This window comes from Equus asinus, chromosome 4 (assembly GCF_041296235.1).
Source record: "Equus asinus isolate D_3611 breed Donkey chromosome 4, EquAss-T2T_v2, whole genome shotgun sequence".
In the NCBI taxonomy this organism is placed as follows: Eukaryota; Metazoa; Chordata; class Mammalia; order Perissodactyla; family Equidae; genus Equus; species Equus asinus.
Window position 1 is genome coordinate 110,805,090 of NC_091793.1, and position 72,089 is coordinate 110,877,178.

The 72,089-nt window shown below is 38.8% G+C and overlaps 1 long non-coding RNA gene across 1 annotated transcript; it reads left to right on the plus strand.

Annotated features, from left to right (window-relative positions):
- The first annotated feature begins 12,578 nt into the window (after positions 1–12,578).
- Positions 12,579–55,367, plus strand: LOC139045195 (uncharacterized). Its single transcript, XR_011503090.1, has 3 exons — positions 12,579–12,718; positions 12,798–12,903; positions 55,071–55,367. It is a non-coding gene; the product is annotated as an uncharacterized lncRNA (long non-coding RNA).
- Positions 55,368–72,089: the final 16,722 nt, after the last annotated feature.

The following is a 72,089-nucleotide window of genomic DNA, read 5'->3' on the forward strand; positions in this document are numbered from 1 at the left end:
CTAGCCACCATTGTGGGAGGAAGCCAAGCAGCCCTGTGGAGCAGCCATGTGTAGGTGTTCTGGCCCCAGCCTAAACTAAGGCCCTGCTGACAACCAGCATCAACCAGCAACCTGTGAGTAAGAGTTTTCAGATGGTCCCACCCTCCAGTGTCCAGCCACCCCAGATGACACCACAGGGAAGCAAAGATAATCTGTCCTTGCCAAGCCCTGCTCGAATTACAAATTCATGAGAAAAATAAATGCCGTCATTGTTTTAAGGCACTAGGTTTGGGGATTGGTTTGTTATGCAGCAACAGGTAACCAGATGTTGATATGCAAATACCTACTAGAAATAGCCACATATCTAAATAGAACCTGGAAACTGTTATAACATTTCATGCATTATTAATTACAATTACTTTATCATCCTCGGCTTCATCACTAACTCTGGGGCCTTTAGTAGGTCAGTCTCCTGAGCTTCAGTTTCTGCAACTGTAAGATGGAGATGAAAATACTTGTCTTTTTATATAACAACAAGGAAAATGATGATATATTGTAGGTTCTAAAACTACATTCAAATGACTACAACTATAAAAATATGCAGATGAAAAACAGATATAATAGGTTAGTGGGCTTAAAAGTAATTTTTCCTTCCATTTCCCAGACTTCTGTAAGATTATTTACTTTAGTAATCAAAACAATGTAAGTGTTTAAAAACTCCCTTTGTGCATTCCGAGCCCAAACCCAGTGATTGGGTCGGTGTTATTGCCTCTCACTGACCTCCTTGCTGGTTAATCAGATAAAATGGCTTGGAAGAGAAACAGGGACAAAACAGCATCCTGTTCCTTCGAGTTTGGGGATCAATAGAGGATTGATTCCAGAGCCCAGATTTCCTGCCTCCCCAACCAGCGCATGCAGCATTCTGTTCCCCTGTAGCCTCTCAATACTAGCTAGTTTTCTCCTACATGGGCGAAGCATTAGAACCAATGCCACATGAAATGCCCTTTATTTAAACGACCAGAAGTCCTAGCTATCAGAGCTTAGTGGCCATATAAGCCAACGGTCAGGGGAGTTGGTCAAAATGCATGGAGTGGCAACCTGCCTCCACCACATATTTTCTGGGGTCCTAACAGTTGTAAGTAAGGGTCTTGGGAGGAGATCATCCTGGCTTACACAGGTGGGACCTAAATCCAAGACAAGTGTCCTTATAAGAGAAGAAGACACAGAGAGCAGAAGGCTATGTGAAGACGGAAGCAGAGATGAGAGTTATGTAGCTACAAACCAAGGAACGTCTGGACCCACCAGAAGCTGGAAGAGGCAAGGAACAGATTCTCCCTGAGAGCTCCAGAGGGAGTACAGCCCTGCAGACACTTTGATTTCAGACTTCTGGCCCTCAGAAGCGTGAGAGAATAAATTTCTGTTGTTTTAAGCCATGAAGTTTGTGGTAATTTGTTATGGCAGCCCTAGGAGACTAATGTAATGGATGAATCCCACAATCATAACATTGAAGGAAAAAAAAATTCAAGTTACAGGAAAAAACTCATTTAAATAAAGTATTAAAAACAGATACTTTGTATGGTTTATGGATACATTTGTTTTGATAAAAGCATAAAGAAACAAATGGGAAAGATAAACACCAAATTTAGGGGCGTGGAAACTGCGAGGTGATGGGGAGGAAAGAGACACAATGAGGATACACAAAGGGCTTCGCTTGTGTTGATAATTTTGTGTTTCTCAAGCTGAGTGGTAGGGTCAAACATGATCATATTTTTATACCATTATGTAGGACTGAACTATTTCATAATAATTAAACTTAAAATTTAAAAGGAAAAAGAAAAAGGACCAGAAGGAGGGTTGAAGCACCTTGAAGATGGAGAACTTCTTTCCTGGATAACGTGTGAGCTTTCAGATGTCAGCCAGAGCAACATGAGTCGGTGCATATGTATCTCCTGATACTTAATAAGCAGATGAAAATCACTTTGTTAATATTCAGCATTCTGATGTCATTTATAAATAATTCCAATAGTAACCTTTTTCTTTGGAAAAACACCTGTACAGTGCCGACTCTGATTACTCCCTGTGGATATTGCTTAGCTAAAAATTAATATATCATACCTTCAAGAATGACAGACTGTGGGCTGGAATAAGAGAAAACAGTAATTTATATGATGGCGTAATTACTGGAGGATCCGGGTCCTATTTACTGATTTTCTTCTTCTTTGTTCTCAAGCCAACAAAATTATTGAGTCCACATTCCCAGAGTCCTTTATTATCCTTAATCTTAGGTTGTCCATCAAAAACAATACGGTTGTGGATTAATAAACACCGCAAACCGGTAATAACCTGCACAGGCCCTTCGTCTTTCGAGGTACTAAGGGAGCTCAGCTGAGGCATTACCAAAGCGCGACTGACTAGCCGGGCTGCGGGGCTCTCGCTCCCTTGGCGCGGCTGAGGCCGCCTCCCTGGCTGCGCTACCTGGAATATCCACGAGGTGGCAGCAACTCCACGGCTGCCAACCAGTGGCCTCCAAGGGCAACCGAGGCCGCCATTGACTTCCTCATCACCAACAGGGAGGTTCTGGTTTCAAAGTCAGATTTGCTTGACTCTTTCAGTGCTGGGATTTAGAGAAACATCGTGACCATCTTCAATTAAAAATTATTCAGGTTTAATCACAACTGACATAAAACAATAATTTGATATCTAGCATAAGCAGCCTCATATTCTTTTTTTTCTCTTTTTTTCGGTACACTTGATGGTGAAATGATTTATTATTTTAAAAACATGCCTATTTCCCAAAGTGCAGTAGGCTTGTGAATAATTTTAAATAAGAAGACATAAATTTATACTGTGAAGGTACAGAGGAAGTCAACATCTACAATATTCAGAGAAACAGTCTTTCAAACAATTTGCATTTATAAAGGGCAGAGTCATTTAACAGCAGGTAAATTACAGCTGGTTCCAATGGTCTCTTCTCATAGGGCACAACTGCTAAAATCCAGATACAAATGGGAAATGTCACATCAAGTCTCCAGTTTGCTTACTCTGTCTTACAGTGTCCAGGTTCGGAAGCTCTGAACCCTTTAGCATCTAAGCCCCTCAAAGGATGATTAGATAGTGGTCCTCAGAAATTTCTGAACTGACATTGCCTCATTTTCAATAAAGAAAGACTCTTTCACATCCCTCAGATGTAAACATTCTAAGCATGCTTGAAATGTGTAAAGAAAAAGACAGAACCACAAACCAGAAAAATACCTTCTCTGAACGTAAATGTGGGACTCTAGAAACAATGTGTTAACATAAAGAGCACCGGCTTTAGAGTCCAGGAACACAGATTTGAGCCGTTTCCCTAAGGAACTGTGGCATCTGGGATGTCTCTTCTCTGTAACGGACTTAATACCTCTCTTACTGACCTCCTGGGTTACTCTGAGATTCAAATGGAACAAAGAATCTAGATGCTCAATAAATGTTGAATATTGTTGAATAAAATGATGGTGAGATGACTTTAAAAGTTGTACTTTAGAGGTCTGCCCAGTGGCATGGTGGTTAAGTGTGCATATTCTGCTTCTCTGTGGCCAGGGGTTCGCAGGTTCGGATCCCGCTTGGCAAAAAGCCATGCTGTGGTAGGCGTCCCACATGTAAAGTAAAGGAAGATGGGCACGGATGTTAGCTCAGGGCCGGGCTTCCTCAGCAAAAAGAGGAGGATTGGCAGTAGTTAGCTCAGGGCTAATCTTCCTTAAAAAAAAAAAGTTGTACTTTAATAAACAACCCAAAGTGTTTTGTAACTAAGATAGTGTAAATGGTTTTCAGAAATGAACTAACTATGAATATTTTTCCATGCATACTGAGCAGTGGTTCTCAACTCTGGGAAGCTTTTACAAATTCCCAGTGCCCAAGATTTTCAGGGTGGAAACCAGCCATCATTTTTGTGTGGCTGTTTAGTTGTTTGGCTGGTTGTTTTAACCTCCCCAGGTGATAATAACCCGCAGCCAGGAATGAGAACCGCTGCTCCAGTGTAAAAGTAAGTTAGTGTCATTGGCAAACATTGGCGATAATTGAATCAGAGTAGAAATGAGTTTCTAGATGAAAGAAATTTCTACTATTTACAGCCAGAAATACAGGGCTGTGTTTTGATATCTTTTCTTTATGACACTCTTCTTTTTCTCTTTGTACAAAAGAAATAGTGCTTGATGCAGAAAATGTGAAAAGCACAGTGAAAATAAAATTTTAAAAAAAGCCACTCTAAATCTGTAACCACTTTAACACAATGGGGCATGTGCTTGCAACTTTTTTTTCTTGTGTGTATATATGTATATTATTTATTTATTTATTTGAGGAAGACTAGCCCTGAGCTAACATCTGCCAATCCTCCTCTTTTTGCTGAGGAAGCCCGGCCCTGAGCTAACATCGTGCCCATCTTCCTCTACTTTACACGTGGGATGCCTACCACAGCATGGCGTGCCAATCGCTGCCATGTCCGCACCCGGGATCCAAATCGGTGAACCCCGGGCTGCCAAGAAGCGGAACGTGCGCACTTAACCGCTGTGCCACCAGGCCAGCCCTAATTAAATTTCTTTAATTGGTAATAGCAGAGTTTCCTATCTGGTGTGCCACATAAGCAAATGTTATACGTTATACATGGGATGCCTACTACAGCATGGCTTGACAAGCGGTGCCATGTTTGCACCCGGGATCCCAACCAGCGAACCCCAGGCCGCCAAAGCGGAATGTGTACACTTAACTGCTGCGCCACCGGGCCGGCCCCTATATGTATATTTTTAAAATGAAAATGGAATCAAGTCACATTTTGTAGCCAGCTTTGTTCACTGGAGAATACACTGTGGACGTTTTCTCATGCCAGCAAACTTTCTTCTGTGACATGGTTTTTAATGGTTACTTTGCAGCTTTTAGATGCACCATAATTTCCTTAACTGATTTTTTGTTAACATTAGATTGTTTTCAATTATTCTACTATAATAAAAATATTACAATGAATTCCTGTAATATGGTTTTTTGCACAAATTTCTGATAATTTTCTTTGAATAATTACCCCACCTTTCATTTACTCCTGATCGGTTTGGGCAGACTTTTAGACGAATCAATGAACAGGAAGATGAGCTTCTTGGAAGTAATGACAGCAATGACCTACCCCCCACATTCCAGAAGTGCCTCCACAACAGCTGGATCTCTTGGCTAATACTGACAGGTAGGGTAGCTCAAAATTAGCCAAATATTCAATCGATCAGTGGTTCTCAAAGTTTAACGTGCATATGAATCACAGTCAAACGCAGAGCTTGTCAAAAGCAGAGCTCAGATGGAGCTGGAGATTCTGATTGTCTAACAAGCTCGCAGGTGATGCTGATGCTGCTGATCAGCGGCCCACACTTGAGTAGCAAGGACCAAGATTCCATCCCCATGAGACTGAGTACATCTGTGTCTCGTCTTTGGGCTTCCCAATTTGATAAAACAAAATGACTTCCATAAATAAAGAGGCAGAGTTGAAATGAATATCTACTTTCAATGATATGTTTATTTAAGTCAGTTCATTTGGACCTTGTTTTTGAAAGAAAAAAAATTTTTGCTCTTTATTTTTAGTGTTCTAATTTTCAGGTGACCATGGGCAACTTTTCTTTCAATATAGTAATTATATAAAAGAGAAAATTCAAGGTTTTATAGCTGACACTGAGGATATATCACGGATCTCAAAAGTGAACAAAGCAGAAATACCCTTTCATCCATTCAGTATAGAAATCTTTCCACTTTCATGGGTGGCTTATCTTTGAAATCTGAAATATAATGAACATGCTTAGTAATTGGTGCTATTTTCCAGGAAATATGACCCTTTTTTTTTTGGCCAGAAAAATATAAATAAACCTCACAGTTTTTGTTTTAATAAGGTAATGTAATCCACTATCTATTTTGAACACGGACAACACTGGGCATTTAAACAAATGTTATTACAAAAGAACAATTCATGTTCGTTGTAGGAAACTGGACGTTAAAAAGTACTAAGTAGGGGCTGGCCTGGTGGTGTAGTGGTTAAATTTGAGCACTCCACTTTGGTGGCCCAGGGTTTGCAGGTTCAGATCCTGGGTGTGGACCTAGACATCGATCATCCAGCCACATTGTGGTGGCATCCCACATGAAATAGAAGAAGATTGGCACAGATATTAGCTCGGCGACAATCTTCCTCAAGAAAAAAGGAAAATTGGCAACACATGGTAGCTCAGGCCCCAAATTCCTCACACACACACCAAAAAAAGTACAGAATAAAAATTACCCTAAATCCCAACACCCAGAGATAACCACTGATAATGACCTATTACAAGCATCCGGAAGCACTGCAGAAAATCAGGAAAATCCCTGTTTCCTCTCTGGTTCACAAAATCTACTTCCAGACACAAATCTTGTCCAGTTTTTCTGCTCCTTATCCTAGGAAGTAGGCATAGTAAGTCTGAGACACTCTTACAAGCTGTTTCTTCTTCGCATCCTTCATCAGTCGTATTAAATGTTTTATTTTGGGAAAATTATTATTAAATTATTTAAATTTTATAGTATTTATTTTCATAGTGAAATTATTCTATTTGTTTTTACACGTGGAAATTTAATTGTTTAATGATTTCTAGTCATTTTCCAGTATCAGTTCAGCAACCTTCCTTAGAGAGTGGGCAGCCCACACAATGACAAGCAAATTAAATATATGAACTCTAATATGTATGTCAACTCATATAACTGTGTTCAGTCAGTAAAAATGCTATGCAGTACTGCAGAATAATCACTGGAACCACGATTTGGTCGGTGTTTCAGACTTTATGATAAGTCCATACGCAGACGTTTCACGTGTACTGTACTATGTTGTCACCATAGCAACTGTGTGAAACATTAGCTCTATCTCTGTTTTGTAAGTGAGAAAACTGAGGTTCAAAGATGTTGAGTGATTTGCCAAAAATTTCGTGTTCAGAGAGTGGCAGATCAGAGAAAATGGTACTTTTTTGGATTTTCTACTACTGACGAATTTTTGTTCTTAATTTCCTTATTAAAATGTTGAGAATAAAAAAGCTTTCATTTACAAATATAAGATACAAATATGCAGATGTTCATGTTCTTGCCATGCTTGAGTAATAAATTCCTTTACTCTGAAAATGAAATAAGATAAAAATATAACTCTGCACTATTTTTTCGATTTTTCGGTAAATCTAAAACTGTTCTAAACAAGTTTATTTAAATGTGAAAAAGATAATCTTACAAAATTACATTCATTGTGTCAGAATATCTTTTATATAAATAGTCCTTTCCTAATTTCCGTCTGTCTTCACCGCTTTATAATCCTGTGATGTCCGGTAACCACAGACCTCTGCTCCTCTTCATATTAGACTAGGCTGCTGAGATCTTCCAGCCGAGAGACCGCATCCCGCATAGTCCAGAGGCTCTGAGTATAATGAAGCATCTTTTCCAGTGTGGCCACAGACACATTTCCCTCTAGGTTTCTAATTCTTTCAGTCCCAGAAATGTGCTGGTATCCATAATTAAATTTTACCCCTTTGGAAGATGAGCATTACTGAGGGATGATGGCCTTAGAACACTGATTCTGTAAGCACGTGCTCCCTCACTGTCCAAGAGCCCACAACATTGCCTACAAGTCTTCTCTGGAATTCACTTCTGAGAGAAGTATGGCCTTAGCGCAAGGTTGGGTCACTTTGCCTGCCTGATGGCATTATACTTAAAATCACCTTTCTTTAGACCTAGCAAAATTTAAGTGTTTGGCAACTCTTTTTTGTTAAGGAGGATTCCATTTTTGCCCACTCTTTTTCTTTCTATCTTCTGTTTTTCAAGGGTGGGTCTGCCAGACGGTTCCTTGGGGTATTTGGGAAATTAAATTTGTGAGAAAGGGGAGGTGAGTGAGGACAAGAAGCGCTCAGGCCAGTGGTGGTAGAGCAATATCTCAGAGAGAATCCATCATTTTCATTTGGGTGTGTTGCCTCCCAGAATCTCTAGCTTCCTTTGCAGCTAGATGTGGCCATATGGTGTGGCCATATGACTAAGTTCTGGCCAATGGGATGTGAGCCAAAATGTGTGCAACTTTTGGGTTATGCCTGTAAGGGAAGGGGTGTGTCTTCCCTTCCTCCCCTCTTTCTGCTAGCAGGAATATGAGTGTGGGAATGAGCTATCTCAGTCATGAAGATGAGGGCAACACCCAATAGATGATAGAGCTACAAGAGGGAAAAAGCCTGAGTCCTTGATTACTTTGCCAAAGAAGCCCACCATACTTTCACATGAGAGAGAAATAATCCTCTAACTTGTTAAAGCCATTAGATACCATTTTTTACCTGTTTGAGTGGATTTCCTCCCAATCTCAATATCTGTGTCCCTCCGGAGTACAGTGCCAGCTCTGGGACCTCCCAGCACCCCCTACCCCTCTATAATTAACCAGGCCAGGTTTAGGATACTGCCAGGTACAATTTGTCCTGTACTTTCTTTCTCTACTCTCTCTCTCTCCTGTGGTTCTTAGGTATGTTCTCTGTGAAAGCATTACACAATGTTCTTTCCCTCATTCTGTTCTCTGCTCTTTCAGTCAACCAACCAATCTCTCTCGCTCTCTCTAAGGCTCTGTGATTAAGCTCACCGCCTTTGTGCTGCTGGAATCTATTAAGCCTGCAATTCTGTGGTTCTGCTGCTCATTCCCGACTGACTTGTTGCACAGTAGAGTGGGGCAATTAATTATCTTCAGAAAACTCTGTCTCTACTTATATAGTAAAAGAACAGGCTCTCTCACATAAAACCGCTGGGAAGATGACTTTCCCAAGGAAAACAAACAAATTATCACTGTCATATCTCCTGACACAGCCACTCTTGGAAGAACTAACTGGATCTCAACTGGATCCAGAGACTGAAATCAGCCCCACTCCATCCCTGTGGGAAGGCTAGCAGTTGTAGGGGGTGGAGGGTCATCCACGCAAGTCAGCGAAGATTGTATCTTGAATCAGAACAGTTGGTAGTCCAGGCAAGCTGTTGACACCATAAAGACGCGGCAAGAGTTACAGTGACCTCTTTATAGGAAGCCCGAACATAGCACTGGGAAATCCAGGAGTAAGCTATGTTTGGAGAACTTGGTTTATAGTTGGTATTAGGGAGGTCTGTCAGCAGATAGCAGGACTCCAGGCATCAGGCTGAAGTTTAAGGACAGGACTTTGGGCCCTAGAGTGGTGATTCTCAACTGGAGGTGGTTTTATCTCTCCATGGGACATGTGGCAATGTCTGGAGACATTTTTAGTTGTTGTAATTGGGGGATGCTAATGGCATCTAATGAGTAGAGGCCAGAGATACTGCTAAACATTCTATAATGCATAGAGCATCTCCTACTCACAGACACCCACAACAAAAATTGTCCAGCACAAAGTGTCAACAGTGCCAATGCTGAGAAACCCCACCCTCGAGGGACTAACATTAACAGGGCAGGGCCCCTACTTCAGGGACGTCATGGATCCTGAGCAGTCTGCCAAGCACAGGCTCAAGACCAGAAAAGTAAGGCCTGGCCTTGATTACCGAAGCTTGAATCCCATTTATCAGAACTGGGGCATGATGTTGTAGCCAGATTAGGAGCAAAGTAAATTAATCCTGAATGCCCAGGGTACCCCAACAGCAGAACTTAAACCTCTCTAGAAAACTAGGACGATTGTTCTACAGCAGGATTCTTACCTGGTTCCATAAATCTGTTGGAGGCAGGGGAAGACCCACCCACATAGATAAGGGGATCTTTATCCTCCTCAAATTATATGCAAAATTATATGTTCTTGCATTGTCCTGGGATAAGGATCCAAAGCTTCTCTCAGGATCTAAAAGTGACTCGTAAAAGGTAAAACCCACTGCTGATGGCTTAAGGCATCAGGTTGAGCCTGCAAGAGGAAAACACAAGGTCTTAAGTAAAGGAAGAGGAAGGATGTAAAGATAAGGATAACAGCTAGCAGCAATTAAACACCTACTGTGTACTAGGTACTTCTCTGTTGCCTAACTTGGATCAACCATTTAATCTTCGTAACAATCTTATGGAGCAGGCACTTTTTCAGTCCCATTTTGTAGATGAAGAAACTAAGGCTAGACTTTCTCTAAAGCAATGCTTTCTAACTGTCTTCACATCATGGCACACGAGTACACAAAAGCTATTACATAGAAAAACTATTAGAATTAATAAGAGAGTTTAGTAAGTTGGCCATAAATAAGATCAATAGACAAACTACAATTGCAAGTCTATATTTTAGCAACAAATATTTTAAAAATACAACTAAAATAAAGATCCCAATCCAATAACAACAAATTGTAAGGCACCTTGGAATAAATCCAACAAAATATGTACAAGATTTTTATGGAGAAGTAAAAGATCTTTAGTAATATACATCAAAGGCACAAAGTGGATAAAGGGACAAGGATGCTTATGACCAGAGGCAACTAGGCCAGAGGCTCCTGCAGCCCTCTGTCCACTTCTCACCAATCTGCTGAGGCCTCCTCAGGGCTGAAGTTTTAAAATCTCTGAAGCCCATTCAGAACACATCCATTTGCTTATGTGGCACACCAGATAGGAAACTCTGCTATTACCAATTAAAGAAATTTAATTAGGGCTGGCCTGGTGGCACAGCGGTTAAGTGCGCACGTTCCGGTTCTTGGCAGCCCGGGGTTCACCGATTTGGATCCCGGGTGCGGACATGGCAGCGATTGGCACGCCATGCTGTGGTAGGCATCCCACGTGTAAAGTAGAGGAAGATGGGCACGATGTTAGCTCAGGGCCGGGCTTCCTCAGCAAAAAGAGGAGGACTGGCAGTAGTTAGCTCAGGGCTAATCTTCCTCAAAAAAAAAAGAAAGAAAAAAAGAAATTTAATTAGTAGTTATAAATCTTCCAACAAAGAAAACACCAGGCCTGGCTATTTCTAAAGGCAAGAACAGGCAAATATTCAAGAGAGAATTCCAATCATACATGAAATCTGGGAGAATAGAAAAAGAAGGATTATGTCCAACTCATTATCTGAAGTTGGTGCAACCTTGATACTAAAACTGGACAAAAACTAGGAAAAAACTTTCAGACCGGTATAAGATCAATAAACAAAACGTAATTGCAAGTCTGCACCTAAGCAACAAATATATATAAAATACTATTAAAAGAAAGATGCTAGGTACAATGGCAACAAAAAAATTAAAGCACTTTCGAACAGATCTAACAAAAGATGTGCAAGTCTTTTATGGGAAAAATCAGAAAACTTAAATAAGGGACATTAAAGAAGATGTAAACAATATTTCCCTAAAATGACTGATATATTTAATAATATTCTATTCATGGAACTTGACTAGCTGATCCTAAAATACAGGAGAGCCAAGAGCCGAGAATAGCCCAAACACTCCTGGAGAAGGACAAGCGGAAGCAATGACTCTACTACCAGGTATTAAGATTCATTATAAAGTCATTAGTAATTGAGAATGTGTTAGTTCAGAGATAGCTCAACCGACCAAAACAAAGTCCAGAATGAGATCCATGAGTAGATTAATATACAGAAAGCTTACCCATGGCATTGTAGGTTAGGAGGAAGGGCACAGACTATTCAATAAGTGTTACTAGATTAGCCACATGAGGGAAAAAGTTAAGAGAACTCCTACCTCACACTATACACAAAAATCAGTTCCAGATGGATGAAGGACTTAAAGACAAAACTTTAAAACTTTAGAAGAATATGTGGAATGTTATCTTTCTAGCTTTGAGGTAACAAAGAATTTCTTAACACAAAACTGGAAGCAAAAATTCAGCTACATCAAAATAATAAAACTGGTGTTTCTCCAAAGATATCAAGATATCAAGAAAGTGAAAACAGACGACAAAAACTGGAGGAAGATTCTCACTACACATATAGGGGACTCAGGGTTAGTATCCAGACATATGAGCTCCTTTGAATCAATAAGAAAAAAATTTTAAAAATTCTAATATAAAAATGGACAAATATGAAGAGCCCTACACAGAAGAACACATCTAGGTGGTGAGTAAACATATGAAAATCTGCTCAACCTCATCAGTTCTAGAGAAATATGATGTTTTATACACACCCAGATTGGCAAAAATTAAAAAGTCTGACGACAACAAGGTTGGTGAGAATTTGTAATGATGGTAACTATCAAACACTGTTAGACGGCAATCCGGAACTATCCAGTAAGGCTGAACGTGACGCATCAACCCTACCATCCAGGGATGGTAAGGTGTGTGGTAAGCAGACTTCTGAGATGGCTCCCAACGATCTCCACTTCCTGGTTTTTATGTCCACGCATCATTCCCTCCTCTTAAGGGTGGGCTGCACCTAGTGACTTGCTTCTAACTAACAGAATACAGCAAAAGGGAGGGGATGCCACCTCTGAGATTTGGTTTCAAAAGCCTGACTTCTGCCTAGCTCTCATTCTCTCTTTCTCTTCTTGCTTACTTGCAAGCAGCAAGTTGCTGAAGCAAGCTGTACCTATGGAGAGACCCACAGGGCAAGGAACTGAGGGCTCCAGCCAACAACTAGAGAGGAACTGAGGCCTTCAGTGCAACAGCCCAGGAGGAACTGACACTTGCCAACAACCAAGTGCATGAACTTGGAAGCGGATTCTTCCCCAGAAGATGACTGCACCTCCTGCTGACATGCTGATAGCAGCCGTGTGAAAGCCCAGAGCCAGAGGTCCCAGCTAAGCCACATCCGGATTCCTGACCCACAGAAACTGTGAGATAGTAAATGTACGTTGTTTTAAGCTGTTAAATCTGGGGGTTATTTTTTATGCTGCAGATAACTAATACATCTAAGTGTAATTCCTAGCGCAAAGCTTCCCAGCAGGAGAACCAAGACACACTGGTATGCGGAATATGGATTACCGACGAGCCCAGGAGATTGGTCCTTCAACCCCTGGGGCTGCCAGGAGCAGGTAGGTCAAGGCAGGCCTGGGATAAGTAGAGTTCAAGAGCAGCCTCATCTGTTTACTCCAGGGTGCCATACAGTATTATTGAGGTTTCTGTGTGTGTGCACCATGATGTGAAGAAAATAAGAAAGCATTGAATTATAAAATAATTTCTATTTCTTCTGGAGTGTATTTGGTAATTTATATTTTCTGGGACAGTGTTCTCAATGTTTCATCACTGGGAAGTTGCTTAAAATGCAAATATTCAGATTCCATCTCAGACCTACCTATCAGGTACTCTAGAGGAGTGTCCCAGCAATCTGTATTTTTAAAAGCCTTCCAGATGATTCTGATACATGCTAAAGTTCGAGAAACACTGTTCTAGGACTTTGTGCATTTCACCTGGTTTCAAATTTATTGGCAAAAGTGTTCCAAACATTTTCTTAAATCCTTTTAGCATCTAAGTTACGTCCTCTTTTCATTGCTAATGTTGTTTGTGTTTTCTCCTTCTTCTGGTCAAGCTCTCTGAAGGTTTATCCCTACTGTTAGTCTTTTTAAAAGATATACTTTACTGTTTCTTCATTTTCTATTTCATTAATTTTTTCTCTTATTATTTCCATCCTTCTGCCTTCTTTAGATTTATTCTGATATTCTGTTCCTGTTAACCAAATACTTGGGAGCACTTTTTTTTTTTTTTTACTTTTTATTAAGATTATGATAGTTTACAACCTTGTGAAATTTCAGTTGTACATTATTGTTTGTCAGTCGTGTTGTAGGTACACCACTTTACCCTTTGTGCCCACTCCCCACCCCCCCTTTCCCCTGGTAGCCACTAATCTGTTCTCTTTGTCCACATGTTTAACTTCCATATATGAGTGGAGTGATACAGAGATTGTCTTTCTCTGTCTGGCTTATTTCACTTAACATAATACCCTCAAAGTCATCCATGTTGTTGTGAATGGTACGATTTTATCCTTTTTTATGGCTGAGTAGTATTCCATTGTGTATATATACCATATCTTCTTTATCCAATCATCACTTGATGGGCACTTAGGTTGCTTCCAGGTCTTGGCTATTGTAAATAATGCTGCAATGAACATAGGGGTGCATGGGACTTTTGGAATTGCTGATTTCAAGTTCTTTGGATAGATACCCAGTAGTGGGATGGCTGGGTCATATGGTATTTCTATTTTTAATTTTTTGAGAAATCTCCATACTATTTTCCATAGTGGCTGCACCAGTTTGCATTACTTGGGAACACTTTTAACTGAATAGTTGGCTTAGATTTATTGGGGATTGGGTAATACAGATGGTATAAATTCTGGCTTAAAACACATGTGATAACAAACTTGTGGTTAGATATTCTCCTAGTATTTTCCTCCATTTTTACTTTTCATTTAGATCTAAAGTCAATAGATAAATTCCCCCCACTGTCTCTTTCTCTTGGGCACACCCATCCTCACCACCATGCTCCGATTCAACCCTTTTGAATGTACCTAGAATTCTGGCTTCATAGGGATGTTTTCCAGTGCATTCTCTCACCTTTTACAGGCCCTGTGTTTTTATCTATCCTCCTCAGCGTATGGCCACCTAATATAGCCAGAAACCTCCATGGCAAACGCCAGCATCAGATAGTCTTACCTCTCTGGATTTTACTTTCACATTATCTAAGGCAAGGATAGTCCTCCTTTGCCCAATTAGCCAGCCAATTATTTTAAAAGATTTTTTAAAGTATGTTTTATCCAGAATTTCTAGTTCCATACTGGAAGATTTTCTCAGGACATCTGGTCTTCTATATAACTATAAATGGAAGTCATCATGTTTATAACATAAACATTTTCTTTGTCTTTTCCTAACTTTTTAAGTTGAGTACTTATTTCATTTTTAAGACTTTCTTATTTTTTATATTTTAAGCTATAAATTTCCCTCTGAATACCACTTTACCCCACAATAATGATCAAGATAACAAAATTTTGTTGAGTACTTGCCATTACTATGCAATAGTGGTATTGCATAGGTGCAATGCAAAATGTTCTTTAGGTATTGTCTCATTGATCTTCACAAAACTCAATGAGATGTGTAATATTATTATTCCCCATTTTTTCAATAAAGAAATTGAAGTGAAGAACAATTAAATACTTTCCCTAGGATCATAAAGATAGGTAGGTAGCATGCAGCAAAGCTAGGATTCCAACCCAGGTTTGTGTGAATTCAAAATGAGTTCTTGCAACCTATTTAACGTATTTTATGAAAGGGGGGGGGCAGATATTTGAGATAGTGCAACGGGAAAAATGACATCATTTAGTTTTAGAGGGTTAAAGTACCTCACAATTTGAACTGAGGGAGAGAAAAGATTATTAAGGTAATAATAACAATCCAACCCAAACTCAGAGAACACGGTGCACACAGAGAAAGTGTGGCAGCAGTACCAGGTGTGTACGAACAGCACCTGGGTTCCCAGGCGCCCTGACAGAAACTTCTCTTTCCCTGCCTAATTCAAATTGTTATTAATTTGCGCTTTCCTGGCAATATCTCAACTTACAAAGAAACACCAATATTTACTCCAAATGGCCATATTTGTAATGTATAGAACCATCACTGACAAACATTTTTTTAGCTCAAAATAAAAGAGTTCCTTCTGCTAATCCCAGAACTTGGCTCCAAGCCAACTGGCTTCTTGCTTTTATTATTTGCAACAGAATCCAGGATTCAGAGTGAATAAAAGAGCCGAACAGGAATATAACTCCCGATAATATTGTCTCTGTGCCTTGTGCACTTATCCTTTTTGTCTCTCCCCAGGGGAAAAGCAGTTTTTCTTACTTATGCTAAATCCAGTTGCTCCCCACAGCGGCCGTGTAAATCTTGGCACCAAGCACGCGGCGGAATAAAAGTCAGGGCTGTGGGAGGTGCTCACATGAGAGCAACAGGCGGCCCCAAAGCCCCAAACTGTTCCATCCATTTTCTCCTAAAAATAAAGGGTCCTATTCATCAAAAACTTTTATATATTCTTGTGATTTTTCTTACGAGAAAGCCAACATGATATGCAGGCAAAGAATAACAACTCCTGGTTCACAAACCATGCCATCTTTTCATCTCCCGGAGTAAGCAAATAATCCAGAGAGGACAAGCGGGAGAGGCTCGGCGTTGCCTGTGTGAGCCAGACAAAAACCCCTTCTGCAAAAGGGAGTCTGACCTCAAATTAGACGTCGAAATTGTTCCATTTGGCGGAAACGGTCTCCTTCCTGCACACGCATCTAACGAAATGAATTACCCAAAGCTTACGTGTGAGATGTTAGAGTTTTGTTTTAATGTGACTTCTAAGTATAGATTTCTTGTCATTTCTTCTCAGCCAAGGAGAATTGAAGTTAGAATTTACCAAAATTCAAAGATTATTTAGACTTTCTTCTTCTACTCTCTCCCATTTCCTCTCCATCTTTAAAAGCGATCTTTCTGTTGTAAACCCAAATTATTGTATGCTTTAGAATGTTTCCTCTGCTTATTAACACAATAATACTAGCTAAAAATTTTAAAGAGTTAAATAATCACAATCCCACCCTACTAAAAAGTCAGCTCGTTTCCAATTTCCAGGCTTCCTTTCTATTCTGAATTTGGATGCATTCATTCTACACAGATATAATCCTAGCATAGATTGGCTTTTTACAAATTTTTATCATTTTTACCATTTATTTAACATTTCATCATGTCCTGACTTTTTTCTGTTTCTCTCTTCTTTAGTATCTTCCTTAAGGATTGGGGAAAAAAGGAAAAATTCCGAACTAGTGTTTTAATTGTTTCACTAGATAAAATTGTTCATGCCCATAAAAAAGAATATGTTTAGATAGATGTTGAGGATACTAGTGAAAATGAGGTGGGTAGGTCCTCAGTGGATTTCACTTATCTTACACGTAAAATAGAAAGAATTGGCTATGTAGAAAAATCTAGTAATGGAGCTATTTCAAGGATTGGTTGTATTGTGGACTGAATTGCTTCCTGTGGATAGAATGATGTCATGCACATCTCGCACTGTAATTCAGGAAATCTATACCGTGAATTATCCGGGAGCCCAAATATCCACATTATAAAGAGGATTTCTGTGCTGTGCTGCACAGGTTGCAAGAAACTTCATCAAGATACTCAAATATTGTAATATAGCAGATAATATCAGTTAAGGTTTTCTCTGCAAGCTTTCCTGTAACCATTACATGTCTCTCCTTTTCAGACAGCAGGTAACTTTCCATGCTCAATATCTTTAGGAAGAGAGTGTATGAAGGCAAGAACAAAGAACTTATTGTTTAGCTTTGAGTTCCAATTCAGATTTTTAAAACTAGGAACAGAAACAAAAGTAGTCTTGGAAGTAAGTTTTCTAATGCAGGAGTCAGACAGGTTGAGAGAGGCCAGTTTGGTTGTATTTCCTGAAAGGGTTCAGCACCTGGGAGCATGATGCAACAACCTACAGAGAGGAGAAGCACTCATGAACACTCCAGAGCAGGTTACCTATCTCTCAAAAGTGAATTTTCAGCAGGGGATAGGAAAGAAGATCCTAGGAGAACTCATCCAGGACTTGAGTTTCATTCAGCATAGGCTAGATTGTGTGTGACAGAGTGCAGATTGTTAAATGAAAGCTAACATTTGGGGAGCTCCATGGACAGAAGGGGCTGTGCCTGGCCCCCAGGGCTGTAGCTGGAAAGAGTTCAAGTCTCAGAGAGAAGTGCTGCATCCCGAGCAGACTGTGATGGCTGGGGGAGGGGTCTAGGAAGATTCTAGATTTTTCACAACTAGGTTAGGGCATCCTCTCACAATCCAGTGAACAACAGCATGGTTCTGAGAACACAACCATCAGTCTCTGACCCTCCAAGAGAAAATGGAGGTGACTACTTAGGCCACTGAAGGAAGAAGAAGCACAGTGTCGGACCAGTCTCAGAGCCGTTAGAGTTAGAGCCATCAGCCAGGGATGCAGTGGAAACAAAGGCGATCACTCAGGGCCACATGGGCCCCTGGGGGAGAGTGAACATTGCAGACCAGTGCTTGCTCCTGATGCCAGGGCTCCATGTACATGCCCATTCCTCTCCTCCTGGGAATTTACATCCCTCCAGGGAGAAAGGAATGAGAAGAGGGAAGAGAGAATTCCATATTTGATGTATATTTACCCAAAAGAGACTGAGTTGAAACTGAAGATGACAGTTGAGTTAAAAAAAAATCTTTGCACTTCTGAGTCCTAAGACTCTAAAATTCATACCAGTTATAAAAGGATAAATGTGTAAAGAGACCTTAGAAAAGCCAAATAACTAGACCTTAGAAAAATAAGAATGGGTAGTTGGGTTGGGCCATAGGGACTTCTCAGTGGCATTCAGCCATTAAAGTGATTCAGCTTCTTGCTCTTCATGTATTGCTCCCCTCTTGAATCCTCTTCCAACTAGCCAGTTCTTTGTGTTTGCAGATCAGTTTGCCCAGAGAAGAAATCACATTGGCCCAGCTCCTCTGTTCACATCCTCTCATCATAGTTAGGCAGCCCAAAGACTTCCTTGGGTCAGTGTCACCCCGATGGACCCTCCCAACCTCCCTGCTCTCCCCCACACCCCATGCAGGCACAGATGTATTTGTAAAGACCAGCTAAAGTTGAGTGAGGCAAACTTGGGGAATGTCCTTCCCAATATCTATAGTTAAAATATGGAAGAAAAACTTCCATTGTACAAGTCACTGCGATCTAGGTTTTTCTGTTCCTGAATATGAGCTTAAATGAAGTCATATGTGTGAGTGCTCCACATGGCCTGACATGTACTGGAGCCCTCAGTGTTAACTCTCATTACCCACACAATTAGCTTAGAACAAAACCTTGGCCTTTTTTTTTTCTCCTAAGTTTCTTCTTCCTTCCTCAGGAATTCTCTAATTGTTCTCTATAATTATTCCACCCATGTAAATCCTACTTCTCTAACAAGACCAAAAAATCCTTTAGGAGTTTTTCCTATTTTTCTTTTGGGCCCTCCACAGACTCTGGGAGAGTGTTAACTGCATAGAAAGTGCTCAAATGATAGAATATTTTCAGTTATTCATTTGCTTTGCTAGGTCTTCATTAAATTGAATTGATGTTTATTGAATTGAATTGAAATTTCCCATTCCTAAGACAGTAATTCTTTGGAATACACAGAAGTTTTACTAACAAACACCTCTAGAGCAGTGAGACAGTGTGTGTGTAGTTCTCAAACATGCCGGCCTCTCCTATGCCTGTCTGTCTTTGCTCATGCTGTCAACCTGGATACCACATTTTTGTTCTTTCAAAATGTTGTGCAAAGTCCACTTTCTCTGAAGTCTATCTTTTCCACCACCCCAAGATATAATGGGCCAATCCCTTCTTCAGGCCCCTCTAAACTTTGTGCCTACTTTCTCATAGTAATTTATTTATTATGAATTCTAAGACCACCTCCTCATGAGAGTGTAAGCTCCCTAAAGTCAAGAACTGTATTTTATTCATCTTTGTACCTCCAGGATCTTCCATGGTTCTTTGGGTGCAATGATCACTTCGTAGTGTATGTTGAATGTCAAATGGCTACTGGACACCTATCTAAATGGTCTTAAAGCTAACGTAATGGGAAAGCAAGTTTAGGTAACTCATGAAAGAGTGAGAGAGCTCATCAGAAAACAAGCAGCGCGATATGATGCCACCATTTCCATGCTCCAAACATTCTGACATGGAGAATAAAAAAAGATACAACAGCAGAAAACATCAAATGGTTTTAGACCTACTTTATGACTCTAAAAGACAAACCAGTCATTTAAAAAACTTTTCTTATGAAAAAACTTCAGACATACACAAAAAATAGAATACTTTAATGGAATCTCCAATTTCAAGAGTTATCAAATATGGCAAATTTCACGCCATTTATGCCCTGATCCTCTTTCTCTCCCAACTGGATTACTTTAAGGCTAGATCTAGACATCAAATTATTCCTTCTGTAAACATTTAAAGATATGATGCTAAAAGATAAAATGTTTTATTAGACATAACCATTATATCACCAACACTAAAAAATAGTAATACTTTCTTAGTATATGAAACACCCAGTCGGTGTTCAAATTTCCTCAATTGCCTCATTAGTTTTTTCAGAGTTTTACCATAAGGATCCAAATTAGACCCATACTTCACATTTGGTTGATGTTTTTCTTAAGTCTCTTTCAAACTATATGTTCTCTCTCCCTCCTTTTTTTACCTTGTAATTTATTTGTTCAAAGAACTGGCTCGTTTGTCCTGTAGAGTTTCCCTCATCCTGGACGTGCTGACTGAATCTTCACACTGTGTGAATCATATTCTTTAGTCCCTGTACTTCCTGTAAACTAGTAGTTAGGTTTTCAGCCCTGTCCAGCAGAACTTTCTGTGATGATAGAAGTGATCTATATCTGCACGTATGGCTATTGCATTAGTGTGACTGAGCTACTGAATTATTTTATTTTATTTTAATTAACTTAAATTCACATTGCCACAAATAGCTAGTGCATACCATATTGGACAGCACATAGAGGTTATTTTAAATTGAAATTGAAATAGACACATGTTGCTAATGGTTACTATATTGGATTCATGTTTGCTTGTTTATCACGGATACTTTATAAATGGTGAACTTCCACTAGGGGGCACAAAATGTCTGATTGTCCCTATATTCACAACCCATTGATGATCATTGTCTATATCTATTAATTCATAAGAGGGTCTCAAAATGGTCATATACTATTTCTAGCAATCATTCCTTCTTCATTTATTAGCTTAGATCTATCAAGAGAAGCTTCCTCTTATCAATAATTTGATTGTCCTGAAGTATAAGCTATGTAAGAAAGGCAGAATAAATGCTTGATTCTTTTTCTTTTTTTTTCGTAAAAATGATTTGGTTCCCTAGCATTCTCCAAAGATGATCAGTAATGTTTGTTTGTTTAGCATCGTTAAACACTTGTTGGTTTTAATGTATTTAATGTATAATGTAGTGTAATATATTAATGTAATCAATTAATAACCATTGCAGTTATTATTCATCTTGATGCTTGGATTGTCCCCTCTTTGACCCACTGGAGCCTCTTCAAATTGACTTCTGAATCCTTTTGTCATGACCCCAGTAGTTTTTCATAGCTTCCTTACTTTCTAATGTGAGAAGATATTCTGGGCTCGTCACAATCATTTCCTGCCCTAGTTAATTAGTCATTTCCTCAAGAAGTCCTTTCGGTGGGCTGTTGTATTTCAAGACCACTGTCTGGGTGCTAGGTAGATCAATGATACTGGGTTTATCCTTGTTCCTAGGCCTTTCCAGTAGCTAGAACTAGGAAATATTATTTTAATAGAAAATGCATCATGCATTGATATTTCTAATTCAAATTTAGGATTACATGGTTTTCACTTGACTTCTCTGATTTTCTATTTGTAACTCTTTTATGTTGGAAATCTTGACTCCTAATAAATTAACATAATTGCTTTGCATTATCCCATTGCATACATAATAGTTTAGAATAACTATACCAATATTACTAACAATATGACTACTGGAAAAAATTTGTGTTTTTTTATACTTCTTTTTGTCTTCAGGTACATCTCAGTCAAATTATGATGTTTTAAAATACTTTGAAATTGTTCTTCTCTGTGTGGTTAAGCAACCCAGTCAATCCACAAATAGGTTCATTAATTTCATTTTTGTGGTTATTTTAATCATGTAAAACATTAACATTATTCCAAAGTCAAACATCTAAGTAATTTCAGAAATGTCTAGCTTTGATCGCTATTCCCTCCTTTTATCCTTTCCACCTCTCTGGGAAATTTTTTTAAAAATTGGATTTGCTTTATCTTTCGCTTAAACATGAGGAACTTTAAAAAAAATTCCCTTGAGCCACAAGCATTCCCACCTTATTTCCGCAGGGCTCATTGCATCCTTCTTTCTTTCCACTTGATTTGCCCAAAGTGAGGATGATGGCAGTAACGATGCCAGTGACAGTTTGCCTAAGTGTGGTTCTGGTCAGCAGTTGAAAATACCAAGTTGTTTCACACTACTTTTTATGTTTGTTAGGGTCACAAAGTAGATCTGAAGCCATTTCATATTTTCCGCTGATACATCCTTTGCTCTCTCAGAATCAAAATGGTTGCAGCAGTGAAATAGCATCAAAACGTATCTATCCTCAATGAGAAATTCGGGACCATGCATTTACTGCTTCCTGGAAAAAGAAATCATTTGGGGAAATAATTTAGTCCATTACCCCTCTCAGGTCTGCACTGAATGCATTTTGGGTAACTATAATCATGATGAACACCAAAAATATATTTGAAATGGAGCTTCGTGTGTGGTCGCCATGAAAATGCATCTCGCAGATCTGCAACACTAGGGAGTATAATTGACTGGGGCCCCAGCGACTGATGTGCTATGAAATCCATCACAGCATTTGTAAAAAATAATATCATTATTGAGATATAAATTACATACTGTAAAACTTACCCTTTTTAGAGTATACAATTCTGTGATTTTTAGTATATACACAAATTTGTGCAACCATCACCATTATCTAATTCCATATCATTTTAATCACACCAAAAGGAAACTGTGTTCCCAGCAGCAGTCAGTCCTCATTCCCCACTCCCGCCAGTCACGGCAAAAAGCACTAACCTACTTTTTGTCTCCAAAGACTTCTTAACATTTCTTATAAATGGGATCCTGTAACACACAGCTTTTCATATCTGGCTCCTTTGGCTTCCCATAATGTTTTCAAGGTTCATCCATGTTATGGTATGTGTTAGTACTTCATTCCTTTTTTTTTTTTTGCTTTTTTTTTCAATTCTGGTAAAATACACATGACATGAAAGATGTCATTTTAACCATTTTCAAGTGTACAGTTATGTTAAGTACATTCACATTGTTATGTAACCAATTTCCAGAACCCTTTTCATCTTGCAATACTGAAACTCTATACCCATTAAATAACAATTCTCCATTCCCTCTCTCCCCAGCTCCTGGCAACTATCATTCTACTTTCTGTCTCTATGATTTTGACTACTCTAAGAACTTCATATAAGTGGAATCATACATTATTTGTCATTTGGTGACTGGCTTATTTCACTTAGGATAATGTCCTCCAAGGTCATCATGTTGTAGTGTATGACAGAATTTGCTTCCTTTTTTAAGGCTAAATAATATCCCCATGTGTGTGTGCACGCGCCCATGAGCGTGTGTGTGTGCATACACCATTCCTTTTATGACCAAATAATATTCCATTGTATGTCTATGCCACTTTTGTTTATCCATTCATCAGTATCAACTTTTTGGCTAATATGAATTAAGCTGCTATGAACATTTGGTATAAGTTTTTGTGTAGATGTGTATTTTCAATTCTCTTGGGTATACACCTAGGAGGAGAATTACTGGGTCTGTGTTTAACTTTTTGAGAAACTGCCAGACTGTTTTCCAAAGCAGCTCCACCATTTTACATTCCCACCAGCAACATACAAAGGTTCCAATTCTCCATATTATGGCCAATACTTGTTATTGCCCATTTTTTTTTATTATAGCCATCCTAGTGGATGTGAAGTATATCCCATTGTGGTTTTGATTTGCATTTTCCTAATGACTAATGATGTTAAGCATCTTTTCATGGTTTTTGGCTATTTATATATCTTCACTGGATAAATTACTACTCAGATTCTTTGCCCATTTTTAAATTGGGTTATTTATCTTTTTATTATTGAATTATGTTCTTTATATATTCTGGATACAAATCTCGTATCAGATATATGGTTCGAAAATATTTTCTTCCATCCTGTGGGTTGTCTTTCGTTTTTTTGTCCATCACAGCAGTTGCACACAGATCATGATGCCCAAAGCTGCTCATTCCTAGGAGATGTGGAACTTCTCTCACAGCCGACTTTGGCTCAAGGACTCCTCAAAGGCTTTACCAAGCCTTCCTTAGACCGTTCCATCTGGGATGCCTCCATCCAATCTTCCCTCCTTTTTTCCTCACTGGGATCAGACTTACGTGGAAGTCTGACTGCTCTGGGCCTTCTCCCACTCCTGCCCCATATTCTCTCACATCAGCATTTCTCTTCATAAAATCTTTGCACACCTAATCCCATCTTGAGGTCTGCTCCTTGGAAGACCTGGACTAACACACCCTACAACAGCAATACCGATACTAAACGATGAGCTTAAAAGTTCGAGGCCAAAGTCCTCATGTAATTGATGGCAGCAGCGACCAGAAGCAAAAACAAAGGGAGAGATTTGAACTCTCTGCTATGCCAGGGTGTTTCTACTCAGCGAAAACAGCAATGATTTTCAAGCTAGATAGATCATACCTGGGTTTAAAGATCAGCCCTGCCACTTACTAATTTTATGATTTTGACAAGTATTTAATCTCCATGTGCCTTCGTTTCCTCATCTGCAAAATGCGATCAACAGTGCCATCTCCCTGTATTGTTTTGAGGATTAAATAAAATAATGTAAAAAGCTTCTGGCAAAGTGCCTGGCACCTAGTGGGAGCTTGTCAAATGTTGGTTTCCTTCCCATCTCCCCTCAGCTGGGACATCACAGTAGCATCACGCTCAGCTCACTGTTCGAGAGCAAGCAATGACTCTGCTCTAGGATGAGGCGCACATACTTTATAGGAGTAAGCAGAGCGGTGAGTGTTGATTTTTCTCCTGTCGATTCCTCAGCCTCCCTTTCCCTGTTCCGTTCTGGCCCAACCATTGCCTTCAGCTCCCTGGACACTGGAGGGATGAGCCTTTCTGACCAGGATTCCAAAGGTAGGTCCTGGGCTCAGAACCACACACCAGGATGACCCAGCCACCGGTGCTGGCAAAGCCTCTCTTCCTCCTCCTCACCTCATGAAAGTTTTGTGCTGCTCTGAAATGGCTTCTCTTTGCCTCCAGCCCCCATTATGCCGTGCCTCTTACCCTCACTTTTAACCAGCTTAATTCTTTCTTTTTTTTCCCCAATCTTTAAACAAAGTCTGCTCCTTTCTATTTTTCTCACACGCTTCATCTTGGCATCTCCCCAATTCTTTCTCTTCCCTTCCACAGCATCTCCGTAGGAAGGAGGAGTGTTGAAGAAAACCTCTAGTCAGTCCTGCCATACCCCTAGCCCAGCAAAGATCATGCTATGGTTGGGAGTGTGGATTATGGGTATATATTGCTGTGTGATGAAGATTACAAAGTTATTTTTTACCTGTCAGAAAATACATAGAAAATAAAAACATAAGTTTAATTCTGTAAGATTATATTTTAAAACTTTAAACTCTGTAAACTGCCTCTTAGCTAGAAATGTTCTAGAAAGCATTATTTAAGAGATGGATCATGCCTTTACTGCCATGTTATGTAAAAATAAATGATACATGATATATACGATAAGGCATAGGGTTCTGTGCTAAAAAAAAAAAAAGAGTAGGCCCTATGGGGCCGATGGGACAAATCAGGACCAACAGTCAAATCATTTGTTTCTTAATACAATCCCTTTAGTCTGTAAATAAAAATTTCAGCAGGCCCCTTTATAGACTCCAAGGAATGTTCCAGCCCTGCATCCATCTCCCAACCAATCCCTCAGCTGCTTGCCCCTGATCTCAGCCACACCCTGGGCCCTGAAGGCCGACTCCCACTTCCTCTCCTCCTCTGACCCGCCTCTCCTCTCCTCTTCTTTTCTCCTGCTTTCTCCTCATCCTCAAATTTGAGAGGTGGGAGGAGAAGAGAGAGAAAATAAAACCATTTGTTAGAGAGCCACAGGCTTCTGTCTCTTTTTCCTTTGTTTGTTCCTGATTTTCTTTGGGATACAACGGTCTGCTACAAAGAACAAAAGAATCTTAATTAAGGGTCCGACTTTTATTCAAAACCAATTCAATCATTTGCTGTTATTTTATTTACCATCTCACATTCACATTTAAAATATTCATATGTGCAACTATTATAAAATTATATAGTGGATTATTTTTTGATTTTGTAAACCACACATAATCATTGAAAAAAATCAAATACAGAAAATTATAAAGATAAAAACCAACAAAATCCCACCATCTAGAGAGATAGGCACTGTTTATATTTTGGCATACATCTTTCTCAATACTTTGTATACAACCCATGTACTTTAACCTTCTTTAAATGAATCTTGGGTAGAAAAAACAAAGGGTGGGGTGGAGGTTGACTTATTTAGGATCCGGCATTCACGTGCGTTGGCTTATAGCTAACATTCTCAGAGGGGAGACTAGCACAACACAGAACTTTCCAAGGAAATCGAATTGCCTCTGTCAGATTCTCCAGAATTTCTCTCATTCCTTTGTTCCCCACTTCCCCAGGCCACCTCCACATTAGGCACCTATGTTACTGTCAGAAAGCGTGTCAGGGCTTGTTTCTTTCTCTTGGGACCACGTTGTGTTTCCGGGACTCAAAGGCCACGTCTTTTTCCTTCAAATTACTGTTTTTGTTGGGTACCTTTTCTGGTCTTAAGCCAAGAAATTTCCCAACTTGGAGGTCGTTTGGGGGAAGCTTAAAAGTAAAAACAGGTCAGTTTTGTGTTTATGCAAGCATTTGAACCCCTGATGTTTTTCTTGGCAACCTTTAGCATCTTGCGGAAATTGTGCATACCTCTGTGCACAGGAGAGCTTCTCTGCATTTTGCACCTCTATAAATATGTAAAATAAATATTTGGAAGACAAAAAGAGGCTTTAAACTAGATTGTCTTCCCTTACCATTTTTAAATTATGAAAAATAAAACTATTATACATATTATTGGTTCTCAAAGTTTAGGGTGACTAATACTTACGACAGGAGCTTGTTAAATAAGCAGACTTTTAGGCCTGAAACCCAGAAACCCAATCAGGTGGGCTTGGGTGGGCCTCCAGAATTTGAATCTTTAACAAGCCCAAGAGGGAATTCTCAGGAAGTAGCCCTCTGTGTTGGGTTGAACTGTGTCCCCTTAAAAGGTAGGTTGAAGTCTTAACCCTGGGTACCTGTGAATGTGGCCTTATTTGGAAATAAGGTCTTTGCAGATGTAATCACATTAAGATGAGGTCATATTGGATTAGGGTGGGCTCTAAAGCCAATGACTGGTGTCCTTAGAAGGAGAAAGAGACTTGAAGACAGAGATGCACAGGGAAGAAGGCCATGTGAAGAGGGAGGCAGAGATTGCAGTTAGGCTGCCACAAGCCAAGGGACACCAAGGGCTGCCAGCAACACCACAAGCTAGAAGAAGCAAGAAAAGATTCTTCCCTAGAGCCTTCGGAGGGAGTCAGCCTGCTGACACCTGGATTTCAGGCTTCTAGTCTCCAGAACAGTGAGAGAATACATTTCTGTTGTTTTGAGCCATCCTGGTTTGTTATGGCAGCCCTAGGAGATTAGTATACCCCACACTTCACTTTAAGAAACACTGCTGTCCATAACAAACCCAAAGATGTAAAATGCATGTCTATATAAAGTGCTGGATGGTCGGTACTAGGATATTTCAAGTTAATTTTGCACCAGGAGCCTTACCCATGGAGATCTCAGTTTGGGTGACAAGTATCTGACTATAGTTAATAATCTAGAGAGATCCATTCTTGTTCTGGTGTTTTAAGAACCAATGCCATGTAAAACATTTAAAAATAACTCTATTTGTTTTCTGTGGCTGCTGTAACAGATCACTGCAGATTTAGTGTCGTATGACAATGTAAATTTATTATCTTACAGTTCTGGAAGACAGAAGCCTGAAATGGGCCTCACTGGGCTAACATGAAAGTGTTGGTGGGCTGTGTTCCTCCTGCAGGCTCGAGGCAAGAATCTGTTTCCATGTCTTTTCACGTTACTTTGACACTGACTCTTCTGCCTCCTTCTTCCACATGTAAAGACCCTTGGGATGACACTGGTCCTGCCCAGATAATCCAGGATAATCCCATTTTAAGGTTAGCTAACCAGCAAACTTATTTCCATCTGCTATCTGAATTCCTTTTGCCATGTAAAATAAGATATTCACAGGTCTGGGGATTAGGACTGGGCATCTTTAAGAGCCATTATTCTGCCTCCTACAGTAACCAACCTTTATGCTCATTCAAAATTCTTTGTCATTTCCTCCGTCTCAAAATCGTCTGATAATTCTCTGAGAGAAGTAGGGCAAATATCGTAATTGCTGTTTTACAAATGAAGCAGGGGAGATAGTAAGAGGTGATGATCAACGCCACATCACTGAGGCAATTTGTTGATTCATTCAACAAATATTTATAAATAACAGCAAAGTTGGGATTAGAACCCAGACGCCTGAGTCTGTCAAGTCTCTTGCCACTGTCTGATTTAGCTCTGTTCCTCCGAAGAAATGAATCAAAATCGTGGCCAAGGCAATCGATTGAGATGTTTAAGTCTATATTGTCTCACAATTGTAGGCAATTCAAAAAAATAAAAGGGTAATTCTCCTCTCTTCCTGCCTCCTGCAAGAAGAGCCAAACCTTTGAATCCTCTGGGCCAGTCTGTTTTTGCCAAGCCCCTACACCCCCACAACCTCACACTCCATCACTCCCCCTTCAGGGAAGGGAGTTAAGAGCTTCTCTGTGTTTTAGGGGCTACTCAGGGTTTTGTTTTAAAGGTTAACCCTTGAGGGAGCTAACTGAAGCTGTTTCCTGAAAGCAGTGGTGAGGATGGCTGACATGTGAGTTAAAGAGGGTGGTAGGCCGCCTAGAGTGGAGAGTGTTCCCTTCCTGGAGACTGGGAAGGGAGAGGAAGTGGGGTTATGCTGATTTCTGTGAGTGTCCATCCCCTGGGACCTACTTGTAAGAAGCACTTCAGACGGAGGTGGCTATGTGGATACCTTAAGGTAGGTGGGTAGATAGTTAGTGCTAAATAAATATTTAGGAAATAAATGTAGCTGAAAATCCCCAAATTGTCTTTCAATAAAAAAATGAATTAAGCAGTGATTGTGTTGTATCTTATTGTGATCATAAATTTTGTGTCAACTTGGCTAGGCTATGGTGCCTGGTTGTTTGGTCAAACACTAGTCTATATGTTCCTGGGAAGGTGTTTTGCAGATGTGATTAACATCTGCAATCAGTTGACTTTAAGAAAAGGCGATTACCCTTGATAATATGCGTGGGCCTCATCCCATCAATTGAGGGTCTTAAGAGCAAAAACTGAGGTTTCCCAGAAAAGAAGGAATTCTGCCTCAAGACCATAATATAGAAATTATGCCTGAGTTTCCAGCCTGTCAGCCTGCCTTATACATTCCTGACTCAAGACTATATCAACTCATGCATAGTTTCTAGCCTGCTGGCCTGCCCTAAATTTCAGACCTGCCAGCCTTCACAATTGCATGAGCCAATTTCTTAAAATAAATACCTCATTCTCTCTCTCTCCATACACATATATGGATATATGCAATATAACAAATGTGATAGGACAAATCTCCTATTTGTTCTGTTGCTCTGGAGAACCCTCACTGATACTCTTATTATTATGTCTGTACAATACAGAGGAAACACAAGTATCATTCACATATAAAAAGACTCATTGAAAAGGGATAAATGAAAAAGAGTAGATCTCCTGTTAAATTAGAAGACACTGGAAACCAGGAGCTGTCATCTGCTCTGATGAGTTTTAAGAACAGAGGGTTTCTAAAAATCCTGAAATGGCTATTTGAGGCTGGTCAGTGGTCTTCATCCTAGTTTTCCTTTACACTGTCTGTGTCCCATGGCAAGTCCCCTACCTGCCCCACACAACTTGAACCAGCTTAAGCAAAAGAGGAATTTTCTCGTTCCTCTAGAAGTGCTGGAGCATAAACAAAGTGGACTGAATCCAGATCTGGAACCTGGACTCTTACTTCCTGGTCTTTTCTAACTCTGCAAAACTGCCTTATTCTCTTCTACTCTATGTTGACTTTCTCCATATGGTCTCTGTTGCAACTACTCAATTCTGCCACTGTAGCACCAAAGCAGCCATAGCCAATACGTAAAAAAAAAAAGTTTATTTACATTCCAATAAAAATTTTGTTTACAAAAACAGGCAACAGGAGCTGGCCCCGTGGCGTAGTGGTTAAGTTTGGTGCACTCCGCTTTGGTGGCCCAGGTTCACAGGTTTGGAATCCAGGCACAAACTTACGCCACACATCAGCCATGCTGTGGTAGTGACCCACATATAAAGTGGAGGAAGATTGACACGGATGTTAGCTTAGGGCTAATCTTCCTCAAGCAAAAAAAAAAAGAGGAAATTGGCAACAAATGTTAACTCAGGGATAATCTTCTTCAGCAACAAAACCAGGCAGCAGGTGGAATGGAATAAAATATTTGTAAAGCACATATCTTGTAAGGGACTCATATCTAAAATATATAAAGAATTCTCTAAACTCAACAGCAGGAAAACAAATGATCCAATTAGAAAATTGGCAAAAGACTTGAATAGACACTTTACCAAAGAAGATATACAGATGGTAACTAAGCACATAAAAAGATGTTCAAAATTGGTAGCCATTAGGGAAAAGCAAATTAAAACCACAATGAGATACTATCACAAACCTATTAAAATGACTAACATAAAAATACCGATAGTACTAAATCCTAGCATGGGGGCAAAGAAACTGGGTTTCTCATACATTGCTGGTGGGGATGTAAAATGGCATGCTCTGGAAATGAGCCTGGTGATTTCTTAAAGAGTTCATATACACTTGACATATGACCCAGCAATTACATTCCTGAGCATTTATCCTAGAAAAGGAAAACCTATGTTCACACAAAAACCTGTACACAAATGCTTATTTGTAATAGTCAAAAACTGGAAACAACCTGAATGTCCTTCAAAAGGAAAGGTGAATGGTTAAGCAAACTGTGGTACATCCATACTGTGGAATACTACTCAGCAGTAAAAAGGAATGAACTATTGATATGCACAACCTGAATGGCTCTCAAGGGTATTATGCTGAGTGAAAAAAGTCCATTTCAAAATGTTATGTGCTGTATGATCCCATTTATACAGCATTCTCAAAAAAATAAGATTATAGGGATGGAGAACAGATTAGTGGTTGCCAGGCATTAGGGAAGGAAGTGGGGAATATGTGACCATAAAAGAATAGCAAGAGGATGTTCCTTTGTGGTGATGGAACAGTTCTGTATCTGGATTGTGATGGTGATTATGTGATTCTGTAAATTTGATAAAATACCATAGAACTATACACAAAGACATTTTTAAAAAGTGAAAAGCTGGTGGAATCTGAGTAAGGTCTATAGTCTAGTTAATTGTATTGTGCCAGTGTCAGTTTCATGGTGTTAATAGTGTACTTTAGTTACATCAGATGTTGTCATTGGGGGAAGCTGAGTGATGGGTATTGGGATCTCTCCAGTATTTTTGAAATTTCCTCTGAGTCTCTAATTATTTCAAAAAACAAAAATAAGAGGCTGGCCCTGAGTGCGTAGTGGTTGTGTTCGGCACACTTGCTTTGGTGGCCCAGGTTCTCGGGATCAGATCCCGGGCGCGTACTTGTACCATTTTTCAGCCATGCTGAGGTGGCAACCAATAACAAAATAGGGGAAGGTTGGCACAGATGTTGGCTCAGGGCAAATCTTCCTCAGCAAAAAAACCCAAAAAAAACAAAAAAAAAACACATAAAAATAAAACAGGCAGTGGGATGAATTTGGCCCGGACATAGTTTGCTGACCTCTTCTTTGGAGAAAAGAACTTCTTTTTCCTATTTCCATTTCAAAAATATCCCAGAAGACTCTGATTGTCCTGGTTTGGGTCATGTGCCTTGCTCCTGTATCAGTCACTGTGGATAAAGGTCATGTGATCACATGTTGGAACTGGTATGGGGCGGAGAAGTTGTTCCCCCAAATAAAGGAAGGGACGCAGGGTAGACAAAACCATATATGTCCACTACATGGGTATCTTAAAAGTCTCAAAGTTAGGAAGTATGGATGGGCCTCAGGCAGAACTAGAACCGGGAACCCCCAACCAGCAGGAGCTAAAGAAGCTGTGCTCTTCGTGCAGCCACATGGTCTCCTGTCTCTATTCTCCTCTCAGCACCTGCTGCATCCTTCGCTCATCCTGCAGTGTGGCTTTCTCCACTTTTCTATCGGAGCTAAAGTGATTGCCCCACAGCTTCAATGTTCGTACATTTCCCAATTAAAATGCTTACGGTATTATTATGCTCACATTTCACATTGTACCAAAGAATAGTATAAGACGGTAACCTTTTGCCTTTCCACTTCATGAGTTTTGTATTACTGATTATAGGCAATTTTTATCTTTATGATGCTGTACTCCTAGCCTAGCCTAATAAGCTATGTGTATTATTTTAAAAGGCCCAGCAATTTGGAAAATTTGGAATAGGTTTAAAACAAAACATGGGCTTCAGGGAGAGTCTGAATATGTCATTTTAGCCACAATGTTTAGTAAATGAAAAATGTTTTTTAAAAAATCACAGAGACTGACTATCATCTCTTAGTATCTGATTACAATCTCTGGAAGGATCTTTTGGGTCAAATGCTATCCTTCAATTCAATAATGGTCTAGGACAAGTGGTGGGGTTAGACAGCAAAGACATGGCCATAGGAGCTCACACTCTGGGAGGCTATAGTTCTCAGAGAGGGGGCCATGGGCTGAGCAGATACCCACCAAATGTGTGTACTACCCTGTGGCAGAGACAGCTAGCTAGCTATCAAAGTCATGATCCTATTTCCATAGGATAGAATTTGCACTGAGAATCAGCTGCTCAGGACTACATTTCAAAGAACTACATTTCCCAGCTCTCTGTGCATCTAAGCAGGGCCATATGACTAATGCTTGCCGAGAGAATGTGAGCAGAAATGATGTGTGCCACAGTAGACCTGGCCACCTCCCCAACCCCCACTTCATATATTCTTCCTGCCTGCTCCCCTTCCGCCAGCTGGAGACAGAGGACTCCAAAGGCCTAGTCAGGGTTGGGCAATCTTCTATGTGAAGGGGCAGATAGATAGTAAATATATTAGGCTTCGTGAGCCATATAGTCTCTGTGGGGACTACCTAACTCTGTCATTGCAGCACAAATGCAGCCACAGACAACACAGCCAATGGGTGTGGCTGTGCTGCAATAAAATGTTATTTTCACAAACAGGCAATGCTGGGCTGGGTTCGGTCCTCAGGAAGTCCAAGTTTTAGTGCTGTCTTTGTAGTGTGGTCCTGCCTACATCATGTAATCTCTCTGAGCCATCTTTTCTTCATCTGAGAAATGAAGAAGTTGGACTTGATCTCAAAATTCTTTGATAACTCCCTGATTCTACAATTTCGGTCCATCAACTATGATTTCTACTCAATTTCTAGCTGGGATGTATTTTGCACGTGTGTGTGCATTTTACGAGATACATAAAGTACTGATAACTTTCTTACATCACAGTGCCTTATAAAAGTCAGAGAAAATTCGCTCAAAAATGTATAGCAATTAACCTTTTTTTCCAAGTTTGAGGAAAAGTAGAGGAAGAAATTGTCAAGAGAAGAGGAAAGGCACCAGGTACTTCCACAGTTTACAGAACTTCACAGATTAAATACAGCAAGCGGGTTAGTGACTAAGTTCCAAGTATACATTCTCATTGAGCCAGCCCACAGGGTGCTGAAGCCTGATCACAGCCATCACACAAAAGGAAAATGGAAAGTCTCTCTTCGGGAACTTCACAGCATCATTTATTAAATAAGCACCCTGGGAGCTAAAGAATTGTTTAGCTCAACAGCAGCAAGACACATCGAGAAGAAAGAAATGAGTCCCTCCAACAATTGAGCAGTTTGCTCAGCGGAGGGAAGTTAATATGTTAAGCAAGAAATATCAGCTATAATGATAGTAATAATAACGGAGGTTTATTTGTGTTTAGGAAGCAACCTACTTTCAAGGAGCTCTAAGCACATTAATCCTCTCAATTCCACGTTGGTAGAACACAAGCAAATACTACTATTCTCATTAAACTGATGAAAAACCTGTAAAGGCACTTATCCATGTCACATTTATATGTCTCTAAGTTTCAAGATACCCAGTATAACTTCAGGGGACAAATTTTGTTGATTGTATAAAAGTTATACCACAGAAAAAACAACAATAGTAACTATTTCGGTATGACTAATAATATAGGAACAATAAAACTCATTTTTCAAATAAAAGGTTCCATGTTATTTTAATCCTCACAACAATCCAATGAGGTTGACTGAATTCGTGATGTGAATCCCATTTGATAACTGAGGAAATTGAGGCACCAGGAGGTTAAATGGCATGCCCACACTCACTGAGCTAGCTAGGAGCAAAACGAATGCCAGAATGCAGATCTCCTGACTTAGGAAACAACCCCATGTGTTATTCGTAGTTAATAAGCAGGAGTTTCATCAGATAACTGAGGCAAAATAGGACCGGTAATGTGTTTTCAGGACTGGAAGGAATCATTAGTTATATCTTCTAATGCCCACATTTCCTTATACTGACATCTGAAGAAGTGTTCACGCCTATGGTAACTGTGGTACTATTCACGGAATGTGTCTTATTATGGTCACAAAGCAAGGCTGGGGGTGTAACAGGAGCCAGAATGACTGAGGAAGTAAGAGGGTGCCACTACTCCTGTTTCTAACTCTGCCGAAGAAGATCCAACTAATCTTTCAATCGAACTCCGCAGTCACTAATCTCAACATAGACAAGAAGTATTGGCTAGTTCGCCCATCATGAATACTCTTCGTGACCCAGTTATTTCCAGCTCAGCCTTCGGCTCTCACTTCAGGCACCACTTCCTTAGGGAAGCCTTCCTTGATCCCCACTCCTTTGTAAGGTGCTCTCCTTTCCTTCAGTACGCTTAACTCAGATAGTAATTTTACATTCACCTCGGTGATTATAGGATTATTGTCACTCTCCTCAGCAAGAGAGGCTGAAAGTCCCATGAGAGCAGGAATCTTATCTGTTTTTGCTCATCATTGTATCCCCCAGCACCTAGCAGAGTATCTGGCTACATAGCAGGTGCCCAATTACTATTTATCTGAATAAACCTACAGATGGATGAATGGATGGATGGATGGATGGATGAATGAATGGATGAATGAATGAATGAATGAAATTTAAGATCTAGGATTAGGGTGGCCAGGTAAGACGCAGGATGCCCAGTTAAATCTGAATATCAGATAAACAACAAGTACTTTTTTTCTTTTTTCTTTCTTTCTTTTTTTTTTGGTGAGGAAGATTTGCCCTGAGCTAACATCTGTGCCAGTCTTCCTCTATTTTGTATGTGGGTCACTGCTACAGCTTGGCTGACGAGTAGTATAGGTCCATACCTGGGAACCACACTCAAGCCACTGAAGCAGCACACACCAAACTAAACCACTATGCCACAGGGCCAGCCCCAACAAATATTTTTTTAGTATAACTATATCCCATACAATATTTGGTACCTACTTACAGTAAAAAATTACTCACAGTTTATCTGAAATTCAAATTTACTGTATTTTTACTTGCTAAATATAAATGTTGAAGCTGGAAGGAACCTTGGAAATGATAGTCCAAATCTTTCATTTTAAAGACAAAGAAAGTGGGACCAAGAGACATGAGTCTCAAGGAAGATTTTCCTTAATGGTGATTGTAATGTGACCTTAAAGTCTTTAAATTGTGAGTTTTCTTTCAAGCTCATCTAACTCCTTTAGAGAATGGCAGAGCTAAGAGATAAAAAGAGAGCTATGACTTTGAGACCTGGGATCCAGCAGTGCCTGAAGCAATTCCTGAACTTTTCAGTAACATGAGCCAATAAATTCCCTTATCACTTGAGCTGGTTTGAATGGCATGTCTATCCCTGATGACTCTGAGAGTCCTCGCTAATATTATAAGTGCTTCCACACTTTCTCATTCAAGTTGTTGGGCTAATCATCATAGCACTGTCCACATAACAGAAGCTCAAGAAATATTTATTAAATAAATCATAGCCTTGGTTTAAGTTATCACTTTCATGTTACAATTTAAACATTTTCCTTACCCCTAGAGTGTTTTGGGTTTTTTTAGAAAGTCTGAATTTCTTTTCCTGAGCACAAAAAGTAAACATTATTTTTCAAACTGTAAACATGTAGAATGATGAAACAAGGGGTCAAATTGTATATCTGTATGTCTTTCTGGTGATGGCTTGAGCATAGAAGTAGCCAGAGTGAAGAATTCTGTACTTTCGAACCTTTCCATTCTTGCTCTCCAATTAGTCCCAATTTCAGAGTAAGAAACCAAGATGTAGATCTCCATAATACCTTTAGAAATAAAACAGGTATTTTAATATTAATAAACTCCTGGATAATATATTTCTGAAACTAAAACACTCTTTCTTACAATTTGTTAAATTTCTTGCTCAGGACAAAACCCTCAACTCTACAGAGGGCTGATTTCTGCGTGTTTGCTTATTCACACCCAGGTGTAAACATTTAGCCCCATGCCTGGAAAGCCATTTTCACGGCTGAGCTCGTTTTCCCTTTCCTTTCCCTTTCTCTTAATTTTCCAAGGCGCTCACATTTCTGAGTGCAGATTTTGTAGTCTTCGTTCAAGCAGCAGACCTCCTATGGCTGAACTTCCTGGGCATTTGAGAGCCAAGCTCCAAGACAGTTTATATCCAGTTTCATGTGAATATCTATTTCTGGATTGGAAATAGACCCACATTTACACCTAAGCACAATTTTCTTTTCTTTTTTGTTTTTGTAGGGGAAGATTCACCCTAAACTAACACGTGTTGCCAACCTTGCTCCTTTTTCCTTCCTTTCCCCACTAAAGCCCCAATACATAGTTGTGTAGTGTTGTAAGTTCTTCTCATTCTTCTGTGTGAGCTGCCGCCACAGCATGGCTACTGACAGCCAAATGGTGTGGTTCTGCCAAGAGGAGCACACCAAACTTTAACTGCTAGGCCATCAGGGCTGGCTCCAAACACAATTTTCTAAACCACATGGTGTTCAAACACGACCTTCTCACCCCACCAACCCCCACATCAAGAGAATTCATTGCCTTAGACTGAATTCCAGTTCATTCCATCAATAAGCAGTTCTAAATGTTCTTCCCATCAACACCTTGTTACTGGTGCTGAGGCAAGTTTCCTAGTAAAATTAACAGTGGAAAAAGTGTTAGAGAAAAAATCGTTACAATCTTTTAGATAATTTTATCTTGTTTTGTATGCAAACCCTAAATCTCAATATTATTAAAAATGAATTTGTTTAACATTATGACAACAAATATGCTGTTCATTCCGGTCAATACTGTGACCATTTGAATATCATTGATAACTCTAATGTATGAAGAACTTGGGTGGTTTTTCCACAAAGTTATTTATCTCTCTTCCTTATGTCTCACGTATTACCAGGCTTTTCTTTGCAGCTTCAAAAATAAAAGCTTTGAGATTCATTTCAGCTGTGAGCTCCTGTAACATTCAAGTTAAACATGATGGGGTTTGTTTGTTTGGGGTTTTGGTTTGTCTGTTTTGGGGATCTGAATTGTCTCTTTAGGCTTTAGGCTGCTAGAAGCCGTGGTAGAGTTTGGTCAAGTCTTAGTGCTGGGGTTTGGACGGAGTCATTTGTGCTGAGAGTTCCCGCGGGTTCTCACAGGTCCGATGCCATTCGGCAGGATTTTGGAAGCTTCCTGCTAGGGTTGGAAACACATACTAGTTGCTTGCTATCTGACTGGGTTCTTTCAGTTTTTTACTTGCCTATGGCTTTCATTACCTTCTTGCTAAGCTTTCGGAGTCTCGTCATGAACTTTTGAGGCTGCACTTGGTCTCCACTTCTTGTCCCTCTTCCTTGGATCACAGGTTAAACCTTTCTTGACTGTGAATGACTCAAGGTCTTACTCGTCTAGGACTTCAATCTTTGTCCAGCCCCATGTCACATGGAGAGTGACATAGGGAATGAAATAAAACCTGAAACCAAGAGCTGGAAGGGTGACTTCCTAGAGAGGAAATAACGTCTTTCAGAACTGGTCACTTAAAAGTAAGGTCTGAGATAAATCTTTCTTTTTCCCAAGGTTGACCGTGCTCAAATGACCTGAGACTTAACTCTCTCTTCCGAAAGTTGTGGGATGAAGAATTGAGATGATATCCACAGAGAATTTCAATTTAAATGTTGTTCCTAACACATACTGCCTCTCTCAGCAAGGAGAAAAATGTCATGTTCTGTTAAAAGCTATGTTTTTGAAATTGTGTCTTTTGATACTTGCTCCTGGTTGCTGTTACTGACTAGGATGACCTATTTGCCAGTTCCTGCAAATGGCAGCACTTTCCTGGGCTGAGGACTATTCTATAAGCTAATGGGGAGAAAAGAGAAAAAAATTAAAAGCAATTAAGTTGAAGCGGGCTTGTAAAACAATGAATTAAAAATCCGAAGGGAGCAGAGAATGTAATAATTTCTCTGCCATGGCAGTTCTCTTTGTTATACATGTCCTTTTTTTTTGTTAACATGAGTTTCCTGGATGCTAAACCAATTAAATTGAGACTATGCTTAACTATTCTCTCGTAAGACCTATTTTAAAACATAAAGTAAAGCTTGACTTGAAATTAACCTTTCTGAAATAAATAGTTCTGACTTTTTGCTGGGGAATGGAAGAGTTAGCTACTGTCAAACGTGCATTTTGTTGTGAAATGTACTATTAGAATTCTTCAAAATCTGAACAGAGAAGAGAAAGGCAACTTGGTTTCAAAATCATAAAAATTCAAAGCTTACGGTGGCTTTAGGTTGATCTTTAAGAGGAATGTAATATTTTCATCATCTGCCGTTAGATATATTTATTTCTTTGGTGTCAAATCTTTGTTGATTTTCTGTCATTAAATTTAAAATTCAACTATGTGAGCCCAGGGGCAACCAATCTGAGCCACTTATGGCTCTTCAAAACTTGTCTAATCTTGTATATACATTCTGAAAATTTTAGGCTTGCTTCTACTGTTTGAAAGTGCCATTACTAATTATATGACGCTGTGAATGAAAATAATACATGCCTTGAAAGGCTTAAAATGATATTGCAAGGCAGAGACGCATGAGGGCGCTGTAACCAACCCCAGCAATCTGAGAAGCGATTTTTATAACAACCTTTGTGAGGGTGGTGGGGAGAAAAGGGCAGAAAGGAGAATGAGTGAGTAGAGTGGGCCTTCATCAATGACATTGATAAATTCTGACTTCCAAGCTCAGCCAAGACTTGCATGAGCTTCTTCTTTTATGTCAACTTAATGTTATTTATTTGTTTTTTAAATATTGCTTTAACAATATTTGCTCTCAAGTGTCACCACATTCTTTGGAAAACAAAGAGAAGAAATGGTGATTCTTTACACTACAAAGCAGACAAAAACAGTGATAATGCATAGTCAGCAACTTCATATAAATCACAGATTGGCTGTATAGGTCAATTTAGAAAATGTTGACCTGAAACCAAAAATGAGCACTATTGGACAGACCAGGAAGGAACTGAGGAGCCCCGTGAGTAACCCTCCCTCTCATCTGAAATTGTAGTTCAATGAGGTGTCCGAGTTGGTGCTGGGAAAACTGCTGGGGGCGGAAACAGAAAGTAGTGCACTGGCCCAAGTGGTCTTTGTGGTTCTGTTTGTTGGTTTGTTGGATCATATTTGCCTACAGTGGCCTTTTCACCGGGATCTGGAGGGCCTTCATGTTACACTCACCTGAATTATAGATTGCAGCGTTTGAGAACCTCCACATGGCCCAGCTGCTGTATTTGAATTGTGCCCCATTTTAGGGCCTGTGTGTGGTTCGTGTCCGTTCACTCCCGCTGTTGTGCGGTGAGCTGAGACCACACTGCCGTGTGCCGAGGCCAACAGGAAATGGATGTTGGCTACCACTGAGGGCCAATAACTCCAGCGATTATTTGTCAGCTGTTTAAAGCAGTCCAGGCTTTTGCTAATGGAACAGACATTTTCTGCCTTCAGGGTGAGCGGGTGAGATGGGACATTAACCAAACAGTACCTCACAGAATTCTACATAGATTTTAAGTAGCTGTTTATTCTTGCCAAATGCATTTAAGATTTACATAATTTTATTGGACCTGCTTTAAAAAAAAATATCTTGCTTTAGGCTGTAAATCTCCTTTACAGTTAAAGCTGGGCTTATTTTTTTTTCCACATAAATCATTTATCTACATTTCCAGACATTATTTTCACCTAGTCTGGGGGAAAAAGTTTCTGGAAAAATTGCAAAAGTACCCAAAAGTGGTTTTGTAAAATTCATTCTAAAAGAATTTTTTGAAAAATATTTTCTTTTTTCTTGCAGTCTTTAAAATTATGTGTATGACTGAATTAACTTTGAGGGCAGCAGAAACCCAGAGGTCAGTTTTCCCCTTACATCCAAGTAGGTTTTTTTGTTTGCTTGCATAAAATAAGAATATTTTCTCTGTTATTGGTTCACTAATGAGTCAGTTCCTGGTAATTTAGTGAAGTGGTTCAGAGGGAAAATGTTTCAGGCCATTTTAGGATCAGCTTATATTATCTAGTATTTAAAGGTGTTGAAAAGGAGTTGGTTTGCAGAACATTTTGGATTTTAGTTGCAAGGCAGAGTCACATATAAGACTGTCTATACCCGTGTGTGTACACCTACAGAAGAGTGATGCAGACATCCATGGTTCCGCAGATATTTCAGGGCAGCGCTGATTGAACTTTTTTTTTCTCTCCTCAAAGCCCCAGTCTATGTCGTATACCCTAGTTTCAAGTCCTTCTACATCTTCTGTGTGAGCCACCACCACAGCATGGCAACTGACAGACAGGTGGTGTGGTTCTGTGCCTGAGAAACCAACCAGGGCCACTGAAGCAGTGAGAGCACCAAACCTTAACCACTAAGCCATCAGGCTGGCTTAAAATTCCTATGTTCTTAGGCCTTCCTTGTATACTCATCGAATTAGAATCTCTAGAGATTGGGCCTAGAATCTACATTTTTAAAATGCTCCTCATGCTTCTTCTTATGTGAAATTTTAAGAAGCACTATTTTCAGAAGTATATACTTAATCTTGGTTAATTATAGCAACCATATATTCATTTTCCAAGTTCATCATGATTTCAAGTATTCTGTTTTATAAACACGTCTATGGTTTTACAATTAGGTCCAATTTTAGGCTTAGACAATAGGTTATTCATTGGAATAATAAATAGTCTTTTCCAAATCTATGCTATCTGATATTCCGTAACTGAATAAACGCTCCTTGTTTCTATATTTGTTTTGTCTGTTTACAAAATACTACTTTTGTATATATGCTTAATTTGTAAAATGCTTAGTGAACTAGGTAAGGTACTTTTGACTGCAAAGGGCAGAAACCAACATGAGCTAACTTAAGCAAGACAGCACGAATCACTTAGAGATAACCCAAGGAAGTTTCTGGATTTCAGGGAAGAGCTAACAATCAAATCCTGGAAAATGTAGGAATCAGGGATACTCCAGGGACTTTAACTGCAAATACTTGTGGACATTGTCTTTAGAGCACTGGCAGCAAAGCAATTCTTCCCCAATGGCAGAGTCTCATTTTATTTGGCTGTCCCCCTCTTCCCAGCCTGACTGAAGAGTAAATCCTGATTAGTCCACACCAGTCATGGTAATCCCATGCCTTTTGCTCATGATTGGTTTATGGCTGGGCATGTGGCACAGTTCTGGCCAATGATATGTGAGAGAAAGTCTCTTGGGTGGCTTTGGAAAGAAGAAGTGGAAGAAATAATCATTTATTTTCCTGTACTGGCATGGATGTTGTCATGCGTACACGTGATGCCTGGAGCTGTAGGGGGTATTTTGTAGCCATGAGGAATGCTAGCCAAGACCAAATCTAACATAACCTTGTCCAAACTGAAAATGGGAAGGAACCCGAGTCTTTAATGTCATTCTGGAATATCCCTACCTCCTTGATGTCATTATGTAGCTATCCTACCTCTAAATATCTTGTTATGAGACAATAATAACCCTTACTACTTAAAGCAGTGGACTTGGGTTTTGTGTTTTTTATAGCCCAAAGCATCCTAATTGATACTTAAGGAGAAAGAATTTGATTAACTCAGATTGATATAAATTTCACCCCTGGATCCATGAGCACAGAAGAGAGACAGGGTCACATAGTGCAGTCAAAATCCTTTGGGGGCTTACCTCTACATATTGGAGCTATTCTTAGAAAGGGATCAATTGGGGGAGTCAAGCAACCTCCTAAGAAGTGATGAATATACTGTAGGGGAGCAGAATTTGCCATCTCAAGATGTGTCTCTTTGGCATGAGGATTATTTTAGTCTAGTTATTTTTTCAAAAAAAAACCTGCAGACTTGGGAGAAACTCTTAAAACCAAGTAGAAGCTACCCATAGTAGGAGATGTTTACATTTGTAAGGGAAGCCTCCATTTGTAAAGGTGTCTTCCTCTCTGTACCAGGAAGAGGGGGAGGACCTTCTCCCTAGAAACTCTTATCAATGTGGAAGACAAGGACTTAAATCTGCATAATAACCTTATTCTTGTTTACTGTGCTTTTTCTGGTAATCCCCCATAACTGACTTCCCCCACCCCCAACATCCTCCTTTGTCTTTAGCCGAAGATGGTATTTAAGGGGACAACCTCGGCCATTCTGGTGAGTTGCTCAGTTTTCTTGAGTTTCTCCAATGTATACATGTTATTAAACTTTGATTTTCTCTTGTTATTCTGTCTCATGTCAGTTTAATTCTTAGACCGGCCACAAGGACCTAGAAGGGTAGAGAAATTGTCTTCCTCCTCTACAATACCCACTGTAGAAATTCAACCCTGACAGAAAGAAACAATGGAGAGCCTGATAATTCCTTCAACATGACAAATGTATATCAATGTTAATACTTTGGGTATATTCCTCCATACTTTATTGTTTATAGACAAACGTATATAAAGTTATTTAGCAAGATTCAGGATACCACACAGACAAGGAGCCCTTATATCCACGGGACTAAGGTAGTAATGCACTATGGCATATGACTTTGTGTTCAAGTCCTCTTGCCTAGTCCTTTGGGTGGCCCTTTGCCAGGCTTTCTTTGTCATGGTCTGCCTCCCTGATGCCAAAACCCTGAAACCAGGCATTACATAAGACCTCCCCTCTTGGACCTTATGCTGTACTTCAGAATTGATTCTTTTCTTTTCCATGTCCCCCCATGCACATTCCTGTTCTCTCTGTGCTCTGCTCTTAGCTGACTTTCAAGAAAAATTCTTCTCAACAACAAGAAAAAGAACAATCCAGTTAAAAAATGGGCAAAAGATCTGAACAGAGATTTCTCCAAAGAAGATATACTGATGGTCAACAGGCATATGAAAAGATGTTCAACATCATTAGCTATCAGGGAAATGCAAATCAAAACTATAATGTGGTATCACCTCACTCCAGTCAGAATGGCTGTAATTAACAAGACAGGAAACAACAAGTGTTGGAGAGGATGTGGAAAGATGGGAACCCTTGTATACTGTTGGTGGGCGTGCAAACCAGTGCAGCTACTATGGAAAGCAGTATGGAGTATCCTCATAAAATTAAGAATAGATCTACCCTATGATCCAGCTATTCCACTGCTTGGTATTTATCCACAGAACTTGAAGCACAAAGATACATGCACCCCTATGTTCATTGCAGCATTATTCACAATAGCCAAGACTTGGAAGCAACCTAGGTGCCCATCAAAGGATGAATGGATAAAGAAGTTGTGGTATATATACATAATGGAATACTACTCAGCCATAAGAAATCATGAAATCTGGCCATTTGTGACAACATGGATGGACCTTGATGGTATTATGCTAAGTGAAATAAGTCAGAGGGAGAAAGTCAAATACCATATGATCTCACTCATAAGTAGAAGACAAAAACAATGACAAACAAACACATGGCAACAGAGATTGGATTGGTGGTTACCATAGGGGAAGGGGGGAGGGGGGAGGACAAAAGGGGTGATTAGGCTCACATGTGTGGTGACAGACTATAATTAGTTTTTGGGTGGTGAACATGATGTAATCTACACAGAATTCAAAATATATTACAATGTACATCTGAAAGCTGTATAATGTTATAATCCAATGTTACTGCAATTAAAAAAAAAGAAGCCAGAAAAAAAAATCTAATGAAATCATCCTTACCAAGATGTCAATAGTAGATTTTGTCGTAAACTTTCAACAGATAGCTCTAAAAAGAGGTTTGCTGGACAGGGCAAAGCCCTAATCCAACAAATTAAAAATATCTAGTGGGTTTTGTCTGCTAAGGGACTTGGGGCAGGGCAGATCAGAGACAACAGTGGTAGTGTGGTGGCAAGGAGCTAGCTGGTTTCCATCTGTGGGTTTAGTTCCATTTGACTGGTTTCTCCTTGGAAGAGAGAGTTGACATACTGAGGAATTGCCACTGTCTTCCTCTCACTAAGTTTGATGGCGTTATGACTTGTCCCCTCAAATTTTGTGTTGGGCTCAGTTTCCAGGCTAAATTAAGCAGACAAGCCCATAAATCTTTCTGCCTTTAAAGGAAAAAAGCTTCCAGAAAGTAGCATCTGCCATTTTCCTTGGAAGATGGAAGAAGATAATTTGTGAAGACCCCCATTAACAGGGTTTCAGGCATCTAGTGTGGGGATTGTAGATATACTTTTAGTCAAGATTTGGGACCATCTCCAGCCTTCCAAAATTGTACCACCTATTGGCCTCCTACAAGGGAATCATGTAAGCCATCTTGGATAAACATTAGATTTCTATAGTTTTCTATCACCATTTTATAACAAAATCCACAATGGAAACACACAGTTAATAGATTACGTATTGACATAGTGATGATGTGTTTTCCTTTTCTTTCTTTCTTTCTTCTTTCTTTCTTTCTCATTCTTCCTTCTTTCCTTCCTTCCTTCCTTCCTTCCTTCCATCCTTTCCTTCTTCGTCAGGCGTAGGTCTCATCTTGACCAAACCATCCCTTCCTTAGGGCTGGATTTCCAAGCATCCTCACTTCTGCTCTCTCATCCTAACTGTTCTTTCCCTAGCCTAGAATTTTTGTGCCCACCACCCTGGGCTCTCTTCCTTCCTTGCCACACCACTTCCTCACTTTAGCTGACCCTAACTTTCATCTTCTCTAGGTCCAAGGCCTCAAATAGTATTATGATTAACCAATCAGTGTTAAAATGGGTCAGTGGCCCAGGTATGCAAAGTTGGTTCAACATTAGAAAATCGATTACTGTAATCCATCACATCAACAGGCTAAAAAAAAAAATCACATGATCATATCAATAGATGCATAAAAAGCATTTGACAAAATCCAGTACCCATTCATGGGGAAACTCTCAGTAAACTAGGAATAGAGAGAAATTCCTCAACTTGGTAAAAAAACATACACCAAAAACCTACAGCTAATGTCATACTTAATGGTGAGAAACTTGAAGCTTTCCTACTAAGATTAGGTATAAAGCAAGGATGTCCCCTGTCACCACAAATGACATGATTGTCTATCTAGAAAACCCAAAAGAATCAACAAAAAACCTCTTGGAACTAATAAGCAATTTATAGCAAGGTTAAAGAATACATGTTAATATTCAAAAGTCAATCATTTTCCTACATACCAGCAATGAACAAGTGGAATTTGAAATTAAAAACACAATGCTACTTACATTAGTACTCCAAAAATGAAATGTTTAGGTATAAATCTAACAAAATATGTACAAGACCTATATGAGGAAAACTACAAAACTCTGATGAATGAAATAAGAGGAGAACTAAATAAATGGAGAGCTATTCCATGTTCATGGATAGGAAGACTCAAAATTGACTGACTCAAGATGTCAGTTCTTCCCAACTTGATCTATAGATTCAATACAATCCCATAAAAATCTCAGCAAGTTATTTTTTTGATATCGACAAACTGATTCTAAAGTTTATGTGTAAAGGCAAAAGACTCAGAAAAGCCAACACAATATTCAAAGAGAAGAACAAAGTTGGAGGACTGACTCTACCCAGCTTCAAGATTTGCTATAAAGCTACAGTAATCAAGATAAGGTGATATTGGGGAAAGAATAGGCAAATAGATAATGGAACACAAGAGAGAGACCAGAAATAGACCCACATAAATATAGTCAACTGATCTTTGACAAAGGAGCAAAGGCAATACAATGGAGTAAAGATAGTCTTCTCAACAATCGTGCTGGAACAACTGGACATCCACATGCAAAAGAATGAATCTGGACACAGACTTTACACCCTTCACAAAAATTAACTCAAAGTGGATCACAGACCTAAATGTAAAATACAAAACTATAAAACTCCTAGAACATAACATGAGAGAATACCTAGATGATCTTGGGTATGGAAATGATTTTTTAGATAAAATACCAAAGGCACAATTCATGAAAGTAATAATTGACAAACTGAACTTCATTAAAATTAAAAACTTCTGTTCTCTTAAAGACAATTTCAGGAGAATGGGAAAAGCCACAGGCTGGAAGAAAATATTTGCAAGAGAGACATCTGACAAAGGACTGTTATCCAAAATATACAGAGAACTCTTAAAACTCAACAATAAGAAAACAAGCAACCCAATTAAAAAGTGGGCAAAAACCTTAATAGATATCTCACTAAAGAAGATATGCAGAAGGCAAGTAAGCACATGAAAAGACACTCCACATAATACATGATTAGGAAAATGTAAACTAAAATAATAACGAAATACAACTACACACCTATTAGAATGACCAAAATCTGGAACACTGACAACACCATCACCAGACAATGGAATGTTATTCAGTGCTAAAAAGAAATGAGCTCTCAGGTCATGAGAAGACATGGAGGAGTCTTAACTGCTTGTTACTAAGTGAAAGAAGCCAATCTGAAAAAGCTACATACTGTATGATTTCAACTATATGACATTCTGGAAAAGGCAAAACAATGGAGACAATTTAAAAGAATCAGTGGTTGCCAGGTGTTTGGGGGAGATGGATAAATAGGCAGAACATAAAGTATTTTTAGGGAAGTGAAAATACTCTATACAATACTATAATGATGAATACAAGTCATTATACATTTGTCCAAACCCATAGAATGTACAACACCAAGAATGAATCCCAATATAAACTTGATGTTGATGTTAATAATGGGAGAGGCTATGTATGTGTGGGGACAGAGGGTACATAGGAAATCTCTGTACCTTCCTCTCAATCTTGCTGTGAACCCAAAACTGCTCTAAGAAAATAGTCTTAACAATAATTTCAAAAAATGTGCCAGTGGAAAGAGACTAAGGGCTCTCTCAGGTAGTCAGTGTTTTACACCTGGAGCCTTCCAGAGAAGTGGAAGAGGAGTAAACAGGCAGTGTTTACTCTCTGCATTAGAGAATATGGATTGATGGCGTTCCTAAGTGCATTATTTTTAGCAGATAAAGAGGTGACCAGATTTTTAAAAAACACACAAAAAATTTCTAAACTAGTCTTTCCTCTTCTCTATTTTTCTGCCCATCATTCTACTTTCTAACTTCCTGTTTCTTCTGGTTTTTTTGTTCCTTTTTCCTCAAGTTGCTATGATTTAACACCAGTACATCACAGACAAATCAATCTGATAAGAACAAGTAAGAGCCTCAGTTGTCTTGTTTTAAAATCGGTATTATTTTAGCTCTAGAAGTATAGCTGAGATGGTGTTGGCTTCCTCTGTCTGAAACATTTTATAAGCTAAAAATGTATGTATATTTTGTCTAAGTAACCTAAAGAAGAAAAATTAAACGAACTCCTATGTACGCAAATTTGCCCATCATTTGCCTCTCCCTAATCTCACCCCCCACTCTCAGATAACCACTGTCCTGAAATTGTGTTATGATAATCTCGTTTTAATTTTATTGTTTTACTACATATAGTTATAGTGCTAAACAATATATGGTTTAGTTGTGTGTGTTTTGGACTTCATATAATAGACCTTATGTTTCTACAACTTGCTTTTCCTCTCAATAACATGTTTATAAGATTCAGTTCTTGATCTGCGTAGCCATAGTTCATTTGCATTGTTCCATGGGAGTCTATAGTGTGAACATAGCACTATTTTGTATCCATCCTTTTGTTGGGAGACATTGGAGTTGATTCCAGTTCTTGGACATTATGAACATCTATGTTTTTGATGAACATATGAATGTATGTCTGCTGGGTATATATATATGGAGTGGAATCACAGAGTATGCCCATCTTTATCTTTACTAGAGAATGGCAAACTATTCCAGTGTAGACATATCAATTTATATTTCCACCAGTAGTATATGAAAGCTCCTGTTGCTTCATGTCCTCACCAGTATTTGGTATTGTCCAACTTTTAAATGTTTTCCAATAGTGTGGACGTAAAAATTGTATCTTCTCATGATCTTAACTTGTGTTGTTCTGATTACTAATAAGGTTAAGCATCTTTTCATACATTTATTGGGCATTCATATTTCCTGTCTACGAAGTACATGCTCATTCTTTCTGCTCATTTTTCTATTGGGTTGTTTTTTCTTTTTATATTGATCTGTAAACATTTTTGTGTGCTCTGGATGCCAATGATTTATTTGTTATGTGTGTTGCAAATATCTTCTTCCACATTGTGACTTGTCTTTTCATTTTCTTGATGGTGGTCTTTTGATGATCAAGAGTTCTTAACTTTAATGTAATAAAATTTGTCAAACTTCCTTTGTTAGAACTCTGTGTGTTTTGTTTAAGAAAACTGAGGTCATAAAAATGTTCTCCCATAATTTCTTCTAAAAGTTTTAAAGTTTTGCTTTTTACATTTGAATCTTTAGTCCAACCTGGAATTGAGATTTGTAGTATGGCGTGGGGTATGGAGTAAATTTCATTTTTTTCCCATATGGATATCCAATTTGTCAGTACTATAATTGACTAACCCTCCTTTCCTCAGTGTCTACACAACCAGCTCTGTGCTAGAGCAAGGTTCCACATATTTGTGGGTCTGCTTCTGGGCTCTCCATTCTGTGTACTCCTACACTAATGCCGTCATGGCTTAATTACTACAGCTTTATATTAAGTTTTGATATCTGGGTAGAGTAGATAACAAATCTACCACTCACTTTATTCTTCAAGAGTGTCTTGGCCATTCTTGACCTTTGCTGTTTCATACATAATTTTAAAATCACCTTACCAAGTTCTAGGACAAGCTCTATTGAGATTTTAGTTGGAATTACATTAAATTTTTAGATCAATTTGGAGAAAATTTATACCATTATGCTACTGTTTCTCTCTTCCTATGATTATCATATTTCTCTTCTTTTTACTTTTCTTTATTATCTTTCTACTGAGTTTATAATTTGTCTATTATAATCTTACACATATTGTTAGGTTAACTCAGGTACTTTATTTTTTTGTTTTTTTAAAGCTACATTTTCTTACTTTTTGCTACTGGTATATAGAAATAAAAATTCAGTTTTTATATTTATCTTGTATAAAATAACCTTGATAAACTGTAATTTATTCTAATAATTTGTCTGCAACTTATCTTTTCTTATCTTATTGTACAACCTAGATCCTCTAGTACAATGTGGAACAGAAGTGGTGACATCATTGATTTATTCTTATTTTGCAGAGAATGTTATTATTTCACTATTGAATATAGAGTTCGCTACATATTAATGAAGTTTTCTTCTATTCCTACTTTGCTAAGAGTTTTATTTAACTTACAAAGAACAGTTTAATTTTATTGAATTTCTTCCATCTATCAATAGGATAATATGATTTTTCTTCTTTAATCTATCAATCTAACTTTTGTAGAGTAAACATTTTATAAATTTGAACCTTCTGATCTATGCGCATGATGTGTTTCTCCATCTATTTACATCATCTTTAATGTCTTTCAACTAACTTATAATTTGCTTTATACAAGGCTTACATAATTTTGTTTGATTTACTGCAAGGTACTTTTTTTTTTACAATATTTTAAATGGTAAATATTTTTAGAATTACATTTTCTGTTTGTCTCTGGATTCTAGAAATGTGTTGACTTTGGGAGTCTGGATTTGTAATAATTTATCTGTATGTTCTTTTAGATTTTCTATGTAGACAATCATATCCTCCCAAAATATTGACACTTTAATTTCTTTTTCTCCCTTCCTTCCCCCACTGTACCTCTGGAAGTAGTAATAATAATGAGCATCTCTATTTTCTTTATGACTTTAAAGAGACTCACTAAAACATTTCACATGTAGTGTTTGTTCCATGTAACTGGTATATACCTTTTATCAGAGTGAAATTTCCTTCCCATTCCTGTTTTGCTAAGCAATGTGTAAAATCATGAATTCTTCTTGCTGTATATCAAATCCTTTTTATACATTGATAGAAATATTCATATACTTTTTCTCCTTTATTTTGTCAACATGATAATGACAAAAAAAGATTTTCGGATCTTAAACTGTTTTCCCAAAATAAACCTAAGGTAATCATGATTTATTATCCTTTTTATACATTGCTGAATTAAAGCTGTCAATATTTTATCTGTGATTTGCACATCCATGTTCATGAGACAAATTGCCCTGTAAATTTCTTTCTTATACAGTCTTTGTCTGGTTTTGGTATTAAGGCTATACTAGCTTTGTAAAATGAGTTAGACAGTGTTCTCTGATTTTCTGTTCTCCAGACGAGTTTGTTAAAGACTGGAATCTCTTCCGTGAATGCTTGTCTCATTTGTCTCTGTGCTTTTTAATTTGATTCCTCTCATTCCATCTCCCCAGTCTTCCTTTCCCACATCTCTTCCTCCTCTTTCTTTTTAGTTGTTTCTTCCTGCTATTTTCACTTTCTTTTTCCTTAAAGAGCTTCTTTGATTTAAAAGCATCAAGGAAATTAGGTTGAAGCCCAAGTACCAGGATATTTTAACTGGTGTTTTTAACATTTCCAAATATAACATTCCTTTGTGTTCAGTGTGACCAATTAGTACTGCCTAGAGGAGAAAAAAAATCTTGCAGTCATTTAAAATAATACTGTTAAATGAGGATTTCAATCCTCTGTTCATAACTACTTATTTTGAAATATTTTTGAAACCAATTCAGTCACACTTATAACATGGTAATTCTAGACCTCTCCACCTTGTGACACTCAATAATGAAGGGAAACAATTTAACTATGTAAAGAACACATCAGAATTTCATGGGGGCAAGAGCCTTTTCACAAATAAGCTATGATGATTTTCCAGGTTTTTCTATAAACCTTTATTCAGTTCTAAGCTTTATACTTCAGAGACGTATATCCTCTCCTTTCAAATAGCACAAATGCAATTTTCTTGACGGAGCATTATTTCTGAATGGCAAAGATTACTTTAATTCTCTGTAAGAAAAAATTGGGATTTTTTTCTTTATTTTAGTTGAAATGTAAATATTTTAAAACCCTCCATACCAGTTCGATTTCTTCTAGTGACTCAGTGGCTAAATATCAAATGCTCTTACAAAATGCAAATCTTTTATTCAAAATATAATTAAATTATAGCATACACAGTTTATGAGCAATTATAGTCGCATAATGTGTATAATTTGGAATTTTTTTGTAAAAGCCTGTGAACACACAGCTACTCTATTAGAACGAGAAATATTGTAGTTCTTTTTGGAAATAAGACATACTATAGCAAAAATACTGTTTCTAGGTAAAATATAAAGTAAGGAGAGTAGGTGTCTCTGAAAGAATGCCAATTAAGCCCGCCTCTGTGGGAATTCTATAGCGTCCTACTACTTAATTAGGTCATTTCCTACTGAGAACAGACACCAACCTCAGAATCTAGATTAATTCTATGGCCACGTACACTGATTGTTAAGATCACTAGTGTCCATTTTGTATCACTTCTTGTGAGCAGTCCCTCCCCAAAAAACCTTAACCGAATTGGAACATTCCGGAACAGGCTTCTGAGTTTTCATAGGTTTAATCAGAAACCCCATTTTTCTCAATTCTGCTATTGGTGGACACTGTAATAAATTACCCAGATCCCCACTCAGAAAGAGGGGCTTTGTATTAGTTTCCTAGGGATTCCAGAAAAAAAAAAAGCCACAAACTGAGTGGTTTAAAACAACAGAATTTATTTTCTCACGGTTCTGGGGCCAGAAATCCACAATCAAAGTGTTGGCAGGACCTCCCTTCCTCCAGAGGCTCTAGGGTAGAATCTTTCCTTGCTTCTTCCAGCTTCTAGTGGCTCCAGGTGTTCCTTGGCTTGTGGCTGCATAACTCCAATCTCTTCCTCCGTCTTCACATGGCCTTCTTCCCTGTGTCTCTGTTTTCTCCTCTTCTGTCTCTTATAGGGACACTTGTCATTGGATTTAGGGGCCATCCGGGTAATCCAGGATGATCTCATCTTGAGATCCTTAACTTAATTACACCTGCAAATACCATTTTTCCAAGTGAAGTGACATTCATAGGTTCTGGGGGTTAGGATTTAGACACATCTTTTGGGGGACCACTGTTGGCTGCAGACTTATTCTCCCAACTGCTACCAAAGGGCAGTCTTCACTGTCAGCCCTCTTTGAGGATTGCCTTAGCTGAACAAAAGTGCAGTGTCCAAAGCTTCCTCTATGGGCAGCCCACATCCCAAACTGGTCAAAGTGGATATAAAGGCCAAGTATCCTTGGCCCAACTTGAAACAACACTGCAAGACCACTCCAGTTCCAGGGCGCCCCCTGCGGTTAGTTGTGGCCTTCATTCAGACTGCACCAGAGTTCAACTTCTCTGCCTAATCATTTTCCTTCTCCTTTTTCTCCCCCTACCTTCCCCCTCCTCCTCTTCTCTGTCTCCTAAGTTTGTATAACAGGGAACTCAGCCTGAAACAACTTGATGAAAATTTTTCATTCATTTATTCACTCATTTATTCATTCACTCAATGTATTTAATTACATCAATAAACATTTATTAATCACCTACTGTGTGTCAGTGCATTTATTAATCACCTACTGTGTGCTTTCTTTCATAAGTGTGGCACACTGAACCTATTTGTATCTTTCTTTGGTAAATCAGGATCTCTCAGTGCCTAAAGCTGATCATCCTGGGGCCTCATTTATTAATTGTAGATACTAAGGGCTTAGGAAAAGACTTCACAATTTGTCTTGGAAGTTCTCTTCCATTTTGAATAGATCCTACCTTGACATAAGCTTCTTTTACTGTGATTTTCAGTTTCCCCTAACAAAGGCACCCACAAAATCCATCAGTTGAGTGCCCTGATCTATCGGAGTTTGCCTGGATTCTAGACTTTCTGTGTTTCTTTAGGCCCATCTCTTAACCTTATTAAAACTCAGTATGGAAATAAGGTAAGAGGAAATAATGACAGATTCATGACGTTAGAAGTATCACAGGATTACAGAAGGTTAAAGCACTGCCAGACCAAGAAATTATCCAGCCAACCCAATTTCCTTCTACCTTAGGTGGGAAAACTGAGAGTTCATCCCACAGCTGCCTGAATCACACAGTGTATGTGATTTTTACCTGATTGTTTTATGTTGGTGTGGTTGTCTCTTCATCTAGTTTATAAACTCCTCTTGGGAAAAATCTGAATCTCATACTTTTCCACCCTGCTCAGTGTCTAGAAAAATAAGAGGTGGGTTTTGAATAAATAATTGACTGATCGAGCCCTCTTCAGCAAAACTGCTTCAATCACACGGATAGTTAGAATATTAATCTTTTATAGGCGAAGACGTCTAGAGGAAACCCAATAACCTCCCTCATGGCTCAAATCCTACACTTAACGATGATCACTGTCAAGGAGTTCCTCCTAAAAAAGTAACCCAGCCTTGCAGATAGCCCCAAAACACCCTAAATGTGCATGTAATTTGTGCTAGCCTTGTTCCTTCATGAGAAGTTCACACATAATAAAGCAGGTTGGAAATAAAATCAGCACTATTTTTAAATTTAAGTGTTTAAATAGCTACTTAATCATTTTTATTTTTACTCCACCACATTATAAAAAAGGATTTGAGGTCACTTGCAATAAAATATATATTTCAATATATTAAAAACTAAGAATGTGAGAAAACTGAGGTAGAAAATAAGATAAAGCTCGGGGGAATGGTAATATCCAAAGTTCATGACATTGCTAGTGGTAAGCCTAAAATTTGGCTCTGGGAATTCCAATTGATTAATAACAGTTGCAATACAGTGGTCTAAGTCCCCGTGTCATCAGAATCTATTTCAGCCCAGATGATTAATCTAAGCCAAGTACGTTAATTCTATTCCCCTTGTTAGTAAGTGGTTTAAGAATATGTAGATAACCTATTTCTGGCACAATAGACATGGGAGAAAATCTTCTGGGCAGGTGTTAGAGCTTTCCAGGAAAGGTCTCCTCATTCTTATTCTTGGAAGAGAGTTAAGAAAGGTACAGTCCTCTTCTTCCTCTGGATGTCATTATGTTTGCATATCATGCCTGGAACTGACGTGCCATCTTGGTCTCAGCCTGAGAACGAAGCCAAAACACAGCGGGTGGGCAGGGCCAAGGGAATCCCCTGAAGAGGAGCAGAGGCCCTGACACTGCCCTGGAGCCACGTTCCCTTTGGACCTCTGGTTATATTACTTATGACATTTTCTGTAAATCAACTTCAGTTGGAGTTTTCTGTCACTTGCAGCCGAATACATCCTAAATGGTTTAAAAGCAGAAGATAAGGGTAAGGCTTTAAAATCAGACAAATCTGGTTCCACCGTTTAACTTGTTCCATGTAAACCTGAAAAAGAATTAAAATCTTTAAACGTCAGTTCTTTCACCTGTATATTGGCGTACGTAATGTGTATTATACAGAGTTGTAAAACTTGAATGGAGAGAAAAAGCATGTGAAATGTTTAGCACAGAACGTGATGCATTGTGAGTGCTTAATAAAGACTAGATTTAACACTGAGGAGAAATACAGATAATTGATACACGAGCGACTGCCTCTTTGAAATGGCAATTGAACTTTCTCAGGCATAATTCAGGCTTTCAACTTATCCTTAGGGAGGATGGAAGACAACTGACCACTTCTTGCTTGTAAAGCAACCCATTACACGCTGGAAAGTAATTATTAGGGGTCTCATTTGTTAATCTCAAATAAATATCTAAAACCAAAACTATTAACTAATCGACCTATTAACTTGCGCTCTTACTGAAGGAACACAATAATATGAAAAGGATAGGGCTCAAGTGTCACTGTTAAGTGTCCAACGGTCACCAGGTGGTATTTACTGTGTCAGCTCTTCTGGGTTTCAGTCTCTTTGTCTCTGCAGATGAGCGCTTTTCAGGTCTGCTGTGTGCTTCCAATGCAGTGACCTTAGGTATAAAGGTCCCTTCCTCCTTCAGGCCTTGTAGAAGCAAATTCTTTAGAGCCAGCCCCCCAAAAACTATACATATTGTTTTGTTTCTCTTAAGGAGCTGTACGTGGTCCGTCACTAGAGCATCTCCAGCCAGTCCAGTCATCTCCCAGCATTATTCTGTCCAATCAGCTGGAAGAGGATCTCAATCTAATGCTGTATGGTCCAGCTGACTATCAGAGCATCCAGCATTGCATCAGCAACAAGGGTTAGGTGGGGTGGATAAGGGAGGGGATGGGAGCTGAGGGGGCAATGTAGCTGACTGCCTTGAACAAGTCTCTCTTTCTGTAGACCTGCTTTTACTCTTTCTCCAGGATGCAGTAAAAAATAGCTAATTAAATTATTTTTCTTGGGGACAAGGATTGTGTCTTCATTGATATCATTCATTGCCTGAACGTGTTAAAAATTGTTACTTTCTGTTCTTTTAAATTTTAAAATAAACTTTAAATGTCAATATCTTCAAAATAAAGGCAGTAAGCACATTTTTAAAAATAAATGGCAAAATAAGGTAATTTATTTTTTTAAAAAATGAATATCTTCCTTTTTGTTTTTGTTGCTTTCTATTTAATTCTGTTAATTTAGGGGTAAAAAAGAAAGCATCTCTCTTCCCAAGGCCCCGCCAACACCACTGCTGAGTTAAAAGGCTGAGCGGGTGCCTGGGGACGAGTGCCAAACCCCAATGGTCACACCAAGCAGAAAGGAATTGGCCACCAGCAGAGCCACCCACCTTTGGATGGAGCATGCTATCTTGGTGAGGAGAATCCAGAGAGCCTACTACAATGAACTGTAGAGCAGAAGCCCTTCTCCAATTTCCTGGGGGTTCTTTTGCAATCTCAAGAGAAGGGACGGGGTTGGAAAATTACTGAGATTGGATTCTCTCAATTTTAAGAGAATAACGGAAGAGCCAGATTTAATTCTAACTAAAATAATATAACATTTCCGGCACTATGGAGCAATTCATTTCTGTTATGTTTGTAATTTTTTAAACATGCAAGTAAAAAACAGAGAAATGGAATGAAAATAAAAGTCACACATACTCCACTGCTCAGAGGTCACACTTTAATATTTTGGTGACTGCTGTTCCTAAAAGCACACGCACACAACCATACATATATTCATATATGTGGGATCATACTTACATACTTTTGTACAAACTGGGCTTTTTTCTTGTTTTCACACAGAATAACATGGATGTTTCCACATCAATAAATACATTTCTGCAATGTAATGTTAATAGCTATATAGTATTCCATTATGCAGGATCTATATGTTCTATATTATAAGTAATGTGCACATCCAAAGCATTAGTATGGGATCCTTAGGCTTTTTCAATGTTTTTGCTGTTATAATTAACAGAATTCTGATAATTGTAATTAAATTCCTTTAAGCTTCCTTATTAAACTTCTAATTTCCTTAGCATAATTTCTGGAAAGTGGAGTTGCTGGTTTGAAGTATTTATACAAGTTTAATTTTTAAATATATATCACAAAAACTCAATAGGCACATTTAAATATTTTTATGAATTACATTCTCTACTTAGATAAAATTCTGTTGGCCTATTAAATCATCATACCAAAACTTTCACTTTCTTGCTCTATACTTAACAGATCCATAACATTAAGATCGCAGTGAATTCACTACTCTGAAATTGTAATAGGTCTTAGTTTTACTCATAGTTAAAATTCTTTTATTTACTAGCTGCTTACTGTTTTGAATTTCTTCCACACTTGAAATCTTAGTAATTGGATTCGTAGGCCAATCTTTTATTCTATTAATATACTCATATTTGTATTAAATCGATCATATTGCATAGAACAGTAAGCTGTCACTATTTAAGTGAATTTAAAGTAGACTATGCTAGGCCTTTTTGATTTGCAGATTTACTTGTAAAAGCCATGTCCACTTAGCAGTTAAATGCTCAGCCTTTTGATATTAGCACAGCATGAAAAGCAACAGTTTTTATGTTAGGTAGCATACCATTTGCCTAAAAAAAATATATATATATGTATATCACATGTATTCTAGGGATATGCTTTATTGCTTACAGATACAGAATAAATTATTTAACTATCAAGCCAAATATTGGCAAACGTGTTTTGTTATTGCTTCTAATCTGTATAAAAGACCACTAGCTAGAAGCTCCTTTTTCTGTTATCTCAACCTTAGGAAACAAGAGTATAATTTAGCACTTTGTTTGGTGATTAACTCTGTTGAAAGGCTCCGAAAATGCTAATGGTTAGACAAGGGACAGAGTATTTTAACTGTAAATTTTAGCCTAAGTTTACAGCATGGACTACTTCATTCACCCAAAACTGAAAAAAAAGTGGAAAAATACAACCCTTTTAGGGACAAGTGTTATGACATGCACGAGTTTCCTTAAGTAAATGTAATGCAAATATACAAGACACATTAAGAAACAATATACTAATTCTATATATTTGGAAAGCATTGTGGACATGGGAATTGGCACATCATTTTTATAGGAAAATCTGATTTTTTTGAAACTCATCTAATTGGGTAGTGGTATTGTGACTTTAATCATCTGGATGAAACAATGAGCTAATTACATATAATGACTCACTGCTGTACTTCCAACACCTTCGAGGATCAATTTCTCCCAAAAGTGAACAGAGCCAGCACCATATGGTCAACTACAAACACTGATCTTTCTGATTCAAATGCAAAATGCTATTGCAGATGAAATTCACTGGGACAAAATGTTCAATAGAAAGATTACATTTCCAGTGGGGCAGAAAGATATTTGCCAGCATCTCATTAAGGCTTTGATACCAAGTCCTGGATTTCAATCAGCATTGAGATAGAATGGCAATAATCCAGTAGCAAGAATGTAGCTAAGGCTTTGTTTCCCATAGCATTATGCATTTTTCCCATCTACAATAAAATCTTGAAAAAATTTCCAAGGGAATAGATATGAAAGAAATAACCTTGTAGTCATTTTAATGTCAGCCACACAACGCGTTCGGTGAAGCCTCTGCGGCCTGATAACTTCGCCTCTCACTAGGGGAGGAGAAGGTGACATCATTTACATTTAGCCCAACACGTGAAAAGGCCTGAAATTCTCTGCATCATAAATGTAGCTTCAATTCTTCCACCTTTGCAGCCCCACCTCCCATCATTAATACAGTCCAGCCATTTTATCTCCTGCATTTTATCCTCTTCCCCTGGAAGTAATTTACTGACTTAATGGAAATGTGAGAGATTTGCTTTAACAGATTTTATGAATTTAAGCAAAAGGTCCTGCTGAACATTTCCCTCTGGAGAGAGGTTATCCTTTGGCCGGGAGGCATTTGTAATAGTTCAGTAATCAAAAAAGATTTGCCTTGGATTTGCTAATTTGCTCAGTCTCTTAAGTAACAAAAGGGTCTAAACTCTGCCTCCCAATTTAAAGTGAGCCCATAAAAGCTTCCAGCTTAGCAAGAAAGCTAAGAATCCACAATCTGAGCTTTTAACCCTACTTCAATTTGTGCAAGTGTAATATCGTTAGGAACCGATTTCTACTACCGGTTAGCTGTAGCTTTTCATGGAATTTAGTTCTCCATCCGAGAGGGGTGGGGTGGAAGAACGCTTCCAAGAAGACAAACTACCGCAGAAATAAAGCTTGTTTCCCCTAAAGGATCAGGAGCTGGGAACACTGAAAATTTCAGGGGAAAGTCTCTTTCCTATGAAACTTTTGGTCCAATGCAGCCAGGTAAGAACTCTGGATTGGATTTTGATTACGGGTGGAGAATTCAACTGTATTCTTCTTAATTTGCATGGCTGCATCTGAAAAAGATACAATCAGGTAGAATTATGACACTGCATCCACGGCTGTATCACCAGCATCTAGAGCAGTGCCAGGCACTGGGATGCTCAGTAAATATTGGCTGACTGAATGAACTGTAATAGAACAGAGCTGTTGTCATTGCTTGGTCAGGGAGAGACACTGTGGCTTTGCCTCAGGTTGTAAGCGACATCCTCCCATTCTTTGACTGGCTTCCTTGAGCTGGTTGCTCCAGCTCCTCCTACCTCCAAACACCTCTTCCTGGAGCAAACTAATCAAACTGCACAACTTAACAGGAAAATCTGGAATGAAGATTAGAGTCTCTTGACCCAGGAAACAAGTAGAAGAAAACTAACCTGTAAATCTATAATCTTGCCCAACAACCTTGGTACTTAAAAAGAAATCTACACAGTTGAGAACCTGGCATAACCATATTTGCTGGAATTCTTGAGACACTCTAACTTTTAAATTCTTGTCTCACTGCCCCTTAAATTATTGCCCAACCATGTGCTCATCATAATTAGACTGCAAAGTTGGGAGAGGAAAAAAATAAGATAGCAGAAGGGAGGGAAGGAGTTTGGCCAAAGCTTAATTGAACTAAATTGTCTCCTTTTACGTCATTTTGAGAATTAGTAAAAACTCCACCAAGTGAACATGGACAGCCCCCCACAAATAAGGTAAAAGGGTTAATAACACAAGCATAGGTAGCTCAGCATCTTCTGGTATCCCAGGTAATATCAGCAGTGGTGAGACTAGTTATGGTTGGTTCATAAATCTATATGAAGAAGCAAGTAGAAAGAAAACATGGCACACTTAGGCAACTGAGAATAGTTCCATTTGACAAAAACACAAGCAAGATTGTTTCCTTATCAATATTATCTTCGTTTCTGTTAAAAATTCTTCCTGAATACCCTGCCACTCTTAGTACAGTTCCTCCTGATCACTTCATCCAGGCACCACCTGAGGCCTTTACCTGGCCTGTCTCCTAAGTTTGTTAATTGGCTAAATCATACTGAAGCCTTTCAACTCTTAGAATAAAGGAACGAAACAAATATCACTTTGGTTAGAATAAAAATTCCTGTGGACTACTACTCGCCAAAGGCCAAAGAGAGAGAAAGAATGAGAGAGGGTAACACGTAGAGTGATATTGCCTTTGTAAATAATCCTTCCATTCTTACTTTTTATTTTTCAAAACGTGGATAATTTTTGTCTTAATCTTAATTTTTTATTAATTAATGCATGTATGTAATTTAAACTTCCCCACCAATAATATCTGCTCTTTTAACTATTTATCTTCATTTCTAAATAATATTCTTAGGCTACTATTTCTTGATTATTTTTCAGTTTTAGATTTTATCTGACTTCCTACTATGGAAGATAAGAATATGATTCTTACATATACTTCCCCCCCTCCTCTTCATCCTTCTATGTAGTTATAACATGATTTTCCTTCAAGCAATATTCAGTGTTTACATTATTGTCACTTCGTTAATATTATTCACAGCTGAGCTACATAGTATATTATAAACACATTTTCTTTATGTCACAACGTTTTATTTTCTCTGGCAATAATTTACACATATTTTCATTTGCTTAGTTTTCTGTGATTCATCCTCAAATTCTCTGAAAGAAGTGTGAATATCCTTCCAGTACATTCAGGCACACCAAGTAATCTATCAGTTCCATTTTAATCATCTCACAGACATCCCTACTGGAGTCCCACATTCTCTGGCTTGGTTGTGTCAGGCCTGCTATATGCTGAGAACTTCCTGCTCCCCTGTCCTGTGTTGCCTGCTCTGTTTCCCATACCTTGTTTCTTCTTTCTTGGCTTACTTCCTTGTTTTTGAAGAGCAATTAAATTTCTTTTCCTTTTTTTTTTTTAATATTATAAACTTGTAAAGGCAATGGAAACCACTTGTTGAGGGTTTTTTTAGCTACATATTTTTCAGACTTGAATTTTAATGCAACTTGCCTAATACCTGAAAGTCAAAGACCACCAAGGCTCTGTAGACCATCCTTTGAGAACCTTTACGCTATTCGTTCAAGAATCAAGAATCAATCAAAACACAAATATAATTAGACCTATTCTTGTTGCTGTGAGAAATACAAAGAAAATATAAGACACAAAAGGAGTTTATGGTCTGATTGAGAAGTGTGGTAGGCAGAATAATGGCCTCCCAAAGATGTTCACATCCTAACCCCCAGAACTTGTGAATATGTTATGTTGCATGGCAAATGGGAATTAAAGTTGCAGATGGAATTAAGGTTGCTAATCAGTTGACCTTAAAAGAAGGAGATGATGACGATGAGTTGAGTGGGCTCAATGAAATCACAAGGGTACTTAAATGTGGAAGTGGGAGACAGAAGGTCAGGGTGTCAGAGTGATGCCATGTGAGAAAGACTTGATGGGCCATTGCTATTTGAAGGTGGAAGGTGGCCATGACTGAAGACATGTGGGCAGTTTCCAGAGTCTGGCAAAGGCAAGAAAATAGATTCCCTCCCCCACAGCCTCCAGAAAGGAATACAGCCCTGTGATATCTTGATTTTAGCCTGGTGAGACCCATTTCAGACCTCTGAACTACAAAACTGTAAAATAATAAATTTTTGTTGTCCTAAGCCACTAAGTTTGCGGCAATTTGTTACAGCAGCAATAAGAAACTAATACAAGGAGATAAGATGAACATATGCACACAATTAGCAGTTTCATCAAATAAGATTCTGTACCTAGGATTGTGTAGTTCATATCAAAATTTTAAAAGGCTAAGGGGGGGGCCAGCCTGATGGCATAGCCTGATGGTTGATTTGCATGCTCCACTTAGGCGGCCCAGGGTTCACAGGTTCGGATCCCAGGTGCAGACATAGTCTCAAGCCATGCTGTGGTGACATTCCACACAAAACAGAGGAAGATTGGCACAGATGTTGCCTCAGTGACATTATTCCTCAAGCAAAAAGAGGAAGATTGGCAACACATGTTAGCTCAGGGCTGATCTTCCTCACAAAACAAAATAAATAACAGGCTAAAGGAAATCCAGAGAAAGTGTAGTAGCAAACATTCATTGAACATATACAAGATGCCAGGCACTATGCAAGAGGCCTTAAATTTGACAACTCATTGGATTAATTCCAGTGGTTTGGTAATTGAATAGGAAAGATGGAAAATGGAGAAAGACATTTGCCTTTTCGTAAGTGGCCTACATAGTCATCAGATGTGAATTTAAATGAGATTTGGGTTGGTATGCTCTATGTTTCGATTGTTTTGCACAAGGTTCCATTTAAGATAGCAATCACTTGTAAAAGTATGACCTAGGTATTCTTTTTTAAGCAATGGACCTGAAACTTTTTAATTGAAAGCGAATGATTTAACTCCATCCATTCCCTTTAACCCTTTAAACACACGGAGACACACAGACACACACACCTGCACTGAACTAGCCAGCCTACTGAAATGCTCTGGAGAAGTTTGTGTACTGAGAATCTGGCACAATGCACAATAACCTGGTTGGGTTTTAAGTATGTAAACAAATATGTTCAAACCTCTTGACGCTGGCACAGTCTTTCTCTGAGCTGTTGACACCTGCCACCTGAAACCTACAGTTAAACAAAGACGGAATAAATGTTCTAGTCTTCTAAATTTGTCTGTTGAGTTAGCAATTTCATTTTCTCTCATTAACTAGAGTTTGGCTTGGAGATCTGGAAACCAATTATAGTCATGCATTGCTTAACGATGGGGACACAACTGAGAAATGCATTTTTAGGTGATTTCATTGTTGTTCAAACATGATAGAGTGCACTTACACAAACCTAGATGGTATAGCCTACTACACAACTAGGCTATATGGTAATTATCTTATCAGACCACTGTTGTATATGTGGGCTGTCTTAACCGAAATATTATGCAGTGCATGACTGTACTTATTTGGGCACAAAATTTATACCAAAGAACAGTATTAAGCATTGATCCTCCCTATTGAATGAGATTAACCCTTCACATGAAGATGCTTTCAAAGCCAACTTGGTTAAACCATCCTAAAACAATTACTCCTCAGAACCAATACAAAAAGAACATTCCAATGCTCACTTATGCATTCCTTTTGCATGCTACAAATATATCTTGCTGTATTTTTGCTTTTCTTTGCAATAAGCGTTTCCAGTTGTCTTGCCTGTGGGTATTCACAGGCATATAATCTTTTCTCTGAGAATCTGAACTGTTGTTAGTGATTAGAATTCCGAGGCAAACATGCCAAGAAATGACTACAAGGGCCTGATTATCCCATAAGAATATTCTTCAGTCGTTAATTATTTGTTGCATTGGTACTTTCCAGCAGCAACAAAAGCTTCTTCCCTTCCCTCCATGGGAAGTTGTGATAATGTTTTCACTCGAGGCTCCAACCACCAGGGCTGTGTAGGTGTTCTCAGTGTTGGGGGTGCTACTACAATGCCAAGAATAAGAGAATTTGTTAAAAGAGGAGAGTAAGTTTTCAAAAATGGCATTAAACAACCCCCTTATGTAGATCAAGACATTTCCTTGTCTGGCCTGTCACTGGCTGCAAGTTCTTGTGGTTTACTGAGAGTAGTTAGAGGAAGACAGAGAAAAGAGTCCTCTGTCCTGGCCGCTTTGTCTCATTTGCCATTTGCAGGGTAACACCATGCAATGCAATCTTTTTTTCTCTGCGCAGCCCCAGACATGAAAAGAGAGACAACACCAAAGAAACAAAAGAAAGAAATCTGAGGAAGATGGAGATCAGGAAATGTACGTTAAAGGATCGAGGCCAAGGAGGAAAGAAGGATTCGAAGACTCTCAGTTCCTTAGATTATGAAGTTGTTTGAGCAAGTCAGTAAGCAGGGAGCTTGGGAGGGTCTAGGGTTTTTGTTTTGGAATGTTTTTAAGTTTTTAACACCTTAATAGCTGAATTACATATTTGGTCAATTAATGACAAACCTATAGGGCATATACAATTTCGAGTCTTTAAGATGAAAAAGACTCAAGTTCAGGAAATATTATAACATTTTGGTTCAGACATTCAGGACTTGAAAAATATCTTCCCCTGCTTCTCAACATAACAGAATCTACCTTCTGGTTTTGGACTCCATGTTTTAATTATACCCTACATCATTTCTCTAAGGATGTTTGAAGGAAAACAAAATGTTCACTTTTTTTTTTTTCAGTAATTTTGCTGGAGTAAACTAACTGAATGGCAATAACTCTTCAGGGGAGTTTTTAAGAAAAAGGATATTTTTAAGAAAAAGGAAAATTTCGTGATCAAATTCTGAACTAAAAAAGCAATGTTATCTACATTATTTTAAATTAGCACCTCACAATAAGGTAAGTGCAAAAAGCAAGGATTTTATATTATTTTCCTAGCTGTAGACGATTCTATTCAATTCAATAAAATACTAAGGAACAAGGGAACTAGCATTTACAGAGTGCCTACTGTGTGATTTAGAGTGCCTACTACATTGTGGGCACTGTGTGGTAATGTACAGTGCAAATGAGGTACTAGTATCCTCATTTTTTGGAGGAGAAAACTGTGGTTCAGAGGTGAAGCAACTTATCTGAAATCATATAATTCGTAATTGGCAGGACTAAACAAAAATGATCCAGCTCTGTTTTTGTCTAAAGCATGTCCACTTCCCCATTCTGCCCTCAGGGAACTAGCTGTCTGGTGATGGATATGACAAACACTCAAAAACATATAACCAAATTAATGTCATAAATGCCTTTAGAGATGCATGTCTTGGTACTTCAAAGGAGATGAGACAGAGATCTCATTGGGTTGGAAATGGCAAACCCTGGCTTAGCCTTCTGAGTGGAGCAGGGTTTGGAATTCCTTGGCACAGGCAGAGTGACTACCAGCCCATCAGAATCTTCAGCCCAGCCTCAGAGTCCTGCCGACTCGTACAGACACATCTGATCAGGACACATAACTAGTCGAGTCTTGCTGAGAAAAGCCTAGGCCAAGCACATTTCCAATGTCTACTGTGAGTACCTGCTTGCTCTGGCTCTTGTCTGACACGCCAGCTGCACCCATTTTATCCACTTGCTACCTTTCTCACTAATGCCAGTCACTTTCGGTTTTTTTCTCAGTTCCTCCAACACTCCTAGCTCTCACCCGCTCCTACCCGAGGGCTTTTGCACATGCCTGTACCTGCACTGTTCTTCAGCACTGCAATGTACTCCAATACCCACCCCCCAAAATCCATCAGGATTCTTAGGTAGAATCACCAGAAACTGGCTCTGGCTGATTTAAGCCTAAGAGGAATGTATTGGACTGTATTGGGTGGCTGAAGAGGGCTCTCTTGCCTTTGCCTCCAGATGCAAAGCTCTCTTAGATGAAGCAATCCTGGAGTCACTGCCCCAGAAACTGAGCATTGCTACCACCGTGATTGGCACCAAAAGAAATTCTCGGCTCTGCTTCTTGGTATCACTAGCTCCAGATTCACTGCCTTGGGCAGTTGACTTTGTTTGTCCAAGACTGGATCACATGCCCAAACCGTAACTGAAAGGAAGGCTAAGAAAGTGAGTAAATGAGCTTGGAGGAAGCCTGCCTCCTGCCAAGGCTTACATGGTGGGAAGTCTTCAAAAAGGTAAGGAATTCAGATGCTAAGTAAGTAGCCAGAAAGTTCCACTCCTCCCTTCTTCTTCCCCTGCCTGCCTTTCAAGACTGGCCTCTTACTATTCAGGTCTTTGTTGGACTAACTCCTCAGAGACCTTACCTTGACCACCTTATTTTAAAAGGGCATTAGTCTCTCATTATCCATACAGGGTTTGTCCTTTCACAACATTTATCATGGTTGATCACTATTTTTTTGGACTGTACAGTTCATGACTACAGGGACGTTGACCTTGCCTGTATTGTTCACATTGTTTCCCAGGGCCCATGACCATGCCTTGCACAGAGCGCTCTCAAGAAACAGTTGTTGAATGAATGAGTAGATGCCTGAGTACTTAGAAGGCAGAGACTCATCCACTTAATTTTCTTTTTAGAGTAAATGTAGCTTTACATTGAAGAGGGAGTTTCCACAATTTAAACTGGGAATTAATCAAATTACTTGATAACCACAGGTACAGTCTTGTTAATCAGCACAATATCATGTACAACTTTGCATTTTCATTAATTTTTTTTTAATTTAGTGGTAATACTTATCTAAGTGGCATGCAAACATGCTATGGATTTTCACTCAGCAGTTTCTTCTTTTTTTAAATAAATTTTTTTTTGCTTTTTCTCCCCAAATCCCCCCAGTGCATAGTTGTATATTTTAGTTGTGGGTCCTTCTAGTTGTGGCATGTGGGATGCCGCCTCAGCCTGGCTTGATGAGTGGTGCCATGTCCATGCCAAGGATCCAAACCGGCAAAACCCTGGGCGGCCGAAGTGGAGCGCGAGAACTTAACCACTCGGCCCTAGCAGTTCCTTCTAATTGGCCACTTCTCTTATCTGAAAACACAGGGATTGAACAGGTGTATCTTGTTTCCTGTAACCAATCAGATATACACAGTAGTCCCCCCTTATCCATGGTTTCGCTTTCTGTAGTTTCAGTTACCTGCAGTCAACCATGGTCTGAAAATATTAAATGAAAAATTCTAGAAATAATAATTCATAAGTTTTACATTGCAAGCCAGTTTGAGTAGCTGATGAACTCTTGTACTGTCCCGACCAGGACATTAATCATCCCTTTGTCCAGTGTATCCACACTGTATACGCTACCTGCCCATTAGTCACTTAGTAGCTGTCTTGGGTATCAGATCTACTGTTGTGGTATCACAGTGCTTGTGTTCCAGTAACCCTTAGATTACTTACTAATGGCCTCAAAGTGCAAGGGTAGTGGAGCTGGCAATTCGGATATGCCAAAGAGAAGCCGTAAAGTGCTTCAGTGAAAATGTAAAAGTTCTTGACAATAAGGAATGAAAAGAAATTGTATGCTGAGTTTGCTAAGATCTACGGTAACTTTTATTATAGTATATTGTTATAATTGTCCTGTTTTATTATTAGTTATTGTTGAAATCTCTTACTGTGCCTAATTTATAAATTCAACTTTATCATAGGTATGTCTGTATAGGAAAAAACGTAGGATATATAGGACTATGTGCGGTTTCAGGCATCCACTGAGGCTCTTGGAAAGTATCCCCCACGGATAAGAGGCACTGCTGTAATCTCGTGTACTATTATATGCCAAGTGTTTTCTTCTAGAAAACTTCATAATCGAGGTCCAGAAGTGTTATTAATTACTTATGACTTTCCACTCTATGTCAGGATCTGAGTCATTAAACCTTTTCGGGAATGTCTTGCTGCGACTACACTACGTCCCTTAATGGTGCTTTAACTGGTGCTTTTATTGATGGCAGCAACTCAGTAAACATGTTTTTAATTCGCCATCAGCATTACAGTAATGACTATAACCATTCAGTTGCCACTTCCAGTAAGCTGGTGGTTGGCCCTGTGCTTCTGGATTTTGAACATGACTCTGGTCTACTACTTCTCCACCAGAAGAATCTGACACCCTGATGGCTTGGTCCTTGTTTTACAGATCTTTGCATTTTCCATAATGTTCAACATAGGCTGGACACACATTCTTACTCCATGAATGTTGGGTAGATGAGGCTAGTAGCTATTTTAAAGTCTCTTTTAAATGTGTATGTGTCCTGTCTCCACATTTAGTATAGTGGTCTGCGGACACTGTCTACGGTAACTGTAGTTGAATCTCTTCCCACCACGCTGGGAAGTCTAGAACTTACCCTAAAAGGGCTTTTAAGGATCCTTATCCCACTTGCAAAATTGCGTGCAATATTTTGTATGGGGGTGAATTTACCCAAGGAGAGGTTGTATTTTTCATCAGCCTCTCCACTGAGTTAGAAAAGTTTTGGAACTACTGCTCTAGAGGCTTCTAAGTCTCAAATTGTCTCTTGAAAGTATAAGTGGAGAAAGATTCTATGTACGTGCATGCTTCCTCTATCCCTGTATCCCTGGAAGAGTAGTAGTGGTACTAAGAGTAATAATAATAATAATAATGAACGTTATTAATTGGAGACTTACTATTTGATAGTCACTTTTCTAAATACTTTTCATGTATTTTTGTTCTTATTTCACCCTAAAATTGTATGAGGTAGATAAGTCAATCAAAGAATAATTTTAAGAAATACACACACACACACACACACACACACACACACACACAGATGTATTTTGGCATGGATCTTGTTATTCTTTTAGGCCTTAGCTTCAAGTGTTTGCATAATGATCTATTTATTCTGTATATATGCATTTCCTTTTATTTTTCTTTAAATAGAATCCAACAGAGTGTCACCATTTATGATTTGAAATAATACATCTTAGTAAACTAGTCTGGTTGAGAAATTGGATATAACGGATAATTTATCTTTTCAATTAACTGATGGTTTACCAATTAATGCTTTAAACCTGCCTAAATCAAAAATCTCAATAAATAAGGAGCAGAGGCATTGACCTTTGGATTTTTCCTAAGTTTGGGACCCTATTCTACTGGTACCAAAGCTGACAGGCCACACTCTTGAATGACTTCCCACTGCCCACTACCCTACACAGACACTGTCAGAGGCTCCAGAGTCTGGGGAGAGACTAGAAGATTAAATCAAGTTATCTTTCCAACTTTGGGCAAATCCCCATGTCATCCTATTTCTGTATTCCCTTCAACCACCACATCTTACAAATGTGCATAATAAAAATCCATTGATTTGAATTGAACTCAGAAACTCTTCTACCTAAATACCTTTATCTGTGTTAGCTCATCCCATATGAGTCATTGGGTCCCTCTTAAAACTAGTTCACTGAGTTAACCTTGACCAAGTTAGCTACGACCAGTATAGCCTAAGATGGTCTCACAGCTTTGAGTAGCATTGTTTAGTAGGTAGTGGTTTCCTTCTTCTGGAATCTGTAGCTTACATAATACCGCCCTCTCTTGGCTTTTCTCCGACCTACCTTTCTCCATTACCTTTTCATAATCACGTTCTTCCACCTGTTCTTTGAATGCTGGTGTTCTCTAGAGTTCCATATAGAGCTATCTTCCCTTTTTTATGTACATTAAATCCAAAGCATAGTTAACCATATCCATCTTCAACTATTATCTATTTATACGCATATGACTCTCAAGTCTACACTTCCAGCCCAACATCTCTCTTGAACTCTAAATCCATATATGTAACTGTCGACTGTTCATCCCCATCTTGATGTCCACTGGCTCCCCAAGTCAAACATTTCCCAAACTAAGTTACAACTTTTTCTCTCTTCCTATATTCCCTAATAGCATCCAGTTAGCTAAGATATTGGCTTCTGTTGGAGAAGAGCCTCCTTTCTCTTCACCTATATTTCCTTCCAGAGTACCACCCCTGGCCTTTTTCCATCCCCTTCCTTACTCCTCCCTGTGGGAGGAGGAGCAAATGATTTGATTGGTGAATTTGGGGGAAAAAAACTGGATATATTTGGCCTCCCCCTTCCTCTCAGTTTTCTTTTCTCCTTTGGCATCTATGTGCCTGAAGAAAGCACACATGCATTCCTCTCTGTTCTCCACTGTGAGTTTAACAGAGTTTATCCCCCAGGGAGAACTGGTGCTGTTCAGTGTTACCAATGACTGAGTGGGTAAGGCTGCCTAATTCAAAGATGAATATTAGCATGGCACATTAGCCAACAGCTTTACCAATAACAAGGTGATGCTTCCATTTCCATCTTCCTGACTTTGTCTCTGTCTCCGTCTCTCTCTCTCAAATGGTTCTACATTTGGGTGGAGAAAAAGGAGTGTTATGTATCTATCCCCATCAAATACAATGCCTTTAATGAACTCTAAAGTTCTCTGTCTCCTTCACTCCTCTATATCTAATCAGTGTCGGGCCATTGTCCCATAAAGGATCCTAACTGTTATTAGAATTAATTAGAAATATGGTGCCAATTAACTCAGGTTTCCACATGCAATTTCTTATATAAGTGCAAAATTACATTGTTCTCATACGTGGAAAATATTGCCCTTGTCTAGTAAAAACAAACACATACACGTGGATACACACACACACATACACACACTCCTTGCAAGCATTGTTCTAATCTTCATTGAGTGTTTGTGACATCTATTTACCTTGAGGTGAGCTATTTACCTGAAGCCAGTAGTTGTAGTTAGCTGAAACCCAAAACTTACTAATGAAGGTTGTCTACCAGAAACGAGTGCTTCATTCTATTACCTGAATTAAAACTCCTCTAATATGTGCCATCTGATACTTTCCATCTGCTCTTCTGGATGCACTTTCCACCCTTCTCCACACTGCTTTCTACCTCAAGAGGCTGAACTGCATGGATAGTCCCCTGGGTCTTCTGGCTTTCCGTTGGGTTTGGCCAATGGGCAGCCCCAGGAGGAGATCAGAGGGAGAGTGACCTCAGGGTACTTATTCCCCTGGTTGTCTCCCTGTGAGATTACCTTGAGCTGCCTGGGCTCCTGAGTCACTGCTCCTCTCAAGTCCACTCTCACCATAGGATCTTCTCGCCTCTCAGGATTCTGTTATTCTCCTTCCCCTCATCTTTTAAGCCTTGGAGGTGGTGACAGCTCTGCAGCTACAAGGTCCAAGCTGGTTCCTGCAGTATCATTTGTGGTTCTTTGATAACCCTCCCATACCTGAGAAAGTTATAGTTCCTTTGGTAAATAAACCCTCCTTGAGTTATTCTAATTTGAGCACATCATTTCTTTTAGCCTACTGACTCTGCTTTAGTCAATGAAAATAAATTAGCATATTAATTTCTATAGTCAGTTGTTTCTATATTTAAATTGTATTAATAGAAAATCACTTTGTTCCTAAACTCATTAAATAAATGTTGAACCAAATTATTATACTGCTCAGAACACTCATGTGTCCCATGCCCTGGAATCTTACTGATTCTACCCTATAAATATGTCTCAAATCTATTCCCAACTCTCTCATTTTCTTCTTTCATCTCATCGTTTCTCACCTAACTTATTAACTGGTCCCCCTACCCCTGTTCTTGGTTTGCCCACCCATCCATCTTCTATATAGCTACCAAAAATATGTTTTAAAATATAAATTATAACATGTAATCTGCTTAAAATGCATCAATAGTTCTCTATTGCCATCAAGATAAAATACAAACTTCCTAGCATTTGTAATATGGACCCTGATTCGAGTTCTACCACGTGTGCATGCTGGGCAGCTCCAAGATATGCACTATGGACCTGAGCCCCTTCATTTTTATTTTTATTAAACAGCAGAACCTTTTTTTTTCTCTAATAAAATTATCATCAAAACCCTAATAAGCAAGATAGATAAGACCAGCATTTTATCAGCATGGGTTTGTTTTACACATTCAGCTTTATAGTATTTAACATTTACTTATAAATCAAAGAGCACACTTTTGATAAACACAAACATCTGACTGGAGCTGACGAATGATGATTGGAGTCTGAAGAGCAATGTAAATGCTGGAGAAATTTGAATCAGAGTCTACGGACTTTCTAAAATACTTAGAATTCTGGGCCTCTGTAGAACACAGTTTGACAAACACTGTTTGAGCACCAAGCTCTTCCCACAAGGCAGGCCTTTCTCAGCCCTAACTGTCCAATGGCTGCTAATGATGCCACAGTCTCTGCTGTCAAATTCCCTACATCTGTTGTATAGGTGATATCCCACTTTCTGAGAAGATCTGGATGCCCCTGAGGGGTTTTTCTATCCCCACCCACTTAATGAAAACTTTTCCCTCCAGGATCATCTGACTCTCCTTTACCAACTCCTCTTCTGGGTCCTGTTATCTCACTATTCAGAGGCACTCACTGTTGACATTTTGGTGAATTTTCCTCTAGTTTTTTTCTCTGCATAATGGTTTACAAGTAGTTGAAATCATACTTTACATACAAACTTGTATTCTTATTTTTTTTCACTTGCCATTATAACAAAGGGGTTTTCTCACATCATCAAACTCTTCAGAAAGATTCTTTTTAGCCGTGGTAAACTTTTCCACCTATTGCCTGTACCACAACTCACTCCAGTTATCCTCCATAGTTGGAGATCCAGATTGTTTCTAACTGTTCGCAATTATAAAAAAAGTCATGAAAATCTTTGTAAATATCTTTTTTAAGTTATTTTTTTAGGACGGACTTTCAGGTATTGAGCAAAGTATTTAACAATGCGAACATTTTTCAAGCACTGAAAATTAGTTTCCTAAAGATGGCAACAATGTGCACATTTACTGAGAGCATCTAAAAGTGTCTACCTGTCTACCTAGCGAGGCCTAGAAATTTTAAACAGTTTCTAACTTGATAGTTACAAAATTA